At 41.3% G+C, this 72,089-nt stretch overlaps 1 protein-coding gene across 7 annotated transcripts; it reads right to left on the reverse strand.

The window, feature by feature from the left end:
• Positions 1-1,864: 1,864 nt before the first annotated feature.
• Positions 1,865-30,016, reverse strand: LOC135246815 (uncharacterized). 7 transcript variants are annotated; one of them, XM_064320105.1, is made up of 9 exons: positions 29,904-29,994; positions 29,021-29,083; positions 16,529-16,653; positions 12,063-12,142; positions 11,853-11,963; positions 9,434-9,544; positions 6,354-6,464; positions 3,754-3,823; positions 1,865-2,686 (listed from the first exon to the last, which is right to left on the reverse strand). In XM_064320105.1, exons 4-9 carry the CDS (start codon positions 12,119-12,121, stop codon positions 2,315-2,317), a joined length of 834 nt encoding a protein of 277 aa, XP_064176175.1. In that variant the 5' UTR covers positions 12,122-12,142; positions 16,529-16,653; positions 29,021-29,083; positions 29,904-29,994; the 3' UTR covers positions 1,865-2,314. The 7 variants fall into 7 exon arrangements, with proteins under 7 accessions (XP_064176175.1, XP_064176172.1, XP_064176176.1 ...); XM_064320102.1 differs by having other exon boundaries at positions 12,063-12,204; XM_064320106.1 differs by lacking the exon at positions 29,021-29,083 and having other exon boundaries at positions 29,904-30,016.
• Between the last annotated feature and the right edge of the window lie 42,073 nt (positions 30,017-72,089).

A 72,089-nucleotide genomic window follows, 5' to 3' on the forward strand; every position in this document is an offset into this window, starting at 1 on the left:
CATTTCTCACTCTCATAATAAAACGCTTTGCAAAAAGAACTGATATCTCATAAAAAACACGTTTTCAACGTACAAAAATGCCAAGTTACTAAAAAGTATTGATATCAAAATGACGCCAAGTTACAATACTACAAACAATATAGGCTATCTTGCCTCACCGAAATGACATAAGATGTATCTCAAAGCAATGCTACCCAATATTTCCTCAGTTCTTTCAAGTCACTTGGCCCTGTGTTTTCTAATCTTACCATTTCACAATGTCATGCAAAGTTTCTGTCAGATCAAAGAGACAAATATTTCGAATTGCCTCATGGAACACATTGAACATTGTACATCGAAATTAATGTATAAATTCATTAATGTGCAGAACTGCTGCTGAGCAACGACAGGAAGCACATTTCTCCAGAAAACATGTTTATACTTGCTTCTGAACTGAATTTGAGTACATGTGCAAGTTATTGTATATTTGCTACGTACAATAAATACTGAATGTAAAACACATATTTTACATACATACATAGAGAACTTCTTTATCCGCATGGGGACATTTCCCTGGCAGCATCTTACATTCACATTCACATTCACGAACACACACTTATACCAAGAAACATACTATCATTCACGCAACAGAAAGCCTGGGCAGCGAAATACATAGGCCTACATACCAATACAAATTGGACATACACACACCTATTCAATCAATCTTGACTGTGAGAGAGCCATCCACACATATGTTTGGCCTGTTCATGTAGTGCATGCTTATACACAGGGCCAAGTGACTTGAAAGAACTGAGGAAATATTGGGTAGCATTGCTTTGAGATACATCTTATGTCATTTCGGTGAGGCAAGATAGCCTATATTGTTTGTAGTATCGTAACTTGGCGTCATTTTGATATCAATACTTTTTAGTAACTTGGCATTTTTGTACGTTGAAACGTGTTTTTATGAGATATATTGTACTGTATTCAGTTTTGAAATCCCACTTTTTCTGCTGTGTTTCGTAGGGAGCATAAAGCATATTTTTCTGTCTTCATCTTTTAGTGCATGATTTTTATTATGACCTTCAGCCTGCAACTGAGAATGCTGTTGTTATTGAAACTGCTGATAAGATTAGACGCACCCATTGTCACCATATACACAGCCCCCCTCCCCCAAAATGGTCCCATTTTTACTTGCATGTACTGCATTTCATTGAGAATGTGAATGAAATGTGACAGAATGAATGTGTGCTATGTGCAAACTAATGTGAACAGAACATTCGTGAAAAAAATCCGTGTTAAAATATCACCAGTGTTGCGAGGTTTTGTTTTTTCATACATCCCGTTTTTGTAACTATTATTTCTGGTGGCTAAGTTGCCAGGAAAACTCTTTGAACAACAAGATACTTACATGTATTTCTTGCCAAGGTCTTATCTACAGTGTGGTATAAATTATTTTAGTTTTACGAATGGGTGTTTTTGTAATTACGATGAATAGGAGACATGCGCCGTCTTTGGATTTCGAATCGCCAGTGTACATATGTTTTCTGGTGGCTAGGTCACCAGGGAAACTGGTTTGAACAACAATATTTTTACATATATTTTTATAAAACAGAAAACTCGACCCTAAAAGTCGCACAGGTGATGATGCGTTTCCCTCCAACGACAGTGATTACATATCGAGGGAAGCGGCTAATTTAAAAAATTGTCTTGTAGGAAACAACAGTTATATTCTGGCAAATTGGCTATTTATATGTTGTTATTTGATTATACCTTAGCATTTATGACATTGTGCATGAAGAAAGATCGCCAAACAGGTTTGACCTCCCTACTATCTGTTCATTGTTAGCTTTTCATGAATCATTCACTTCATAAGGTCTTCAAATTTGGCGTTTAGCTGATCAATTTATTCTAAAAACATTTAGTTTGTAACAATGTGTTGGCTAGAATGCCGAGCCATAACTAAAACATAGCTTTTATATTTCATAAATATTTCATTTGGACAATGGGCTGGCAACCTTTGTCAGCTCGTGTCTAATAAGCGCCATCTAGCAAACAATTCAAACATTTCCCGTTTAAAGTCTCATATGTCATGTGACCCAGGCCGCGCCTTAAGCGATTTCAATCCTGCGGAATGGTCTGGAGCTCCTGGTGTTAAATCCCCTTCAGGCACATTTCATCTTGTTCATATGCCTGTCCCCACAATCACTGCTCCAGGCTGTATTTTTATTTAAATGGCTTTGTGCACATGTTGGTTTTCTATATGTAAGTGTGAATGCTATAAATCAGAACATTAATCACTGTCAGATTTGTTTACTAAATTCATTTCAGCATTCTAATGGAGACACAGAACCAATGAGAGAAAACTCTTACTGAGCTGCTCACCTCTCTCCAGTAAGTCGGCGAGATCCTTCTGCTTCATGTTCCTCAGGATGTGGAGTGTGATCTTCAGGGACCTCTCACTGCCACAGGTCTCCAGCATCTTCTCAACTATGTACAGGGCCTTAGAATCCTCTTGCTCTCTCTCAGTGCATTCTTCATCAATTTGATGACTCTTGAACAATTCCTTCATCTTCATAAAATTATCCAGCACAGAAGGATCTTCAGACAGACTCTTAAAGCATTCTGGGCAATCCTGACTCAGATGGCTCTGAAACAGTTTCAACTTCTCATTCTTCTTCAGCTTCATCAGAGTGCGCAGGAGAGACTGAAACAAACACATGTAGAGGTGTGCTGTATCAGTGTGAAACAAACACATGAAGTACTGTGTGCTCATATTAATTTAAATTAAAAAAAACTCAACTAAACAAACTGGGATCCTTGCCTTTTGTGTCACGTGTTTTTGACAGCCAGAACAGGGACAGATACACTATATGACCAAAAGTATCTGGACACTCCTTGGTCTGGGGCTGTTTTTCATGATTTTGGCCAGACCCCTTAGTTCCAGTTAAGGCAATGCTGCAGCATACAATCACATTCAGGACGATTCTGTGCTTCTCCAGCAGTTTGGGCATGGCAATGCCCCCAGGTACACAGTGAGGTCCATATTGAAATGGTTTTGTCCAGAACGGTGAGGAAGAACTTGACTGACCTGTATACAGCCCAGACCTCTACCACATCCAACACCTTTGGGATCAATTGGAAAGCCAGGCCTAATCGCCCAATCAGTGCCCAACCGCACTACCCTCCTGGCTGAATGGAAGCAAATTCCTACAGCAATGCTCCAACATCTAGTATAAAGCCTTCCCAGAAGAGTGGAGATTGTTACAGCAGCAAAGGGTGGACCAACTCCATATTAATGGCCATACTTCTGGATGAGATGTTGGATGTCAGGTGTCCACATACTTTTGGCCATATAGTCTATTTTCTCTGGAAGTATTTCACGCAGCCTCTATAGTTTGGTTGTTTACTACCACTCTGAGACACACACACGCATGCAGACCCACACTCACACACACACATTCACACCTCCAATGGCTACCACCCCCTCCCTGCCCCCTGCCCCCCTGCTCTGTATCATACAGGCTATGCTGGCCGAGCGCTCTGAAACTTCCAATGGCTGAAAACGGCCAAATAGTGAATTAGATGTCTGACAAGAGTAATCTTTGGAAAAGGCACGGTATGTTATTCAGGCAAGTGCAATATTCAGAATCTAAAAACAGTATCTCTGCATTGTACATGATATATGTCTCATATCATCAAATGAAACTTGCTGTATGAAGAAAACACATAATAAAAAATGTAATACAATGAAGAAAAATACAGATCACACACCTTTTTTGAGGAAGATAGTTTCTCTGAACTCGCTTCTTCTAAAGAGCTGGACTTCAGTGACTGCTGGACCCTGTGAACAAAACATGGAGACAGAGCTTCCAGTTAAACTCATCCTCTTACTGCAGCTCTAACTCACAGCACATGGAGACTGAGCTTCCAGGTAAACTCATCCTCTTACTGCAGCTCTCAGTCACTGTACATCTGACTGTGACATAATACACCCCACATACACCTGAATGTGATATAATACACCCACCTACACCTGAAAGGTGACAATGACATTGCAGTGAAAGTTCCCCCCTGCCCCCTAGTGGTATGGGCAGCAGCGCCCACAGAATGGGGATAAAGTAAAGATGAGCAATTTATTAAAGGGGCTACAAACACGTCACAAATTCAAGCTCAACGGCTGCAACAGACTCTCTTTTGGCCAGCAACACCACTCGTTCCCTTATCAGCGCTAATGGCAATGAATGTCAGTAAAATAAAAGGAGCCTCCCCATCCCCCAATCACTTATTGCACACTAACCCACATCATAAAACATGTTTTTTATACTTTCCATAGTTACTTTGCCTTTCTTATTTTTGCATGAAAAATGTATTCCATTTAAGCTTTCAGAACAACACCTCTATTTACATTTTTTATTTATATTTTATTTATGTTTTCCAAGAAAATTTCCCATTAAATAACACTAGTGGAATGTTCAGAATGTAAACAACACACTTGCAGCTGACATTGCAATCAGCCGCTGCAGCAGTGACAGATACAGACCGTCTCTTTCTTTTTCAAGGCTTCTAATGTTGTAGTCTGTATTTGTATCTGCTTGCTGTTAGTGTTTGTTTTGAGTTTCTGTGGTTTATTTTTTTCATCCTCCGTCCAGTGTTTCGTTCTCCGTCACTTGTCTCCCCATGCCGTCTCTGTGTCTGTGTCCCTGACTGCTTCACTCCCCTGTATTTGCGTGATTTCACTATCGGGTGGTTCCAGGTTTAGTGTTTCCCCTTCTTTCCAGTCTCGTTTACTTACTTCCTGCTTATATCTAGTTTTACTAATTTCTACTAATCTTACTAACTTATGATTGTAAGTACTAACCTCATTATATACATATAAACATGTGATATACTAATGACTAAGAAACACTAGTTTGGGTTTTGATAGTTTAAATCACTATACTATACATAACCATTCTCCCCTTTTCCATGCTGCGCTGTAGCTCCGCCCCTTTTCTTTCTAGTCCGCCCTAACGCTGAGTTCTGCAATTGCTTGCACCTGTCTCTTGCTCTAACTGGACCTCTCTCTCTCTGCACGTGTTTTACCTGCTAAACCCAGGCCGTCTGTTATCATTGTTGTCTGTGATTCCAGTCCGCGTTTTGTCAGTCCCCTGTCATTTAATTAGTTATCCTAATGTTCTTCACCTGGATGTTGTTTGTTACTCCGCCCTCACTCACGTAACCCCTCCTTGATTGTTACCTTCCCAGTGTATAAATGTCAGTCTTTTCCACCAGCTCCCTGTCAGAACGTTGATTGTATTCACTGTGCCGATGTTTTGTAAGCCTTTGCTTATCGCGATTCCTGAGACGCTTTTTCCGTACGACTTTGAGTTTGCCTGCCCCTTTTGTTTGATTGCTTTCTGGTTTGACCTTTGCTTTGTTTTGACTTCTCTTTTGCCTGTTCCTTTGTACCTTCGCCCATTTGATCTCCTGGTTTTTGATTTTTTGCCCGTTTACCACTATTCTTTTGGGAAATCGATTTTGTACCGTCCTATCTCTGATTACCTGGCTTTGAACTTTGGACTGAATAAAGACAAAGTTTTTTGGATTTCCCTGGTCTGCGTTTGGGTCCTTACACAGAACATTATAAATACATTCTTTTCTTTTGCCAAAAATGAAGAGACCTACAAGAAATGGGTTTTAATTCTGGAGTCCACAGGCACTCCAGTATTACAATAACCAGTGCAGTTAGTATTTGAATTGTCCATTTTCTCAGAACAAAATAACTTTTCGCAGAACGCGCTGGATCGGTAAGGATGCCTACCATCAGCTAGCGACAATTAAAACGTTTTCAAGCTAAGACATGTGGAATCAAAGCCTGTCTTTATTTGTGTGTAATGTCCAGAATTTGAGACTGCTATAGAGTGTAATGTTAGTGTACAGGAGCTCAGTGTTACAATGCTATTACAGGTTGAATAATCTTCAGGTTTAATCATACGATGGAAACGCCTAGTTTATGTTGCTTTCTCTCATTTTGTTGGGTACTGCATGGGACAATCTGCTCTAACCTGCTCTAACCGAGCTAGCGATGAGAAATGGTTTACAGGTGACCTGTCTTACAAATATGAATGTTAATGAGCGCAGGATACACACCCAACCTGCCCATGTCTGCTAAACAGGTCGCAATAATCTAACCGTGTCTATTACAATTCAATGGTTCTAATTCGGTTATAAACGTGAAAGAAGCATTAAGAAGAAAATCTGTTGTCACTCTGGGGAATATAACAAAAATCTGTTTCCTGGACTTAAGAGCAGTGCAAACAGGTGGAAATTGCCTTTTTAAATGCTTGGGGTTAAGGGTCAAATGTAGCGTCAATTTAAGCCTATTTAATTACCTTTGATCACCTGTGAACTCTCCTCTGAAATTGAGTGGAGGATCCATTGAACGATCACTCTTCAGAGACACACAGCTGGGTACAGGTGACCCAGCTCTTTCTACCTGGACCCTGTGAACAAAACACAGAGACAGAGATTCCAGTTAAATTCATCTTCTTACCACAGCTCTATGTCACTGCACATCTGGCGATGACATAAACCCCACATACACCTGAATGTGACATAATACACCCACCTACACCTGAAAGGTGACAGTGACACTGAAAGGTATACTTTCCTTCTGCCCCCTAGTGGTATGGGCAGCAGCGCCCACAGAATGGGGATAAAGTAAATATTTGCAATTTATTAAAAAAGGGGCTACAAACACGTCACAAATTCAAGTTCAGCGGCTGCAACAGCCTCCTTTTTGGCCAACAACACCACTCGTTCCCTTATCAGCGCTAATGGCAATGAATGTCAGTAAAATGAAAGGAGCCTCCTCATCCCCCAATCGCTCATTGCACACTAACCCACATCATGAAACATGTTTTTTATACTTTCCATAATTACTTTGCCTTTCTTATTTTTGCATGAAAAAATTGATTCCATTTAAGCTGTCAGAACAGCACCTCAGATCACCAAAACAATCATTCAGAAAATCGTTTTAAATTCCGTATGTAATGTACTTACACTGCAGTCACTTTTGGTATATCCAATACTTGCATCTTTATGGCTCTTTTGTCAATGTAAGAGTTTCTGTAATCCCACATGCCCTTGCTCATATTCAAGCTAAGACTGTTAGCCAGTTCAGGTGCCATTTTCAACTTAATCTGTCAAGCATCCACCTGAAACTTGGCCGGTATATCTGACCACCCGATGCTGTCTTTACATATACTGTTTTGTTCAGTAGGCATTTGGTTATCTGAACAGCGATAGGTTTACTTTTAAGTCAATCAAGTTACAGAATGAATTAAACAAGACTGTCACCTGTCAAATGAGCCCTCATTGCTGTCTGTGGGTCCAGCCATTTGCTAGAAAACCTAAGTGCGTATCTGCCTCCACTCCCTGTGCGTAATGCAGATTGTGCTGACAAGCAGAGAGTGCATGCAGACTGAAGCGAGCTCGCTCTCAAAACAGCTTAGCATTGTACTATGAAATGAATTCATAATTATGGTGGATCGAAGAAAAGGTTTTTTCACTGTGATAACAGTAATTGAAGAGCTCGAAAAAGCAAATCTCAATTAGAGGCATTATCTCCATATTTAGAAAGTCTGATTGGTTTGGAGAGTGTGCTCTAGACCATGTGAGAGCCATACTGGTGGGCATGTAAGTTTACTGAAGTGAATTTAGTCTTCTCCTTATTATTTCTTCTTATTCCACATCAAGTCAACATCCTGTACGCTACTCCTCCTACAGTTTTTCAGCAACACCTACCTTTTTTATCTCGTAGCTTCACCTAGTTGCTTGTGCTTTTCTTGCCAGTAGTGCAAATATTTTTTAGATATTTACCATTTTTATTTATATTTTATTCATGTTTACCAAGAAAATCTCCCATTAATTAACACTAGTGGAATGTTCGGAATGTAAACAACACACGTGCAGCTGACATTGCAATCAGCCGCTGCAGCAGCGACAGATACAGACCGTCTCTTTCTTTTGCAAAGCATCTAATGGATGAAATCTCTAGCAAAGTGAGTAACGGCAGCAGCAGCAAAGCAAGTTCAACTCAAACTAATATTAGTTTTCTGATATAATTTCTGCTAATTCCTGCCAGCTACTGTAACATTTGTATTTCAACATTCAGCATAATGTTAACTGCTGTAAGAAATTAACTCCCAAAAACATGTTCACCTCAGTCATTCATTCAAAATATGTGATTTTGAGAGAAGAAAACTTCTTTTGTAGTGTAGATAACCTGTTCAAAACGTTATCTAAAATGTGCAATTTGGAAAGGTTTTGGGATGTCTTGGAAAATCCATTGCAACATTTCACTGCTTTTAGTTATCTGCACAACAATCTGTGAAATCTTTGCTGATGTGTCATTGTATTACTGTTTTACATTCACGAATGGCCCAGAAATACTTTCAAACGATTATTGCAGAAAACAAAAAAAAGAAAAAACAAATAAAAGCCTGTGCCGAAATTGGCTTGCTCTCCCCCTTGGCTAAACGCCAGGTTTTCAATGGGCAGGGTTCATTGGGTGTTAGTTATGTAACAAAACCCTTAAGTCCAGTGAAATTCTTTCTACATGTAATGTGTAAATAATGCTCTTGCCACTTTTGTGCATGCTAGGCAAGCTAAATTGAAAATGCCTAAGCATTGCCCCTTCTCTGGATGCGGAGAAAGCAATACATTCTTTTGTTTTGCCAAAAATGAAGAGACCTACAAGAAATGGGTTTTAATTCTGGAGCCCACAGGCACTCCAGTATTACAATAACCAGTGCAGTTAATATCTGCATTGCCCATTTTCTCTGAACAAAAGAACTTTTCGCAGAACGCGCTGGATCGGTAAGGATGCCTACCATCAGCTAGCGACAATTAAAACGTTTTCAAGCTAAGACATGTGGAATCAAAGCCTGTCTTTATTTGTGTGTAATGTCCAGAATTTGAGACTGCTATAGAGTGTAATGTTAGTGTACAGGAGCTCAGTGTTACAATGCTATTACAGGTTGAATAATCTTCAGGTTTAATCATACGATGGAAACGCCTAGTTTATGTTGCTTTCTCTCATTTTGTTGGGTACTGCATGGGACAATCTGCTCTAACCTGCTCTAACCGAGCTAGCGATGAGAAATGGTTTACAGATGACCTGTCTTACAAATATGAATGTTAATGAGCGCAGGATACACACCCAACCTGCCCATGTCTGCTAAACAGGTCGCAATAATCTAACCGTGTCTATTACAATTCAATGGTTCTAATTCGGTTATAAACGTGAAAGAAGCATTAAGAAGAAAATCTGTTGTCACTTCTGGGGAATATAACAAAAATCTAGTTTCCTGGACCTTTAAGAGCAGTGCAAACCAGGTGGAAATTGCCTTTTTAAATGCTTGGGGTTAAGGGGTCAAATAGTAGCGTCAATTTAAGCCTATTTAATTACCTTTGATCACCTGTGAACTCTCCTCTGAAATTGAGTGGAGGATCCATTGAACGATCACTCTTCAGAGACACACAGCTGGGTACAGGTGACCCAGCTCTTTCTACCTGGACCCTGTGAACAAAACACAGAGACAGAGATTCCAGTTAAATTCATCTTCTTACCACAGCTCTATGTCACTGCACATCTGGCGATGACATAATAAACCCCACATACACCTGAATGTGACATAATACACCCACCTACACCTGAAAGGTGACAGTGACACTGAAAGGTATACTTTCCTTCTGCCCCCTAGTGGTATGGGCAGCAGCGCCCACAGAATGGGGATAAAGTAAATATTTGTAATTTATTAAAAAAGGGGCTACAAACACGTCACAAATTCAAGTTCAGCGGCTGCAACAGCCTCCTTTTTGGCCAACAACACCACTCGTTCCCTTATCAGCGCTAATGGCAATGAATGTCAGTAAAATGAAAGGAGCCTCCTCATCCCCCAATCGCTCATTGCACACTAACCCACATCATGAAACATGTTTTTTATACTTTCCATAATTACTTTGCCTTTCTTATTTTTGCATGAAAAAATTGATTCCATTCAGATCACCAAAACAATCATTCAGAAAATCGTTTTAAATTCCGTATGTAATGTACTTACACTGCAGTCACTTTTGGTATATCCCATACTTGCATCTTTATGGCTCTTTTGTCAATGTAAGAGTTTCTGTAATCCCACATGCCCTCGCTCATATTCAAGCTAAGACTGTTAGCCAGTTCAGGTGCCATTTTCAACTCAATCTGTCAAGCATCCACCTGAAACTTGGCCGGCATATCTGACCACCCGATGATGTCTTTACATATACTGTTTTGTTCGGTAGGCATTTGGTTATCTGAACAGCGATAGGTTTACTTTTAAGTCAATCAAGTTACAGAATGAATTAAACAAGACTGCCACCTGTCAAATGAGCCCTCATTGCTGTCTGTGGGTCCAGCCATTTGCTAGAAAACCTAAGTGCGTATCTGCCTCCACTCCCTGTGCGTAATGCAGATTGTGTTGACAAGCAGACAGTGCATGCAGACTGAAGCGAGCTCGCTCTCAAAACAGCTTAGCATTGTACTATGAAATGAATTCATAATTATGGTGGATCGAAGAAAAGGTTTTTTCACTGTGAGAACAGTAATTGAAGAGCTTGAAGAAGCAAATCTCAATTAGAGGCATTATTTCCATATTTAGAAAGTTCCGATTGGTTTGGAGAGTGTGCTCTAGACCATGTGAGAGCCATACTGGTGGGCATGTAAGTTTACTGAAGTGAATTTAGTCTTCTCCTTATTATTTCTTCTTATTCTACATCAAGTCAACATCCTGTACGCTACTCCTCCTACAGTTTTTCAGCAACACCTACCTTTTTTATCTCGTAGCTTCACCTAGTTGCTTGTGCTTTTTTTCGCAGAACGTGCTGGATCGGTAAGTATGCCTACCATTAGCTAGCGACAATTAAAATGTTTTCAAGTTAAGACATGTGGAATCAAAGCCTGTCTTTATTTGGGTGTAATGTCCAGAGCATGCATCCTGTTGCCGGGCGACCTGATTTGGAGGATGCTTTAGGAAAGGACGCACCGACGACTGTTGCGGAGAAAGCGATTTGGAGGATGCGTGGAGACGGGGACGCCGCTGTCGTCGCATGGAGACCGGACCAGACGCGGCCGTAGCTGGGGACACTGGGGACCGTTGCGGAACAACGCATAGGAGAATGATGCTGAACTATAGAACAGCTGGACGCCGTCATCGTAAAGAGAACCGACAATCCACCTGCCGCTGGAAGCCACGACCGTTTTCGCTCTTCTCCGAAGATTCCCTCTACCCTCTTAGAACCTCTAAGTTAGATTAGACGCACGCTGTATCCGGCAGTTCAGAAGCTAGCAGCGTGGGACGTTAAAACATCACGGGACCCCTGCCGTTGCACTTGGGGGGGAGGACCGGCCTCAAGGGGGACTCGGACCGCTGTACTGGCTGCCCAGTCAGGCTCTGCAAAATGTGCGTGAATGACTATTCAATTAGAGACTGACACTGGTAGTTTAGGAAACCCTTCTCACCTCTGTATTAATAAATAATCATTTTCTCTATTTAAACATCTACGTGCTGATTGCATCTTGGTGTTGTGGTTGTGGTGGTTTAATGTTACGACCAATTCCGCCCTCTATGTTATTGCAACACTACTGGGATTTCGGGTCGTAACAGGTTCTAATTCGGTTAAAACCGTGAAAGAAGAATTAAGAAGAAAATCTGTCCTCACTTCTGGGGAATATAACCACAATCCAATTTCCTGGACCTTTAAGAGCTGTGCAAACCAGGGGGAAATCGCCTTTTTAAATGCTTGGGGTTAAGGGGTTAAATAGTAGTGTCAATTTAAGCCCATTTAATTACCTTTGATCACCTGTGAACTCTCCTTTGAAAGTGAGTGGAGGATCCACTGAAGGATCACTCTTCAGAGACACACAGCTAGGTACAGGTGACCCTGCTCTTTCTACCTGGACCCTGTGAACAAAACATGGAGACAGAGATTCCAGTTAAACTCATCCTCTTACTGCAGCTCTTACTCATATCACATTAAATATCTGATTCATGCATTTGTACCTCTTCCTCTCACTGCTGAGGGTTCCTCCTTTGGTCTTTGGCTCCTCTGAGAGATTCATTTTAGAAACAGCGCCCCCTATCTAAGGAGACAGGAACACATCAGACCAGACTGGACCACAAGTGGCTTCCAACCCAAATTAGCCTGCAAACACACAACATGAGCACACACTGAACACTCGCTTGGACACACAGAAACACACACACACACAATATAGCGTGGTTTTGACGGAAGTAATGCAGAATTTAAATGGGCCCTGAACATGTACTATACAGACATCTCAAAAGGAGTGGTGTTACCCTTGATATGAAGCTTGCGAGCGTGTGTCCAGAAAAACACCAGAGTGCACTAGAAACAGTGTGCCAAGGCTTGATTAGTTTCTGCCATAAACACGTGATCAATGACGTCCAAGCTTCATTCGGTACACGCAACCATGTGACCGCTTTGGTAACTGACTCAAAGGAAGCAAAGCTTTGGCGCAGGTTTCGTGGGTAGAGCCAGCAGTTTGTGTCAGTCGTGAGCTTCTGAGTCACAGTGACTGCTTTAAGAATCCAAGACATTGTGCAGAGATGGAACCAGCCAGGAACAGAGAGTGGTCTGCAGTTTTGGAGCATTTTAAAATGATATCTTTATCCTCCTGAGACCCAGGGGAAAAAAGGTTCAAAATGACATTTGTTCTATATTTTTTGTGTTATAATATATATAGCAATACAAATGTATACAAATGCAAATATAAAAAAATAAAAACAATCAGTTAGGAATAATGCTTTCTAAGTGCAGTTTTACTTAATATTACTAAAATTAAAATGAAAAAAAAAACGAATTTTAACTCTGGAAATAATTGGAAAGACCACCAGGTCCAAGAACATGTAATCTCACATCCAAATTTATGACATTTAAAGACCATAATGTATTATAGACACAGAGGCAATTAAGCTATCATGAAGGCTTGAAGATATAACTAGAAATGTTACATCCTCCACAGAGGACAAACATGAATGTCTTTGTCCCAGAAGAATGAGAGAAAGTTATTATATGAATATATACAACAATAACCCTTTATTTCAATGACCTGTTCAATGTTGCATAAGCACCTCCTCTCCCCATTTAATAGTTATTACTCCGAAGTTTCAAGGTGGACACGATGCTGATGACTATCTTATATAAGTCTTTTATTGAATCTCTTTTAACCTTTAATATGATCTGCTGGTTTGGTAACCTAAATCTTAAGTGCAAGAGTCGACTGGCCAACATTGTAAAATTAGCCGGCAGAATCATCTGATACAGCTGACCCCTCCCAGCTGTATCAGATAGGATCTATAAGGAAGGCCCAGTCCATTCTGAGGGATTCCCAGCATGCCCTGTTCAATCAGTTTGTATTACTTCCCTCAGAGCGCAGATATACACCGATCAGCCACAACATTAAAACCACCTACCTAATATTGTGCAGGTCCTCCTCGTGCCGCCAAAACAGCTCTGACCCATCTCCACCTCTGAAGGTGTACTCTGTTATATTTGTATTTCTGTATATATTTGTATCTACTGTATATGTGTCTGATATTTTGTATCTACTGTAAATTTGTATCTGATTGTGTTACTTTATTTATGCTGCAACAGTGCAAATTCCCCCCGGGGATCAATAAAGTACACTACTACTACTACTACTACTACTACTACTACTACTACTACTACTACTACTTATTACATTATTGGTTTTTATTACACAAAAAATTTGAAATGGATTACATTATTGGGAGTTATTACACTATTGGTAGTTTATTACATTATTAGTTGCAACAGGGGTATAAAAAGCAAGATATTGTTAGAGGGTGAATTATTTCCACATGATTTTAAAAACTCTCGATGGGTCAGAGCGGTTTTGGCGGCACGAGGGGGACCTACACAATATTAGGCAGGTGGTTTAATGTTGGGCTGATCGGTGTAGGCTCCCTATTTTAAAATAGGATCCCTATGTTAAAAACAAACAGGATTAAACACTCTTTTATCCCAGGTGTCACTGGCTTTCTTAATAAGTTATAGTGATACGTTTTGCAGTGATTTTAATGTTTATCTGTTGTCATAAATATAGTTATTGCTATTTATTATATACTATGCGGCAGTACAAACTGCCCCATGGGGACAATAAAGACTCTAACTAACACCAAACCTATATCCTTTGTGTTATATACCGGCACATTTATTCGGAATGCCCACTCATTAATGCAAATAGGCTACTCCAAACCACACATTATGTGGCTGTAACTCAATATTGGGATGGCAGGTATGCCATCCCGCCAAGTTACGCCTTGGCGGGGCATGCCCCATACCTATATAGCACAGAGAGTTTGGCACTTTTCAGGGTTCCCCACAGAAATAACCACAACAGCCACAGACACTCAGCCCTTAAAAACATTAAATTCTGTACATTCTGACCCCATTTCAACAGACAGATTTCATAAACAACTTCACATGTCCACACAATAAAGCCCCAAACTGAGGGGATTTTGCGTTTTCTCCTTCTTCTTCTCTTTCTTCTTCTTCTTCTTCTTCTTCTTCTCATTCTTATTTTTCCTGCCGCCTATCCCACTAACAATATGTCTCCCCATTGGACATTTTACCGACACCAGTCAAATCTTCACCTACATGACCCAAACAAAAACTTACATACACACGCAAATTACCCATACCTTCTTACTCTGAAACATTTCCAGCTTAAACAGCTAATCTGCCTGTGGCCTAGTGGGTAAGGTTACAGTCTTGGGAACCTGGGGTCGTAGGTTCAAACCCAGCTAGGGACATGTTTCTTTTACCCTCACTAATAATTGTCTACTACTTCTCAATTATTGCTTTTGCACCATATCTACCCGCCGTTCACCGAACGTATACACTGCATTATGACGTACCGTCTGTACGTTCAGTTATTAACCGGCTGTAATATTGCAAAGCCATATGGATTCAACGGGAGCTCTTCTGTGCTTACTCGCCTGTGTTCTTCTTTAAAACCACAGACAGGTTTGCTAATGATATTTCACGCATTGCATAGCTATGCCACGGTGCTGCACTAACAAAGTCACAGACTGGTAAACCTCCGGTTGAAGGATTGAATCCCGCCTCGCCCTCAGGCAGATAATTTCCTCTTTTACACTAACGTTTTCTTACGCTTTTATATTTTCTTTACCAAAACTCACTCACGGCCACCCATATGCACTTCATGACGGCAAATGTATTCATTTTATTAAAAAGTTACACCAGTTCACCACTGTGCCATTTCTACTAACTATATTTCTTCACTTGGCTACCGTACAAAACCTTCTTATCAGCAAACGCCACGTTTCTGCATTCATGTTACCTCGCCCTGTTCTCTATCTAGCCACATACAAGCAATTACTACGTATGTACGGTCTGCAACTCCCCATTAAAACACTACATTTAAAATCATGACTCACTCATAAGTATAACTACTAGTACTTAACATGAGAAAAGCACATCAGTGCAATAGATTTTACACATTACTTAACCCTCCACTTTAACAATTAATACCTTACAGCGACTATTATATATACCATTCCATAAAGAAACTAAGCTCGCTCATGGTCACTTTATTTACTCCGCACTATAGTCTGTGATCATGTCAACCTTCACCTCCATTCTGCTAAAAACATATTGTTTCAACTACGCAATTTCATCATTTCTCCTAATTTCTTTCACACTGTTGTTATTTTCTCATATGCAAAGCCTGCTGGGACATATGCGTCTGCTCCTATTCTCCACTATCACGTTTTCCGGTTCTAGCTTAGCAAAACAGCGAACAGGATTCCCACCTGCAGATAAGCCTATCAAAATGCCTTATAAACCTTACAAACACTAAAAGTGCATGTCCAACGAAATAACAGACAATGGAGGAGGACAGCAGGGTACACAAGTTGCGACCTAGGCAGCTCTAATTCTATGGGCTTGCTGATTCTTATCTCAATCAAGGCTCGTTGGATGGCCGTAAAATCCATGAGTACATACACTGGCCATATTACACCTGCGTTTCTGTTGCGTTTACACTTACGCCACCGCACCCTTTGTCACAGCCACTGTTTTACATATATAGCAAACTGAAACTGCTAAACAGTACACGCTCATCAGACTGTAAGACTTTGAAGAATTGAGGAAATATTGGGTAGCATTGCTTTGAAATACATCTTATGTAATTTCGGTGAGGCAAGATAGCCTATATTGTTTGTAGTACCGTAACTTGGCGTCATTTTAATATCAATACTTTTGAGTAACTTGGCATTGCTCTCCTATCCAGAGTGACTTACAGAACTTCTTTATTGTCACATATTTTTTTACATTACATCCATACAGCTGGATATATACTGAAGTAATGCAGGTTAGGTACCTTGCTCAAGGGTACTATGGCAGTGTCCTACCTGGGACTCGAACCTGTGATTTATAGGTTAGAAGGCCAGCTCCTTACCTATTAGAATGGGCAAAATGTGTGATCTAAGCGACTTTGACTGTGCCAGATGGATAGTGCCAGATGTGGTGGTTCCAGCATCACAGAAACAGCTGCCCTCCTGGGATTTTCATGCAGTACAGCCTCTAGAGTTCACAGAGAATGGTGAGATAAACAAAAAACATTGTTAATGAGAGATCAGAGGAGAATGGGCAGACTAGTTCAAGCTAACAGAAAGGCCACAAATGAAATAACAGCTATGCTTGGCCAAAGAGCTCTCTCAGGACCACAGTAGATGAGACAAAGGAGACTATTTAGATTCTTGAAACTGTCAATTACTCCCAGTAAAACCATTTCCCTGAAGCCATTCCACCTAGCCTTTTGGCATGGAGGTAGCATCTAATTTTGGAGCATCTAATGTAGCAGTTAATAGAAACTTGGTGACCCCCCGATGCAACCAAGTTCTGTAATTCTCCAACTGTGGCCACTGGATATTTCTTTGCTCCCTGAACCATCTACCTCACTGTGCATGAGGCTAAGATACATTAATGCCTTCTACTGGGCAGGTTTAACACTACTCCAGGGGTTTTGAAATTATTCATATTTTTGGTCTCACAGTAGTAAGTCGTATATTTCTTTGTTTAGTTTTTGACCCATTTCCTTATTTTTGAAAGTCAACAACCATTTTTTTCTTCACTTGTGAGTTTGTTGCTTTTGGTGAAAAATGGATTTTATAAGCAGGTTGCCTCAGTTTTATACTCCAGTGAAGCAGCAAGTCATGGAAGAGCACGACACAGTTCCTTAGGCCTGAGATCATCTTAATGTCTTATATACATGCTGGTGTAGATAAGCTTAATCTCATATCTACATGCTGGTGTACAGTTCACTCTGTTAGATTTTATTTTTTACAATCTTTAAGGGTGCCAATAACTGTGACTCCTATCAAGTCAGTATCTGAGACGCATGTATTTTGCTTGTAGGCGTATATGATATGCCAGTGACAATTTATAGCCGACTGATATCCCTGTTATTGCGTTTCATGTAAAATTTTAAAACATTTGGCAACGTTAACTACCCATGCTTCCAGTCAGTGTTTTGACCGCACATTTACCCATAAACAACCCCCCTTACATACACGAACATGCTCGTGAGAAATCTTGGAAAACATCCAAAAACGTCCCAAATCAATTATGAAAGTAGATCATTATTTTTTAAGTAGTCCAATTTTATCTCATAAAAGTCATTTTATCATGTATTCTCCGTTTCTAAGTAATTGTAATTCGATTCGAAATCGCTGCAGTACAATTTATGTTGTATTTCAATTTCATCTTCAATCCAATTTGCTTTGACCTGGTGGCTTTGAAATCAGACGCTTTCGTGATTTTAAGTAGACCTACATGCACAGGTACATGCTGCCACCTTTTGGTTCACACAAGAAACAGCATCTTAATGCAACTATAACCGCAGTTCTTTTCAGTTCTTGCTACTATTAAAGTAGTTGCATTTATTATCATTGAAACTTGTGCAAATTCAATAGAACAGAATTAATTGGTAAGTACATGGCCACTAGGTCTTCATGAATTGAATCTAGTCAGAGTTGGATAGCAAATATGCAAATGAATATCTTTTAAGCATCTTTTTAGCATGCTCTTGTATACAGGAGCTAATGTCTCATTTCAAATGATAGAAGACCAGCTATGAAAGCTCCATACGTGAATTAACTATCGACCACCAACTTTAACATGGCATACATCAAGTTAATGTGTCTTAATCCAAACTGTGTGAATACAGAGCAAAAATAACATTTTGACTTCACAATCCACACAGTTAAAATGTTCGGGCTGTTTTTGTTACAGTAGCAGATGTCATAATGTAGCCGACGACAGGCCTGTGACTTCCATAATATCCAAATAGGTAAAATGATCATGAAATACCAAATGAATACTAAAAAATAAACATTAAAATTTTAAAAAGTTATTTGAAAGGGTATTTTTTGTGTTTGGTCCCAAATGGGGAATTTGAAAAAACATATTACTCCTCATCTACTCCTCGGGCGCCATTTTATTACCTGTTTTATTTCACTAAATTAAGCGTTATTGCGATCATAGCTACAGATTCCTATTCCTCCAAACACCCCTTCTCATCTAGCTTCTATTCTCCCGGCTGCAACGACTGAAGCCCCCAGTGAGGCTTGGCTTTGGGTCTGGTTTTACCCACATTAGTTTTTATGTGTGGCTCCCTAGAGAGAAATAAGAGCACTGATGCTCTTTAATTCAATTTTTGGGCAAAAAGTGTAATCCTGAAATCACACACGGCAAAACAATCTGTGTGACGATAAAAAAAGCCGAGTTAGAGATCCCGGTTTGCGTCCTCTCTGCATGGAGCTAGCAAGTTCCTGTGCTTGTCCTGGTTTCCTCTGGGTACTGGGTCACTGTGTCCATATACTCCTAATAAAGAAATAATTAAACAATTCTGTCTACAGATGTTTAAAAGCCAACGCTGAATCTCTAATTTTACACAACACGAAGTTTCCCTTCAGATTAAGAAACATCAGTGTCCATGTTCTTGCTCACAAGTGAAAACATTGAATCATTTATGATTTCTGCAACAACAATTTGATGACACTCGTAGTGCAACAATAATGCACAAAAAGCCAAACTTCATGCTGACCAGAGAAAGCTTCTGTAATCCACCTAGTGACAAGTTATTACAAGGCTATCTCTCAGAACTCTGCAAAATGGTTCTTGCTGCTTAATGTACTTGTTATGCAGATTCTGTTATTTTTGCCACAAACATGAGATTATGGTTCAAACTAGCAAGCGCCCATGAGACAATAGCTCAGAGTGAAACTGAACTTCCATTACCATCTAGTAGCTGTTTAAAGGAACTAAAATACTATTTTTTCAACAGTCTTTTCTAGAACTCCACAGGAGTTCTTATGTCTTAGTAATTGCAGTAGATGTGACTTTAAACCAAAATGTTTCACAAATAATCCAGACAATGTTTTATTGATCAAAAACAGTTTTCATGTCTATATGATTGCACATATTGAATCACTGCCCATTCTTTCACTGCTCCGCCTCAGTTCCTGTTGATTCAGTGGGGAACCTGCAGTGATTAATGCACTTCAGACTGTGTTCTGCAGTATACAGCTGCTTGGAGGCTTAAGGTAGTGAAGGGAAGTGTATGTTTCTATATTTCTGTATGCACTCTTGGCCAATTCTGCCTAGGCCTGTGGCCTTGTCCCAGTCTCCACATTCCCAGTTACCGTGACGATGAGGAAGAGGAGCGATGGAGAGCTATGGGGAGGATGAAATGCAGCTCAGGACCGTACCGACAGCACTCCTGAGAGGACCCGAAAAGCTTTGGCACCCACCATGGGGATATACCGCCCCCGTCCCAGGCACTATACTGTGCTGTTGTGTTGCGTGCTGAGGTGCCTAATTACTAATGTAACATGCTTGTGAGATGTGACCTTATGAGGTGTGATGCTTGGAAACTACTATCAAGGCTGAGACAACTTGGTGAGTCTTTGGAGAATGCCTCTGCTTTCTGTGTAGTGGGTATTTCCCTGGTGCATGTTGTACTAAAGTCTGTTACAATGGGAAAATGTCGTCTGACCTGATGATTTCCTGTCTACCTCATGTACCTGCTTTGAGTGGTTCCTATCAATGCAGTGATTATTTGGCACATTGTATGGTAGTCTGCATTTCTTATGGATGCTGATAAGTTGTAATTTTATTGAAATTAGGCTTGGGGCTGCTGGATAGCTCATTCACCACGCTGAGGTGCATGGATGAACCTCACAGCCTCGGGTCGAATCCGGACTGTGCCAGTGCTGACTGTGGCCAGTAGCTCCACAGGGCGACGTACGATTGGTGCCTGTGTTGCCCAGGGTACGGGAGGGTTCAGTCAGACAGGGATCTGTGATTCATTGCTCTCTAGCGACCCCCCTTGGGCACTCGTATGACTGCATATCAGAGCCGCTTATGAAAGGTCTTCCTCCAGCATGAAAAACAGCTTTTCTGTTCTATTACATTACAAAATATATATGCACACAAGCTGAAATGTGGTAAATGTTAAAATTAGCTTTTAATGTGTAGGCTTGTTATCATAACAAAGGTCAAGATGAAACATAAAGCCATGTCATGGTTCTGTCTCCATCACATGTGTGTTTGATGTAATTACAAACAGGGAAACATTTACTCAGACAAGCTCGTTCATGTTAATAAAAGTACTGGCGTATGGCATTAGCAAACTTCCAAGAATTCCTCTGCAAGCTGTGGCATGTGTACCTCTCTGGTGCTCCTTGTAATAAAACCTGTAGCTCTGGGAAACTGTTGTATGACCTGGTATTTTCCTGTCTACCTCGTGTACCTGCTTTAAATGTTTCCTGGAAATATGTTCAAACACTGCCCTGCCAAACCAGACATATAAACTTTGCAACAGTAAGATTTAAACTGAACTGCCAGTGCCTTAAAGTACTGCAGTCCTTAATGTGTTCAACCAACATTTGTACACCTCATGTTGCATTGCAGGACATACAGTATGGCTGTAAATTGCTGTTTCACAAATGATCCAGATGATGTTTTAACAATCAAGAACAGTTTATATATAGATGGGATTACACATAGTCTATCGGTGCTTTTTCATTGATTTATGTTACACTGCGACCACATACTTCTAAAGCATAGTACTGTCCAATCATGTTAAAAATCCAACATGATCACTCTGACATCACTTGCAGTAGTTTTCTTGGAGAGAACAGTGCTGTCATTTATACTCAAGGATTCCAAAAAAAAAGATGGACCCACTGCATTTTGCACACAAGGTGAGGCATAGCATTGATGATTCTCTACTTTTTTTTCAGTTCAGTGAACTCTTGAGAACCTGTCAACTTCTGCCTTGAAACTCAACCTTGGAGTTCAGTCACTTGCAATAGTATCACAAGAATACATCTTTATGTTTACAGTATTCCAACAAACTCAGAGATTTGATAGTTGTCAAAAAATACTCTGATAATTTTGGCCATTTCCAGCTCCTGCCACGGTACATAATGGTTTCATTAAATTCCATTTATCTTGAGGATGGAGGTGCAATTTCAAAGAAATTCACTGGTCGACGCACTGAAGATGCTCATTGTTGTTGTATGCAGAGGACACACACAGCACACTGATGCACACAGCCTCAGAGTACATTAACACACAGCCTGCCAGCACCCAGCCACACACACACACACACACACACACACACATACAGCACACTGATGCACACAGCCTCAGAGTACATTAACACACAGCCTGCCAGGGCCCTGCAACATACACACACATATATTCACACACACACACACACACACACACAGCACACTGATGCACACAGCCTCAAAGTACATTAACAGACAGCCTGCCAGACCCCAGTCACACACACACACACACACACACACACACACACACACACAGCACACTGATGCACACAGCCTCAAAGTACAGTAACACACAGCCTGCCGGGCCCCAGTCACACACACACACACGCACACAGCACACTGATGCACACAGCCTCAGAGTGCATTAACACACAGCCTGCCAGGCCCCAGCAACACACACACACACACACACGCACACAGCACACTGATGCACACAGCCTCAAAGTATATTAACACACAGCCTGCCAGGCCCAGGCACACACACATTGTTCTCCTGATCACATGGATAGTTGGTTTGATACAGTGGTTTGTGTCTTTGGATGCCCTACTAGACTGAATGCTTTTCTTTCTGGGGAGGCTACGCTCCTTCGGTGTGTAGCAGGATGCTGGCCATGTTCTATCAGATCATTTCTACATGATGAAACCAAAATGTCTGTATAAACTGGCAGAAACTAATAAAAAATATTTTTTATAGATTCTCCAACCTGATGCACATATTCTAGCAGTCCCATGCCAACCACAGGCAGTGGGAATAACCAGGGAGGAACAGGGGACACCACCATGCCAGCCCAACCTCCCCCCCCACCAGACCCTATGCTGTCATGAAATGCTATCAGACTCTGTCCGCTTCTCACATACATTCCCCCACTGGCTCAGAACAGCTTGTCAGCGATTCAGTCTGTCCTCCCCCAAATTTGCCTTCTCTTTCCCAGACCTGGCAACACAATCTCCATCCACCCAAACTGGGATTTGAGTGGCCTTAGACACCCCTATCATTTTCCCAATCATACCCCACACCTCCCCAGCCTGTGTGCCCCGGCCTATCCGAGAGCAGTGCTCTCTCCAGCACTTCCTGTTTGGTGCCTTGATGACTCTCCTGGCCACTGCTCTCGCCCTGTGATACTCCAGCACACAGTCTGGAGGAAGGATCCTGTGCAGGACCCTGAGCGCAGGGCTGTGTGCTCAAACAGCCTTAGAACATTCCGGTGACCACCACAGCACCACCTTCCTCATCCTTCTCCCTTCAGACCAAGGGACAGCAGCTGACAAGGCAGCTAACAGAACTTCAGATGATGCAGTTACTGAATCATCTATATCACCCGCCACCTGGATCTGTGCTGCTCCAGTTTTACAGACCTGACTGAATACCTCCCAGTCTCCTTTTTCCCAGCACCATCTACCCGGGGACACCCACTCCTCCTTAGATGCTTCTGCCCCTATTTTACACAGTATTGGATAACGGTCAGTCCCTACAGCTGAATCCTCCCAGACCTCCATTCAGACCCACCAGCCATAGAGCTGCACACTAAGGTACTGTCAGGTCCAACACTGATGACGTCCCCAAAATAACATTAGGCTGTGTATCCATGCCCATCATTCAGGCAAACCAATACCAGGTTATCCATAAATTTCTCCATAACAAGCACCATTTCTGTTAGTCAACTCGCTACCCCAAAGTGTATTATAGGAATTAAAATCTCCACTCCAAATCACCTTATTAGCCCTAAGCAGGAGTATTCTTTCAAGGTAATGAAGGGACAGGTCCAAACTCTGGTTATAAAAATTCACCACTTCAGCATTCCCCTGTACCCAACCACACCTCCACCACCACTCATTCACTCTCAGCGCTTACAACCACCTCTCTAAATGATAACCCATCATTCACAAAGGTGCAGCACCCTTCCCCCTGACCAACTTGTCTGCCCCTCCACACTGATCTATATCCTGATAGGACAAACAGCAGGTGTGCAGTTAGCCAAGTTTCTTCAATGCAGAGAAGGTCAGACAACACAGGCAACTATTAAGCAAATTTTTAAAATCCCTGCCCGTTGGCCACCGAACACAAGTGGAGACGTTTAAAAAACACCAGTTGTAAACTATACTGTCAATCACCACTTTGAGTCCTCCAGTGTCACTCCAGTTCTCCCTAAATGCACACCCACAGCAGTCACAGTGATTTTTTTGTGATTTATATCAATTTGAGCAGAACAGTTAATTACATTAGCCAGAAAATCTGTCTGTACCAGGCTGTCTGTCTGGGGCACCTGTGTGTACAGGCCTGTGTGTTCTCTTCACTGATCTCCCATCCTGCCTTATTGAAAAAAAATTATGAAATAAAGCAGGAGAGACAGCCAGCCAACGCTCACGCATTGGCGAATGAGGAAATGCCAGCGTGTGTTGCCTCTTCCAGACTCCACTGCTGAGTTAGCTTGGCAACATGTCAAAAATACTGGGGAGAAAACGTGTAGGGGACTGAGTTTTTATGTGCATTAAAAGGGTACTCCTCTGTTTTTAATTATTTTTCTGTTATCATTTAAAAGTTACTCTTAAAAATTCTTGGAGTTGACAGCTAACTTGCCAGAATAGTTACAGTATAGCCTGTAGATGACACTCTGTATCAGTAGTGATAGGAAAAACTATGGTTCTCATGACGACGCTGTCACAAAGACTCTTTACAATGGCTTTACCAGGCCTGAACCCCCAAAAAAAGTTTGTGTTGACTGTAATTGCAGCGGCAAAATTTGCTTTCAACTCAAGAGACGTTGATATTAGTCAAGGTTAGTAGTCCATTTATTTTCACGGTTTCATTACATTACAGGCATTTAGCAGACTTACACAATTTTTACATTGTATCCATTTATACAGCTGGATATATACTGAAGCAATTCAGGTTAAGTACCTTGCTCAAGGGTACAACGGCAGTGTCCTACCCAGGAACTTTCGGTTACAAGCCCAGTTCCTTGCCCACTGTGCTACACTGCCGCCACGGTTAAATGAATATCCGTACATCAACCCTGAAGAATATTCAAATATCAAATTGTGTAAGAATGCACATCTGAAGCTGGATTCCTCCTGAGATAACATATTTACTGTTGTTGACACCTCTTGGCCAGGTCATCATTGTAAATGAGAATTGGTTCTCAACTGATTTTACCTGGTTAAATAAAGGTCAAATAAAATAAATAAAAATTTTTATTTTTTCTGGCCACCGCTTGAGTGTTTTTTCTTCCCATCTGGGAGTTTATCTTTACCTCACTGCTTGTTTTTGGGGGTTCATGCCTGGATATTGCCAAATTTTCCTTCTGTTACTCTTTAAAACATAAATATCATGAATGCGGGAGAGTGAGTAACTGGATGTGCATCGTAATAACAGAAATACTGTAATGTGTGAATAGCAGGATGTGTATTATAATAACACAAATACGGTAGTATGTGAATATCAAAGTGTGTATTATAATAACACAAATACTGTAGTGTGTGAATAGCAGGGTGTGTATCATATTACCAGTTTTACCTCAGTATCCTACTGTGCTTTAGCTAAACCTGCTGTGTTAGCCAAATAGCATTAACACAACAACTGTAACAGTAACATGCCACATACTGTATAGTCTGCCCACATTTTACATTTCTACATTCACATGCACAAATCCAAACTGCTTGATTATAGAGAAAATTAAATTCTGACTTCCCTTTCCACAAAGTGAAGACTGTCCACACAAGGCTCATCATGTGCAACAAATCTGTTATTCTATACATAAATCTCTATTCTAGAGATACAGGCTTCCATAGGCCTATTATTGCCATGTGAGAAAATCCAGTCCATTTTCTGAAGAATAAATTCATAAATAAATATGACACTAGTTGGAAAAGAAAAATTTATGACAAAACGATGGACTGAATTTAATATGTACATTGTTTAATAAATAGATATATAAATTAAATTAATAAATAGCTTTACTGAAATAGAATCCACAGATGTTAGTGCTGAATCATCACTGTGTGTTTGCTCACGTTACTTTTATTTATTTACCTGATTCCAGTGAAAAATGAATATCTGTTAGACAGGCTACTGTTTGACAAAAAGTTCGGAATGTCTTTCAATGTTACGGTTGCAGGTGTCAAAATGTAGCCTACTCTTTTAATCAAATTACTAGGCCTGTGGCTACCATCATATCTCACAAGGTAATATTATCATAAACTATTTACAAAATACTGAAGTAAACATAAACTTTTTAAAAATTATTTTTAAATTACTTTTGGTCCCAAATGAGATATAAAAAAAGAAGAAGCCAATTGCACCCAGACCGCCATTTTATTATCAGTTTCCCATTTTGCTGAATTATGCGTGTTAATGCGATTATGCTAAAAGATTCCCGTTCCTTCTCACACCTCTTCACCTTTAGTTTATATTCTCTCCATCCCACTCCACAACAGGCTACTTACTCTGTTCTTTTTTCAGTTTTATTCCTTCTTTTACTCCGTCTTCTTTCTCGTCCGTCTTTAAAATGGTGTTCGAGTTTGAAACACTCCCAGATTCATACTTTTGGACTTTGGACCATCTCACCCTTTCAGTATGCCTTGTCCATTCACTTCCTCATGATCAGTTATGGCCCTTACGTAATATGCTAAAGTTTGTGGTGAATAATGTCTGTTAATACTAAAGTTATTTATTAGCTCCAGTTCTTAACTGACTGGTTTTGTTCATAAGTTTTGGTGTAATGTGTGCTATTATGATGTCTGTATGTTGGTTATGTGACATTATCAGTCATTGACTGTTTGATTTCTTTTTTAGACAGCCTGGAAGGTTATTTGTCATTTTCATGTTTGTCATCCTGGAGGCCAGGATCAAGGAAATACGGCACTCATATAGTAAAATTATGTGATGAAGTTTACGCCATTATTTCAACATGCATCATACTTAACAATGTTCAACTGCAGAAAAAAATGACTAAACATTTAAAGGGACAAATTTTAAATGCTTAAGCAATGACAACAGAGTAAACAGAATAGCCTATGACAGAGTGAGCTGAATAGCCTATGACAAAGCGAGCTGAATAGCCTATGACAGAGTGAGCTGAATAGCCTATGTTAGAGTGAGCTGAATACCCCATGCTAGTGTGAGCTGAATAGCCCATGACAGAGTGAGCTGAATAGCCCATGACAGAGTGAGCTGAATACCCCATGATAGAGTGAACTGAATAGCGTATGACAGAGTGAACTGAATAGCCTATGATAGAGTGAGCTGAATAGCCTATGATAGAGTGAGCTGAATAGCCTATGATAGAGTGAGCTGAATAGCCTATGATAGAGTGAACTGTTCCCCTTTTAAATGGACAGAAAGACAGCTTATGTGAAGGGGCTACTAGAGCTTACCTCTGTTAACTGTAGTTCTTTAGTTGATCGTTCGTCCGTGGAAACTGTCTCTGCTGTTGCCCCTGCAAGTATCAAAATGTGTCAGTTGCACTGTGCTGTCAGTGGAACCATCGCATGACCTAACTATGCAACAGGTAACATTTGAATGTGCAGCCTTCTTCTCTATGGAGAATTATAAAACTGTAACACTAATGCTGCATTGCTTGTGTAGCTCTGTATTACCAGTTTGACCTCAGTATCCTACTGTGCTTTAGCTAAACCTGCTGTGTTAGCCAAAAAGCATTAACACAACAACTGTAACAGTAACATGCCATGTTCTGTACATTCTGCCACATTTTACATTTCTACATTCTGCACAAATCCAAACTGCTTGATTATAGAGAAAACTAAATTCTGACATCCCTTTCCACAAAGTGAAGACTGTCCACATAAGGCTCATCATGTCCAACTGAACTGTTTTTTCCTATGTAATCCAGTGCAAAATCAGTGTCTGTTAGACAAAACTACTACTGTTTGAAAAAAGTTTGGAATTTTATTTAATGTTACAGTTGCAGGTGTCAAAATGTAGTCTTCTCTTTAAATAAAATTACTATGGCTGTGACTACCGCCACATCTCACAAGGTAAAATGATCATAAACTAGTTTTTTATTTTTAAACTGAAGTAACACATAATTATTTAAAATTATTTTTAAATTACTTTTGGTCCCAAATGAAAAATTTGAAAAAAAAAGAAGCCTATTGCACCAAAACCGCCATTTTATTGTCAGTTTCCTGTTTTGCTGAATTAGGCGTGTTAATGCGATTATGCTAAAAGATTCCCGTTCTTTCCCACACCTCTTCACCTTTAGTTTATATTCTCACCATCCCACTCCACAACAGGCTACTTACTCCATTCTTTTTTCAGTTTTATTCCTTCTTTTACTCCCTCTTCTTTCTCATCCGTCTTTAAAATGGTGTTTGAGTTTGAAACACTCCCAGATTCATACTTTTGGACTTTGGACCTTCTCACCCTTTCAGTATGCCTTGCCCATTCACTTCCTCATGATCAGTTATGGCCCTTACGTAATATGCTATAGTTTATGGCGAATAATGTCTGTTAATACTAAAGTTATTTATTAGCTTTACTTAACTGACTGGTTTTGTTCATAGGTTTTGGTGTAAGGTTTGCTATTATGATGTCTGTATGTTGGTTATGTGACATTTCCAGTCACCGACTGTTTGATTTCTTTTTTTAGACAACCTGGAAGGTTATTTGTCATTTTCATGTTTGTCATCCTGGAGGCCAGGATCAAGGAATTGCGGCACTCATATAGTAAAATTATGTGATGAAGTTTATACCATTATTTCAACAATGCATCATACTTAACAATGTTCAACTGCAGAAAAAAATGGCTAAACATTTAAAGGGACACATTTTAAATGCTTAAGCAATGACAACAGAGTAAACAGAATAGCCTATGACAGAGTGAGCTGAATAGCCTATGACAAAGCGAGCTGAATAGCCTATGACAGAGTGAGCCGAATAGCCTATGATAGAGTGAGCTGAATAGCCTATGACAGAGTGAGCTGAATAGCCCATGATAGAGTGAGCTGAATACCCCATGATAGAGTGAACTGAATAGCCTATGATAGAGTGAGCTGAATAGCCTATGATAGAGTGAGCTGAATAGCCTATGATAGAGTGAGCTGAATAGCCTATGACAGAGTGAGCTGAATAGCCTATGAAGGAGTGAGCTGAATAGCCTATGATAGAGTGAGCTGAATACCCTATGACAGAGTGAGCTGAATAGCCCATGATAGAGTGAGCTGAATACCCCATGATAGAGTGAACTGAATAGCCTATGACAGAGTGAGCTGAATAGCCTATGACAAAGTGAACTGCCCCCCTTTCAAATGGAAAGAAAGACAGCTTACGTGAAGGGGCTACTAGAGCTTACCTCTGTTAAATGTAGTTCTTTAGCTGAACGTCCGTCCTGTGGAAACTGTCTCTGCTGCTGTCCCTGCAAGTATCAAAATGTGTCAGTTGCTCTGTGCTGTCAGTGGAACCATCGCCTGACCTAACTAGGCAACAGGTAACATTGGAATGTGCAGCCTTCTTCTCTATGGAGAATTATAAAACTGTAACACTAATGCTGCATTGCTTGTGTAGCTCTGTATTACCAGTTTGACCTCAGTATCCTACTGTGCTTTAGCTAAACCTGCTGTGTTAGCCAAATAGCATTAACACAACAACTGTAACAGTAACATGCCATGTTCTGTACATTCTGCCACATTTACATTTCTACATTCTGCACGAATCCAAACTGCTTGATTATAGAGAAAACTAAATTCTGACATCTCTTTCCACAAAGTGAAGACTGTCCACACAAGGCTCATCATGTCCGACTGAACTGTTTTTTTCTATGTTATTCAGTGCAAAATCAGTGTCTGTTAGACAAAACTACTACTTGTTGAAAAAAGTTTGGAATGTTATTGAATGTTACAGTTGCAGGTGTCAAAATGTAGCCTTCTCTTTAAATAAAATTACTAGGGCTGTGACTACCGCCACATCTCACAAGGTAAAATTATCATAAACAATTAATAATTTTTTTTTTAAACTGAAGTAACACATAAATTATTTTAAAATTACTTTTGGTCCCAAATGAAAAATTTGAAAAAAAAAGAAGCCTATTGCACCAAAACCGCCATTTTATTGTCAGTTTCCTATTTTGCTGAATTAGGCGTGTTAATGCGATTATGCTAGAAGATTCCCATTCCTTCCCACACCTCTTCACCCTTAATTTGTATTGTCTCCATCCCACTCCACAACAGGCTACTTACTCCGTTCTTTTTTCAGTTTTATTCCTTCTTTTACTCCCTCTTCTTTCTCGTCCATCTTTAAAATAGTGTTGGAGTTTGAAACACTCCCAGGTGCTTTTGGACTTTGGACCATCTCACCCTTTCAGTATGCCTTGCCTATTCTCTTCCTCATGATCAGTTACAGCCCTTATTGGGATGGCAGGTATGCCATCCCGCCAAGTTATGCCTTGGCGGTGCATGCCCCATACCTATACAGCACCAAGAGTTTGGCACTTTTCAGGGTTCCCCACAGAAATAACCACAACAGCCACAGACACTCAGCCCTTAAAAACATTACGTTTCGTACATTCTGACCCCATTTCAACAGATAGAATTCATAAAAAACTTCACGTGTCCACACAATAAAACCCCAAACTAAGGGGATTTTGCGTTTTCTCCTTCTTCTTGTTCTTCTTCTTCTTCTTCTTTTTCTCATTCTTATTTTTCCTGCCGCCTATCCCACAAACAAAATGTCTCCCCATTGGACATTTTACTGACACCAGCCAATCCTTCACCTACAGGAGGCAATCAAAAACTTGCATAAGCCACGTTTCCACCGCAGGAACTTTACCCCGGAACTAGGAACCTTTTGAGGAACTCAGTGTGTTTCGACCGCAGGAATTTAGCTCCGGGGGGCTTTATTTTACCCCCAAAAAAGTTCCTGCTCGGGGGGTAGTACTTTCCAAAAGTACCGGAACCTTTGGGGTGGGGCGCAAGCGCTGAAAATTTCTGATTGGTCGACTACTTGCAGTGTTATTTGTTTTATTTCAACCGCCATGTTTAAAAATCTGCAGCCGCAAAACGATTTATTTTCATAATAACTTCAAATCAAACTTGTATGTTATGCGGCGCAGTAGCCTAGTTTTGGTTATAGCCTGCCAACGTCTTGGAATTATAACGTGTGCTCTTCTGTTCTTTTCTTGCTTTAGTATTCGTTTTATAAAATGCTAAGCATTCGTGCTGGGACAGCATATTACGTACCAAAACATTCAAACGGATTAATTCGGTTGCTGAATATTTTCTTCCGGATTTTCTTTGTTAGCCCGTTGTAATTGACTCAAAACGTTTGATACAGTTATGTGAGGTATGCGGTAGTTCTGCGTAGTTCACATTGGTGATACAGTAAAAGCAAACTGGAAATCACCTTCCGCACTTTTTGTCAGGGTAAAATAACAGGTTAATTCTAGTAATCGTCCCTTTAGCTTTTTACTCTGCCAGACTATGGACTAATTTATGGTGCATGGTTCGCATCTGGAGAGCACACTTCGCTGCTCGGGTAGCAGTAACTTCGAAGGAAAGCAAACGGTGGCTGTACAACTGCTAATTAAAATTTTCACGCAAGTCCGAGTTTTCGTTCTATTCTTGTCATTTTGCGATTAGCCTATATGGAATTGACGATGAGAAAGTAATCAGACAGCAAAATGTTTACGTGTGCATGTTTTCTGCTGTTGTTGCCAGTTATATTGGAAATGTGAATGCATTCTGTCTCCTCGGATGTCAAAACATGAAAGTGAATGTTCGCATAAAAACATAATGAATGTGTTTGAGAGGATATATAAAACAGTTACAATCTGACTATTGGCCTGTTATATCTTATTTGTTGCATAACAACGGTCCAAGTTCAACTACCAACGACAGTTTTGCTTGACAACGGTAAAATATGCCCAAACGGCTGCAGAAGAATATTTCAATTCCAGGTGATTAAATCGATAAAAATCAATAAATACAAAAGTAACCATATATAGTCATTGTTGGTAACCCGTTGTATATAAGTGGAATAAACCCCTCCGGGCTGTCCCGGTTATTAGAAAATAATGTAGGCTACTTCGGTGGTAGTATGGGGTTACAGAAGAAATCATATGAGAGATGGACCGACGACAACGTCGCTTTTTCATACGTCAGTGGGCTAATTTGCCTAATCTTCGCGGGACTTTAGACCCCGGTGGAAACGCAGACAACCATGGGCTGAAGGAACACTTTAGTTCCTTGAAAAGTAGTTCCTGGGACTAAAAGTTCTGGGTACTTTTGGTGGAAATGCGGCTATACACATGCAAAATACCCATACCTTTTTAGTCTAAAACATTCCCAGTCTAAGCAGCTAGTCTGTTCATGGCCTAGTGGTCTGGATTACAGTCTATGGTCCCTGGGGTACTAGGTGTGAACCCAGCCGGAAACAGGTTTCTTTAACCTGGGACTTGAAAGAATTGAGGAAACATTGGGTAGCATTGCTTTGGAATACAGGTTATTTAATTTCGGTGCCAGGCCTAGATTTTGGCAGTTTGAATGAATGAGTTATAGACGGTGTATGTCTTGTATGTGTGAGTAACTTGGCATTTTAGTACGTTGAAAACGTGTTTTTTATCATTTCTTTTTGCAAAGCATTTTATTATGAGAGTGAGAAATGCTAAGTGACCCTGTAAGAAACGGTTGTGGATTATGGCTATCCTTGTGTGAATTTGTACAGTCTGATGAGCATGTACCGTTTAGCACTTTCACTTTGCTATATATGTGAAACAGTGGCTGTGACAAAGGGTGCGTTGGCGTAAGTATAAATCTCATAAAAAACACGTTTTCAACGTACAAAAATGCCAAGTTACTCACACATACAAGACATACACCGTCTATACCTCATTCATTCAGACTACCAAAATCCCGGCCTGCCATTAGAAGTATTGATATCAAAGGACACCAAGTTACGGTACTACAAACAATATAGGCTATCTTGCCTGACCAAAATTTAATAACATGTATTCCAAAGCAATGCTACCCAATATTTCCTCAATTCTTTCAAGTCACTTGGCCCTGTGTGTATATAAGCGTGCAGTACACGGACAGGCCAAACATATGTGTGGATGGCTTTCTCACAGTCAAGATTGATTGAATAGGCATCTATATGTCCAATTTGTATTGGTATGTATGTATTTTGGTGGCCAGCCTTTCTGTTGCATGAATGATTGTATGTTTCTTGGTATGAATGTCTGTTTGTAAATGTGAATGTAACATGCTGCGAGGGAAATGTCCCCATGGGGATAAAGAAGTTCTCTATGTATGTATGTACAATATGTATTTTACATGTATTTATTGTACGTTGCAAATATACAATCACTTGTACATTTACTCACTTGTACATTTACTCAAATTCAGTTCAGAAGCAAGTATAAACATATGTTTTCTGGAGAAATATGCTTCCTGTAGTGACTGACCAGCAGTTTTCTACATGAATTTCAATGTGTTCCATGAAGCAATATGAAATATTTGACACTTTGATCTGACACAAAGTTTGCATGACATTGTAATATGGTAAGATTACAAAACACAGGGCCAAGTGACTTGAAAGAATTGAAGAAATATTGGGTAGCATTGCTTTGGAATACATGTTATTAAATTTCAGTCAGGCAAGATAGCCTATATTGTTTGTAGTACCGTAACTTGGCGTCCTTTTGATATCAATACTTTTAATGGCAGGCCTGGATCTTGGCAGTCTGAATGAATGAGTTATAGACGGTGTATGTCTTGTATGTGTGAGTAACTTGGCATTTTTGTACGTTGAAAATGTGTTTTTATGAGATATCATTTCTTTTTGCAAAGCGTTTTATTACGAGAGTGAGAAATGCGAAGTGACCCTGTAAGAAACGGTTGTGTATTATGGCTATCCTTGTGTGAATTTGTACAGTCTGATGAGCGTGTACCGTTTAGCTGTTTTGGTTTGCTATATATGTAAAACAGTGGCTGTGACAAATGATGCGGTGGCGTAAGTGTAAACGCATCAGAAAAGGTGAAATATGGCCAGTGTATGTAGGCTACTCACAGATTTGACGGGCATCCAACGAGCCTTGATTGACAAAAGAATCAGCAAGCCCGTAGAATTAGAGCTGCCTAGGTCGCAACTTGTGTACCCTTCTGTCCTGCTCCGTTGTCTGTTATTTCTTGAAGATGCACTTTTTAGTGTTTGTAAGGTTCATAAGGCATTTTGATAGGCTTATCTGCAGGTAGGAATCCTCTTTGCTGTTTTGTTAAGCTAGAACCGGAAAAGTTGATAGTGGAGAATAGGAGCAGACGCATATGTCCCGCAGGTTTTGCATATGAGAAAATAACAACAGTGTGAGATAAATCAGGCGAAATGATGAAATTGCGTAGTTGAAACAATATGTTTTTAGCAGAATGGGCATGTAGGTGAAGGTTGACATGATCACAGACTACAGTGCGAAGTAAATGAAGTGACCATGAGCGAGCTTAGTTTCCTTATCAAACGGTATATATAACAGTCTGTATTAAACATTAGTTGTTGAAGTGGAGGGTTAAATAACGTGTGAAATCTATTGCACTCATGTGTTTTTCTCATGTTCAGTGCTAGTAGTTATAATTATGAGTGAATCATGATTTTAAATGAAATGTTTTAATGCGGAGTTGCAGAACGTACATACGTAGTAATTGTTTGTATGTGGCTAGATAGAGAACAGGGCGAGGTAACATGAATGTAGAAACGTGGCGTTTGCTGATAAGAAGGTTTTGTATGGTAGCCAAGTGAAGAAATATAGTTAGTAGAAATGGCACAGTGGTGAACTGGTGTAACTTTTTAATAAAAGGAATACATTTGCCGTCATGAAATGCATATGAGTGGCCGTGAGTGAGTTTTGGTAAAGCAAATATAAGCGTAAGAAAACGTTAGTGTAAAAGATGAAATGATCTGCCTGAGGGCGAGGTGGGATTCAAGCCTTAAACCGGAGGTTTACCAGTCTGTGACTTAGTTAGTGCAGCACCATGCCATAGCTATGTAATGCATGAAATATCATTAGCAAACCTTCCGGTGGTTTTAAAGAAGAACACAGGCCAGTAAGCGCAGAAGAGCTCCCGTTGAATCCATATGGCTTAGCAATATTGTAGCCGGTTAATAACTGAATGTACAGACGGTACGTCATAATGCATATGGCTTAGCAATATTGTAGGCGGTTAATAACTGAACGGTGAACGGCGGGTAGATATGGTGCAAAAGCAATAATTGATAAGTAGTAGACAATTATTAGTGAGGGTGGAAGCAGGTTAAAGAAACATGTTCCTACCTGGGCTTGAACCTACAACCCGATATTCCCAAGACTGTAACCTTGCCCACTAGGCCACCGACAGACTAGATGTTTAACTGGAAATTCAGAGTAAAAAGGTATGGGTATTTTGCGTGTGTATGCGCGTTTTTGATTGGGTCGTGTAGGTGAAGATTTGGCTGGTGTCAGTGAAATGTCCAATGGGAGACATGTTGTTAGTGGGATAGGCGGCAGGAAAAATAAGAATGAGAAGAAGAAGAAGAAGAAGAAGAAGAAAGAGAAGAAGAAGAAGAAGAAGAAGGAGAAAACGCAAAATCCCCTTAGTTTGGGGCTTTATTGTGTGGACATGTGAAGTTGTTTATGAATTCTGTCTGTTGAAATGGGGTCAGAATATCTATAATTTAATGTTTTTAAGGGCTGAGTGTCCGTGGCTGTTGTGGTTATTTCTGTGGGGAACCCTGAAAAGTGCCAAACTCTTGGTGCTGTATAGGTATGGGGTATACCCCGCCAAGGCGTAACTTGGCGGGATAGCACACTTGCCATCCCAATTACAGATTGCCAGATAGTGAGACTACTTTGGCTTCGTATTCTAGCATTAGGGGTTGCCAGATAGTGAGACTGTCCATTGGCTGGCATTCTGCTATTGGTGCCTCGAGATAAGGAGACTCTCTTCTCTGGCCTCTATTGGGTATTCCCTGTATACTATACAGTGCTGCTTGAAAGTATGTGAACCCCTTGTGCAATTATAGATTTTTTTTGTTTTTACCATGAAATCTTTATTTAATCAGAACCAGTCTTTTTTATCTGACATAACAGGTTTATATTTACCAATTCCATATTTTGGTTGAGAGGAAATCATGAGTGTAGTAGAAAAACAAAATGAAAAAGGAATTAGTGCAAAAATAAGTGAACCCTAAATTGATTGGTTGCATCAAGTAGAATCAGGTAGGTAAATAATTGTGTATCAAATGATCCAATCAAAGGAAAGGTCTTCAGGAAAACGTTTGGGTGGGATGAATAGAGGTAATAAACTTAGTCAGTTTGGTGTGACCCATACATCTGAATGCAAAACACCTCATGCTGAGAGGAAAGATCTCAGAGGAGTCTCAGGAAGAGGGTAGTGAGAGCACGTCAGTCTGGGGAAGGCTATAAAATCATCTCAAAAAGATTTGAGCTCCATCAGTCCACTGTGAGGCAAAGCATTTACAAATGGAGAGCATTTAACATGACAGCACCTCAGACGAGAAGTGGATGCCCTTCTAAAATATCCCCAAAAGCCACAATAAAAATAATGAATCAGGTAAAAGCCAACCCAAACATAACATCTAGAGATCTGCAGACCTCCCTTGCGGCATCTCAGATAACTGTGCATGTTTCAACAATAAGAAGAACACTGAATCAAAATGGGATGGGATGGAAGAAGCCTCTGCTGTCAAAAAGGAACCAAACTGCCCGTTTTAACTTTGCCAGAGACCACCTAGACAAACCTGAAGGTTTCTGGAAGTCGATTCTCTGGACAGATGACACAGGTCACAATAAAAATCGTGATGTTTGGTGAAAACTTGCCACTGCCTACCACCAAAAGAACCTTATCCCAACAGTCAAGCATGGTAGTGGGAACGTCGAACTCTGGGGCTGCTTTTCCTCCTCTGGACCTGGACGACTCCACATCATTAACGGAACCATGAATTCTGAGGCATACCAAGAGATTCTTGAACAGAACGTCTTGCCATCAGCCAAGGAGCTAAAGCTGGGCTGAAAATGTGTCTTCATACAAGACAACGACCCAAAGCATTCAAGCACATCTACCACAGAATGGCTCAGGAGAGAGAAGATTTTTAGTTTTGGATTGACCAAGTCAAAGTCCAGACCTAAATTCAGCTGGGATGCTGTGGCAGGACCTGATGCTAGCAGTTCATACCAGACACCCTTCAAACCTCACTCAATTGGCAGAGTTCTATAAGGAGGAGTGGGCAAAAATTATTCAAAACAGATGTCAGACACTGATTAGTGGCTACAGGAGACCATTACTCCAAGTTATCACAGCTAATGGAGGCTCCACGTGCTATTGACTGACTATTAAGGGGTTCACATAATTTTGCACACATTTGCGTTTTTGTTAAACAAAACACTTTTGTTATATAAACAATGAAAATAATATATTGTTTTGGTTTTTTTTTTTGTTTGTGTCCTTTATTTGGAAAAACTTTATCACAGATTGGGGTTTAGATAAAGATTTTATAAGTTTATTTAAACATTTTATACAAAGATAATGACCATCCCTTCAGGGTTCACAAACGTTCAAGCAGCAGTGTATATATCCCCTGATAGAGCGCGGGGTGTTATATGCAGGCAAACTGCTCTCCAGGAGTAATTGGCCCTTTGCATCAACGTGTCTTGATTGAACTTCCCTTTGACTGGTTTGACTTGATTTCTGTGCTCTGGAATCCGATGTACAGTGCCCTGCAAGTCACTGGCTCCTGGGTTACTATTTGGCAACAGTAAAACCAGTTATGTTTATTAGTATTGCTTTCACAGAATTCTGTTGGGATTAACTGTCACTTTAATATGGTGTCAGAGGCTTGCTTTTAAGTGTAATTATTTGGAATGCTACTTAATTTTATATGCTTTTGTTTTAGCACTGATATTCTGTCAGTGCTGATTTTCTGTCATTGTCACACTAGTTCTTGATAGTCATTATGTTCTGTCCTGTTAATGCTGCTGTTCCTGTGATGTAATACACATATTTAAAAATCATAAAAAATAACTTGTTAGAATAAGTTTGTATGTGAATCATTTCATATTGACCTGCAGTCTAAATTTAGTGTCATACACAGAAGTGGATGTTTTACACTCATATTTTACACCGTTGTAACTTTCAGTTTTTTCTGATTTAATTGATACTTTTATCGTGTAGAGGACAGTACAAACTTTTGAACGGTATATGGCATGCTTCATTTTAATTTTATTAAAAAGCGCGAGAGCCCAGTGTATCTGCAGGAGTGGTTGCTTCAGCACAGCATTGTGCATTCAAGTGACATTATGCATTTATATACGAGCACTCAATGAGGCATAATTGGTCTTTTCACAATATTTTACAAATTTTGCTGACTGATCAGCATGGCTAAAGCAAATCCTCTGGGGGTGGATCAGAAGGACAGGAAGTATTCAGTCTAACTAGGATATACAGTATGTGAGCATGTATGAATTACTGCTTGTAACATTTCTGTTATTTATGTTTTTGATATTGTTATATTTGCATTGGTTGTAACAGACAACTGTTAGCCTTTCCTAATAATCCATCCATCCATTATCTATACCCACTTATCCTGGGCAGGGTCGCTGGGGGTGCTGGAGCCTATCCCAGCGTGCATTGGGCAAGAGGCAGGAACAGACCCTGGACAGGGCGCCAATCCATCGCAGGGCACACACACCATTCACTCACCAATGACTCTCACACTCACACTTATGGGCAATTTAGAGTTCCCAATTAACCTACCAGCATGTCTTTGGACTGTGGGAGGAAATCCACATGGACACATGCACACTCCACATTTGTATTGGGGGCTAACTAACAACCCTAGCTGTTAGTATGGGATGGAAATGGTATAGAATATACTCATTAACATGTACTGTGTGCTGATATGTGCTAGATGAATGTAAAATAACCCTTGAAGTGATATGACATCTGTAAAATGCTGTCTCATCCCCATGCAACAAAATATTACATATTGTAGTGTACAAAAAACATACTGGAGTGAATGATTACATATTTAGGTATGTGTACCACTGTGCATTACAATGTTTTTTCACATCATTTTTCAATGTCATATCAATGTTTCATCTTAAACTGTCATAATGGATGAAAATCATTTTTTGCAAAAGTTTTGGATGGGATTTTAGACCCCTAAACATCTTACAACTCTGTACTGATGAAGATATTCTCATTATCATTCTAAAATAATGCAAAGGTAAGTTTCATGAGTCAAAACAGTTTATTTGTAGTGAAATATATGAGGTTATGATTTACAGCAATGCACAATTTAGACATTTTAGATAGATTTGGAGACACTAAGGAACACTAGGTACATTCTTTACTCTTTTGCTTATTATATCTTTAGTTGTTTTGCATGTCACCCTCAGATTTTGCATACTTGCTCTCAAGGAGTTTATAATTCAGGACATGCTATGCTGTACATGTGTGATCTCTCAGTATTTAAAAACTAAAGGAGAACATCATTTTTGCATCGCTCAGATAATTGCATTTGTGACTCTTCATTTCTGCTCGTAAATGTAAAAAGTGTCTTGCTTCATTTAAGCCAAGTCTCTGTGATTCTCAATTCTGGAGTTAGATAGCCTGAAATAGAACACCCCTTTAATGGGTAAGAATTGGCCAGATTTGGCACCAGCATGAAAAGGTTAGGGAGAGTTTCTCAGAATAGCCACCTGTAAGCTGTCCTCCTATTAATATCATATTTTACCCAAATGGAATAGAATCATATTTGAAAATATATAAAATATTCATAGTATAAAGATTTTTATAATGGAACATATTTTAAATATGTATTTCAAATATTTGAATGTAAATATATTATTTCATCAATGTATTTGGGCATATTCAGAAATATTTTAGTGTCATTTAATACAGAACAATGTTAAGATAGTTACAATTACAATAAATATTACAATTACTGTTTTAAATATTAAAGGGCAATTGTATGAATGATGGTATAAATTCCCGTAAGCCACTGAATTTATTGGTATTGACAAAATGGAAAACATAAAACAAGTAATTGAATTTTAACATTTCAATTGTACCATCTACAGTACAATAAACTTATTCATGAAAATATGATAATTGGTCTTATTACTACAGATTTGCTTATGTTATTAAAATTGAATTTGGACAGTCTTGAAATACTCAAAACAGGTACATCATAACCATCAAACTTTTAACAGAATACATTGCTGCATGTTTGTGCAAGAATTTTGTAGGCATTCTGTTTAAACTGAAACACATAGCAAAGCATTTACTCAAGAGTGTAACTGTATTGCAATGCATTTGGAACACATTCGGTTTAAACTGACATACATAGCAATGTATTTATTTTCCATATGGAATAAAATATATGGACTATGAAAGGCAAATATTAGATCAGGGGTTTGAAGGCTTTGGCCAGAATTAAATAAGCATTTGGAATTCACGGTGTGTTTCAGCAGTTATCCCGTGTGAATTCAGGCAGGACCTCTGTGGGTCTGCCGAACTTCAGCGAGGGGCTCAGCCCATCCTTTCTCTTGAGCATCAGCGCTTTAGTGCGCGTACGTTTCTTACCATTGTTGCAGGAGCAGGGACTTTTTTTCCCCCGCCTTGGAAGTTTAAAAACATGTTTTTTGTCTTTATTCAATAAGGAGTAAACCCTGTGAAGTACCTCTGAGCATTCCGGTTTCCTCCCACAGTCCAAAGACATGCAGGGTAGGCTAATAGGAGAGTCCAGTCCCCTAGGCATGAGTGTGTGAGTGAATGTGTGTGTGTGCCCTGTGATGGACTATCGACCTGTCCAGGGTGTATTCCTGTCTCTCGCCCAATGCATGCTGAGATAGGCACAAGGCTACCTGTAGAGAAACTACTAAAAGCTATCGATAAATGTTTTCAGAAAAATGTGTAATAAATATAATTGTTTATGCATAAAAACAATATACTTCATACTTTTGTGACATAATCAAAACCAACAAGAACTTATTTTTTATATTTTACATACTACCTCTACACAACTGGAAACAAATACAGAAAGTCAGTACAAATGTTCTTATCGCTCATACTAGAAACCTAAAAAAAAAAAAAAAAGGAGAACAACCAACCACTTCCAAAATGACCCAAATACTAAAATACACTGTACAATGAAAATACATCCCCTATTTACAGTGAACATTTCACACGTCATATTTAAAAGGGAAATACATGTTGCCAGCCCTAGCAACAGCACAGAAGAATTAGCAGTTAAGGAACATACAGTTCAGATATTTTCAAATTTTCAAAAAGAAGAGAAGAGGCAGCTTAAATTCTGTGCATTGACGCTTCATGACACGGCATACTTTGGGTTGGGTTTATGTTGGGCTTTGGCTACGAGCAGCAGTCTGTGTGATCCATTGCATTGGATTACGATTTTTTAGGAAACAATTCAATGCATCACAAAATCTCTCATTTTACCATGATTCAATTCAGTTTGATTATCTCGATCAATTTCATCATTTTAAAAATTCATTGAAGAAAAATGTGACTGGAAGAACTTTTTACTGCAGTGTTAGTGGAATATAGACATTAAGTCCAGACTCCAAACGTTGTTCTCTGCATTTATTTTCAAGTAGTGCCATATTCAATTTTAAGAAAAACCTTCAATACCAAAGGCCAACATGTGATTAAGTCCTACTGTGGCAAAGTTGTAGCCAACAATTATTTAAAAGGACAGTTAGCAGGACCCCCTTCTTGCATATAAAGCTTATGAATTTTATTTTTGCCAGATAAATGAGCACATTGCCTTCTTGAAATTGTTATTATAATTATAGTGGATTCTATAATTCCAAATACAGTTGAATCACCACCATAAGATCGATGAATCACACTGCATCAGTGCATTTTACACCCCTAGTACAGCACGAGGAAAAGTAGAGACAAAAAGCAGAGGCAAAGTCTGTATCCAAACCCCTGAGCACCCCCCGCCCTCTTGCTGTTTGAAAGAGCCTACTTAGACACCTACCTTCCCATTATTACTCACTCTGTGCAGTCCAGCTAATTGACCTCCAAGATACAAACTGACCGCCTCAGATTTCTGTCATGGTTGCACAGCATCAGCAAGCATCTTTGAAACTCATTTCAAAAGGTGAAAAGGGAAACATGTTCCCGCAGTGCACACAATGCGTGTGTTTTTGCATTTGTTTTTACTTTTTTATTTTCAGAATATAAGTTACATATTTTTCCATCTGCTGCCATATCTGGATATCTAGTATTTACATCCGCCTATGAAAAACGCCATGAAAAAGTTTAAACTCGCACAAGGACACAATGGCTGGCTTTGTTTAGAAAGAAAAAAAGTTTATTATTGTTTTATTAATTTCAATGTGAATATTTTGTCAGTATAAGGTCTTTATTTAAACAATGATAATCTATTTCTTGATTGCCTTTTGCCAAATCACAAACTATTGAAAACCTGAAACATTCCAAAGGAACAGATGTTCAAAATTTGCATTATAGTCTCATAATGAACCATTATTACTTACAAATGCACCACATGTAAACTGCAACCCATGTTGGCTCAGTGTCTGCCAAATGACTACATTACAAATTGTACATGAAATCTTTCCAGTTCCAGCATATGAAGAACACAGTAAGTCTGGTAATGATTCGGTATATTTCCATTTGATTTGGCTTGTATTGGTTTGGTTTACATTCATTGACATTGTTTACTATTCTTCTCTACATACATAACTTTGTTAACACATAAATTAGCAAGTCTGAAAACTGTTTAACAGTTATGACAAGAAAAATTATGTAAACATTACATCATCCAGACTGTTCACAAAAAAAGAATGGCATTACCTTTCTCTTCTATTTTTTAAAATTTGCACAGGATGATTATTTTTGGTGCCCGCAAAATATACATATTTGGTGTTTGTAATGAACTGAAATACTCATTGAGGCTTTTAACAGAACCCACACCAGTGGAACTGATCATAAAAGGTATTTAAATCCAATTAAGACCATACTGAGAACAATCCAGTATGCAATTAAATCCAACTAAGACCGTACTGAGAACAGTCTTTTAGGTAATTAAATCCAATAGCTTTCCATTTAATGATTGGATAAAGCAGAAAAGACCAGCCCTGACCTCTGCAACATTACTGAACTGCATAATTACTGCATTAATGCCATGTCTAGCCGCAGACCTACTGCCCGTAAGCGGCCGCATCTGAAGATCCCACCTCTGCAGGAGCGAGTTCATGTACAGAGCCTGCTCAAAGCAGAGAAGGAAAAAGCCTGCAGGCTGCTCTTCAGCCACTCAGAGAACAAGCAGAAACCGTAGAGATTCGTTTCTGGGAGATAAGGGATAGTCCTCCTCCCCATCCGGATTCCCTCACCGTCGTTCCCCCGCCGTATTTTGGGCGTTCTCTGCTGTGGCGGCCGGCCCTGTCAGTGGCGTCTCTTCAGTGTGGAGAGTCCCGCCCGTGCACCCACTGGAGCTCAGACGGCACTGGTGTTGTTACAGATTCAGCAGGCCGTCTCCCAACCCTCGCCCTCAGCAGGTTTTTTTGAGCAACAAGGAGAAACTAAAATAACATTTTTGGGGTTTGCTTGGAGTACATGTAAGGATATTCTCCTCCTCCCATTCTGCTTTCCCCTCTCTGTCTCACTACATCTCCAGTTCTCTATCTCCTTGTTAGGGGGCTTGTAGGTAGGAGGTTGGGGGGCGGGAGCACAAGGGTTGCTGGCAAAAGTTGCTTGTGGACTTGCAGGGAACAGGGTTCCGGTGGACTGTGCAAACGCGCGCGGTCTCGTTCCCCAGGGTTAGAAGGACTTGGCCCGTCAGGACTCCCTCTTGTGGAAGAGCGGAGAACGGCCGTTAGCCAGGGTGGCGACCCAACAGTGACGCCTGTAAGACCACCCTCCGGGCTGGAGCACCAACAGCTGCCTCTCAGCTTTGACTCCAGATCTCCCATCCTGATGTATTTCTAAGGGTAATACTGCAGGGTTTAAAAGACCACTTTACTGGTGAAACATGTTGGCAAATCAAACTGTTATTTTAGTTTTTATGCTTTCCCCCAGTTGAGAAAGCCCAAATGTATTCGCTCAGCTCACTGCCACAGTGGATTCAGCAGAGCGCAGACGAGCATGTGCCCCCTCCTCTGAAGCACGTGGTGCCAGCCCTCGTCTTACCACGCTGCAGCTCAACAGGTGGACCGCGGGCTCTGATCGACCAGCGGAGGCTGGCAAAACGAGGCCATGATCCTGGCTGAATGAAACCTCCCATTGTGAAACTTTGGGCGAGTTTCTTTGCCGTTTCTTCGGTCCCAGTCACTGGGCCGAGCATCGGGGTGTCGTTACTAAGAAGCGGTGGCAAAATGAGGCACTAAATCTGTGTTGCGGGTCGGTCCTAATACTGAGTGTATTGGACCGTGTTATGTGGTACCCGTTTCAGTAAATTAATCCAGGTGTGGATGGCTCCACAGTCGGTATTGTTCAGCCTATGTTCCGTGTGTGGATAGGCTCTACAGTCTGGTTCTGTTCAGGCACTTTTCCTTGGGATGGGCCTGATTCTGGTATCAATCTGGACCATGTCAGTACAGAGATGGGAGGCTTCAGCTGGCTGTGATTAAAGCATCGTTGTTCCCACTGACCTCTGCTAGTGGGCCGGGCCCTGCAAGTTTTAACCTGGCACATGTTCCTGGATCATGCCTGTTTAAACCGTGTTAACCTGCAGTGTGATGAGAACATCTGCCTGGCATGGTGAGGATTGGAGAAAACAAAGCTGGTCTGCGCCCCCTGAATGGACAAGTGATTGTGAGGGTTAGGGTTGGGTCACAGTGGGGGGAAAATGATTTAAAACTCGAGAAAAGAGGACTTAACCCGCACTAATATCCCGGTTCGTCGTCAAAAGTCACAAAAGGTAAGACTGGGGTGAAAACAGAACCCCACCCTCATGTCTGGGTGGGTCCCGCCCTCTTTTCACTTTGTTTTACTTGAGCACTGTTTGAACGTGCTTATGAAATGAAAAGACTATTTTGGGATATCAGCTTGATAATTGTCTTTTGGGTTGAATCCTCCCACCAGCCAAACACACAGGCCGTTCAAGCACGCGCCTGAATCAGCCAGACATTAGGACTGTTCAGCCAAACACACAGGGTCATTCACCCAGACGGCAGGGCCTGATTCAGCCAGACATGCAGGGTCGATTAGCGACATGTAGGATCTAATTCAGCCAAACAACAGAGCCTGAATCAGCCAGCATGCAGGGTCTGGCTCACAGACATGCAGGGCCTGATTAGCCAGACATGCAGGGTCTGAAGCCGACACACAGCGCCATTCAGCCGACAACGGGCCTGATTCAGCCAGACATGCAGGGCATTCAGCCGACATGCAGGGCCTGATTCAGCCAGAATGCAGGGTCTATTCAGCCAGACATGCGGGCCTGATTCACCAGACATGCAGGGCGGATTCACCAGACATGTAGGCTGATTCAGCCAAACACCACACCTGTTCGAGCTGCAGGTCCGGTTCAGTGCCTGCCCCCGCCAATGCCCCCCCCCAATCAATACCCAGTCAATACCCCCCCCAATCATGCCCACCCACCACCAATGCCCATCCACCCAGCCAATGCCCGCCTCCCAGTTAATGCCCACCCCACCTGTGCTCCCCCAGTCAATGCCCACCCCAGTCAATCCCGCCCCAGTCAATACCACCCCCCCAGTCAATGCTCACCTAAAGTCAAACCCACCCCCAGTGAGAACCTCAGCCACTTTAGAACTAAACATTTCATGACTTTGAAAATCAATTTTGTTTACTTGCAAACTGCAGGCATGTTTTTGGCATTTTCATTCTGTGGTTGTCCTGTTAGCTCAGTGCTCTCACACTGGTCCGTGGGCTCGTGTCTGCAGGTATTCCCTTACTCGCGCCTGAACCAAGGAGGTGAAATAATTGGGAATGCTGGTGCTGTAGTCATGGCTGAGGAAATTTTGCAGACACTGTGGCCTGGGACCTGGAGCTGCAAGGCCGGCTTAGGTTATATTAATGAGATCAGTAAATGAGATCTCATTAGAACATTCACCTATTCTTTTTATCTACTGGCTTTCCAAAACGCACCATCATCCCCCTTTCCAAAACTTCTGTCTGGCTTTTTTTTGGAAACCCGTTTGATTCCATCTTCTGTTCCCTTTTGACTTTCCTATATTCTAGTCTTCAAGTAAGACTAACCTGTTTTCATGATTTTGGTTACATTTTAAGTTTTGGTCAAAGGTTTGATTTAAGCTTGTTGTTTTTAAAACATAATTTTTAAGTATTGGAGGCAGTTCTCCGTCTTTATGACATGCAGATGGCTGGAGCCCTTGTTCCATAAACAGGATGAGTCCAGATGATTTAACTCAGTGCGCTGGCAGCATCTGGAAAAGCTGATCCCCAACGCAATCCTGTTTGGTAAATGGACAGATAATAAAACCTCAGTGGAACTCATCAGTGGCACTTCTTCCCCTTGTATTGTTTGCAAAGCATACGCCATTCAGTTTGAACAAGCTTCCCCCAGTTAAGAGCCACTGATGCCAACTCTAAGAGGTGATCTTCCCTTTCTATTCACTCCCTAAAATTCATTTTACATTCAGTTTATAAAACTTTTGGGCATTTGAACTTATTCAGAAACATTTTCCCCCAATACAAGGATAATAAGTCAGGCGACTCCTCTTTAACAAAATCTGTCATGGCATGGGTTTTAGTCCTGGGTGCACATTATAAGACTCTGCAAAACAATCATCCTTACACATTTAAGACTCTGGAATCTCCTTCACATTTAAACTCGGGAATCTACAGCCCAATTATAAGACAGCTCTGGGAATCATCGCCAAATTAAAGACTTGGGAATCATGCCCACATTATAACTCACGTTGGTGCCTGTATTTCCCGGGTTGGGAAGGAGGGTTCACAGACAGGGATCTGTGTTTCATCGCTATCCAGCTTCTTGAATTCCCCTGCAGGCTTGCGTGTGTGTTCCCTGGCCCTTTTCCTTTAAAGGGCCTGTCTCCCATGTCATGCCATGAAAATTGTTCCCCATCCTGATTCCCTATTTAAATGTTTAATCTTTAAAAATGTTATATTGACAGAGGGAACCGGAGTAAGCAGTCAACGTTTTAGAAACTCCCAATTCACCAGTCTCACCCCTCGGAGTTCAGTTTCGTTACCCAAGACCACTGGATGGGGAAAGCATCCCTTTGTGTTTCCAGTATTCCAAACCCCGGTCTGATAGCAAAAGTAAATCTCTGATTTTCATCCTGCCCGGCACATAATGGTTTTATTAAAATCCATTTAAGATGAGGATGGGGGTGTAATTTCAAAAAATGTACTGGTTGATGCACTGAAGATGCTCATTTTTTGTACACACAAACAAACGGGCTCAATACACACAACCCACACTTGCCAAAAATACACCCCCAAAAACCCCACACACACACACACACAAACACACACCATGTTCCCTTATCAAAAAGATAGATGGTTTGATCTTGGTTTGTGTCTTTAACCCCAGACTGAAGGCTTTTTTTTTCTGGGGGCCTCTTGGTGTTAGGGATGCCCATTTCTACAATGTGGCCGTGTCCTGTGGCACCTGTGTGTTGGGCTGACCTCTACTCCAGGGCCAAAAAAGGGCCCTGATCCCCGAAGAAATACCCCCTCTGCTGCTGTTTTTGGGCAGGCGTTGCCACCCTCCCCCACCCCCTTTTTCTGCTTCCTCGGCCAGCCCTCTAGCTGCCCTCCTCAGCCTGCCCTCCATCCCCGGTTCTCCAGAAGGTGGGCACTAGGAGGTGAACCCCAAGCCCCCTCCCTGGATATCTGTGCTCTCTCCCGGCCTCCTTCCTCCTCCTCCACCTCCGGCCAGGTCGGGAGTACTTCACCTTTCGCTGATGGCTGCTTTGCCCTTCCTCCCAGGGGGAAAGGTGAGCCCATAGGCACCACCTTCGCCCGAAACCACGTCTCACATGGGGCTCCACCTTCCCCCCGAGTGGACCACGCTCCTTGGAGCACCACCTTCGTCCGAGTAACCCGCTCCATTAAGACCCACTTTCCCGATGCCACGTTCCATATAAGGGGAAAACCACCTTGCCCCGAGTCCCGTCTCCTATAAGGAGACCACCTTCGCCCATAGACCCGCCCATAAAGGACTCCACCCGCCAGTGGACCACCCCATATAAGGAGGACCACCGCCCGAGTGGACCACGCTCCAATAAGGGGACCACCTTCGCCTGGTGGACCCGCCTCCATAAGACACCCCGCCGGTAGGCCACGTTCCATGTTGGAAGCTGTGCTGATCTCATTTGGGAAACGGCTGTGGTTGAGATCTCCGCATGCTCCCCCCCCTGCCGGCCGGCTCTCTCCCACCATTGTGTCCTCGGCCCCCCCCTCCTTGCTTGCCTCACAAAGTGGGTTTGATGCTCTTTCACCGGGGGGTGTTCTGTTTCCTCCTGTCTGCTGGTCTCCAGTAATTCCAGAAGCTTCCCAGCACTGGTCCCTCCATCTGTAGCACCCCTGTGCTGGGCCTTCGCCTAAGAACATCCGGACCTGGTCCCTGTGGGAAGCCTGTTGTGTCCCTGTGTGGAGGCCTGATCTGTTCCCTGTGTGGAGGCCTGCCTGTGTCCCTTGCCGGAGGCCTGCTCTGTTCCCCGTGCCGGAGGCCTCTATGTCCGTGGGAACCTTCTCTGTGTCCCTGTGCTGGAGGCCGCTCTGTGTCCCGTGCCGGAGGCCTGTTCTTTACTTGTGCTGGAGCCCTCCAGCCTGAAGAATGTGCCAACCTCGTTTGGGAGCATCAACGAAGTCTCATCACCAAACCATTAGCGCAGGTTCGAGGGTAATGGAAATGGTAAATGTAAATGGTGATTTTATCGCTTTATCCAAAGCCAATTGATCCTCTCATTCGCCAGAGCAGTAAGGGGTTGGTGTCTTGCTCAAGGACATTCGACATGCCCAGGGCGGGTTTTGAACCAGCAACCTCCGACTGCCAGACAAGGTCTTACCTCCTGAGCTATGTTGCCCAGCAGTAAAGTAAGCAGAGTAATTACATTACATTACGGGCATTTAGCAGCCTCTTATCCGAGGATTAAACCTTTTACCCACATGGCCATTTATCACGGAAACTGAGGCAATCAGGTTAAGTACCTTGCTCAAGGTACCGGCAGTGTCCTTACCGGGAATCGAACCTCGACCTTTGGTTGCGCGTTCCACCCCTGTCCACACTGTAGGAGAAGGCAGAGTGTCATAATTGGCCTGATCTGAATCTATCCTGGCTTGTGGTATCTTCCACCAGCCTGACCCACTGGCGTCGTTCCACCCCCCCTTGTCCATCCTCCCAGACCACCAGCAAACTCTAAAACCTGTACCTCTCCCCCATCCATGGTGGGATGACCCAATCTTCTGTTCCCCCTGTTTCCTGCTGGGGAAGCAGTCAGGAAAACAAACCAAAAAGAATCATATGGCCACTGCTTTATGTACCCCAATTAAACCATCAGTGAAAGCCCAGGAATATTTATACATAATGACAACTATGTTCTAGCATATCCACCAATTTACCCACCCAGATATAATTTCTGATAAACAATTTGTCATTTTAAGCTCTCATAAAACGCCGGTAGTAAGATTCTGATGTAGTCAGCTAAAGGAACTTCTTACAAAGGAGATGGTACAGTAAACCCATCAATTTGTTCAGGGCAGGGCATAAACAATATGTGGTTAAAAAAAAAGTCTGATGTTTGAACACACTAGGCAGAATTTGTGTCATTTCAAACAGTTGGAATATGAGTTTATCATCAGCTGCTTTGAGCTGAGGCGCGCAAGGAGTTGTTAAATGGTTGGTGAAAATAGCGGTGATATTGTTTTAAAATCATTTAAAAAACATTTACATAGACATTTGACATAAACAAAAAAAACCTACAAATGCAACATTACAAACTTACCCACAGGCCTTATCTGATAGAAAGAAAAATAATCTTATCGAACGACAAAAAAGACATTCCCGGAAACCCAACACAAATGCAATTTTCCCCATGTGGAAAAGCTGGCATTTTGGAAAAACAAATTCGGGTCACTAATAAAAATGATTATCATGGCTTACAGGCTAAGCACGGAACAAAATAATTAAAATGCACAACACAACAATCCTTAATGTATTACCATATCACATTTTGCAGTAAATTAGTTTATCAATTTCAATCCAAAAGCTCTTATTAGAACCCTGTAGCATTTTTAAGTTGGGTTAAATCCTTCGCTTCTCCCATTTTATGCCTGGATTTATGTGGTCAATCACTGTGGCTCTAAATTCATTTTTATAAAAGTATTTCCTACCCGACAACCTCAGCCTCAGCCCGCCCCGTCCATCAGTATCAACTGCATTGGGCCCCCCGTTGTCAGACCTGCTGGTAGTGCAAACGCCTTTATGTTGGGATTACCAATCGTGTCATAACTCCATCTGGGCAATGTTGCTGGAAGTGAGGACAGGACAGCAAACATCTTGACTTTTTCACAATCTGCATTCTGAATAAGCATTGGAACACTGTACTTACGAGCATGCATTGTGCTAGTGTGTTTAGATTTGACTTTGTTGGTAGGTACTGAATTATGTCTTGGGTAAAATTTTGCCAGTCAGTTTGGCAAATTGATTTTCCACACCCAACCAAAGCAATCATAACATACATTTGTAATGTGTGACTGCAGATATTAGAAATGCATCTGAAAAAATGAGAAAAACTGAGGGTCTCAGGAAATCTCAAGAGACTGGATGTCAAAACCACTTCTGGGCAAAGTGATTTTGGCTTAGTGGTCTAATCCAAACATAATCCCTAAGAATATGTAAAAGTAGTGTCAAGGAGTTTCATCCACAATAATAAACAGCAAAACATTTGATATTTTTATTTCAGTTTAATAATTCATATTATTTTTAAAAATACAGAAAATTAAAGCAAAAAAAAATCAATCCTAACAGAATAAAAAAAACTCAATCCATCTTGTTTAAGTAATGAAATGAAATAAGTCACTGCAGTGATCTTCTGATTCTCCTATCATGTTTGCCACAGAAATTTCATTGGTCTTGGAAAATGAATAAAGCAACTAAAAAATAAATGACTTTAATGGGGGTTTTTGCCACGCTTCTTTTAAAAGGAGAAAACAAATTATTTTTAAAACATTTTATTGATCTTTTGGCATTATTATCTCAATGATTTAATTTTTAATAATCAAAAATATAAACACACCTTTTAAAATTTGCAAATAAATGTATTAAAAAAAAAAAAAATCATATTTAAACAAGGTTAACCTGAACCTGCTGAAAGATCATATTTATATACAGGGGTTTAAAAGCTGTATGGGTAATACTGGGCCGCAGAAATTGCAGTGGTAAAAGGGATTTAAAAGGAAAAGGTTGCAAGGGGTGTACGTGAATATGTGTGTGTGTGTGTGTGTGTGATTGGGTAGTGTTTCTGTGTGCTAATTTGTGAATGTGTGTGCATGCATGCGTCGTTTGTGGGAGTGATATTGATGTGAACATGTGTGTGGAGTGCGTGGTTGCGTATGTGTGTGTGTGTGGCCTGGGTTGGTGTGGTGAATGGGTAAGAAATGTGTGTGTGTGTGGTGGCCGCATGTATGTGTGTGTGGCATGTGTGAGAATATGATTGAGTGCATGAGTATGTGTGCACACAGGTTGTGTGTATGGGTAAGAAAAGTGTGGGGTGCTTTGTGTAAATTTGTGAAACTGTGTATTTAGTGTGTGGGGCAAGAGAATAGTGTATGTACGTGTATGTGTGTGTGCGTGAAGTGCCTTTGTGAATGTGTGTGTGTTTTACATGTGTGTGTGTGTGTGTGTTTATGTATGGGTATAGATGTTTGTGTACAATGTTATATGGTGTGTCCGCATGTATGTTATGCATGTGTGTGTGTGTGGTCATGAGTGTGTGTGTGTGTGTTATAGGTAATAGAATGTGTGTGTATACATGGTGTTCTTTGAGAAAAAATGTGTGTGGTTGTGTTTTGTGTCTGTATACTGTATGTGAGGTAGTGAGAGAAAGAGTGGTGTGTGTGTACGGTTAAGCGTGTGTATGTTTGCATGCGTGTGTGTGTGTGTGTGGTGGGTTTTTGTCTGTGTGGAGGTGCGTGTGGTGACTGGGTGTGAAAAGAGTGTGTGCATGACTGAGAAAAAGGGTGTGTTGGGGGTATGTGTGTGTGTGATGGGTGTGTATATGTGTGTGGGTGGGGGTGGGTGTGTGAGTGTGTGACTAGTGTGTGTGTGTATGTGTATATGACTGTGTGTACATATATGTGTGTGTGTGTTATGTTGATGTGTATGCACGTGTGTGGGTATGGTTGTGTGTGCATGTTTGTGTGTCGGATGTGTGGTTCTCTCCGTTAGAGAGGCAAGGGGTGGGAACGTGTTTTGTCTTTCCGATTTGTGTGTGCGTGAGTGCAGAGTTTTGTGTGTGTGCGTGCTTTTTTGTGAATGTGAGGTGTGTGTGGAGAGAGAGAGGTGTGTGTGTGTGGTGTGGTAGAGAGAGAGAGAGGGTGTGTGTGTGCATGTGGTTTTCCGGTGTATGCGTCATGTGTGGCGTGTGGAGTGCATGGTGAATGTGTGTTTTGTGTGCGGGTTGTGTGGTGTCCGTGTGGGGTGTGTGTGTGCATGTGGTGATTGGGGGTGTGAGTGATTGGGTGTGAGAAAGTGTGGTGCGGGTGTTTTTGTGGTGTGTGGTGCATGTGCATGAGTGTAGGAGAAAAGGGTGTGTGGAGAGTTGTGTGTGTGTGTTGGAGGTGTGGGTGTGTGTGTCTATTTTCTGGTGTGTTGTGTGAGTGTGTGTGTCTGTGTATAAAGTTGTGGGGGTATATAAATGTGGTGTGTGTGTGTGTGTGTGTCTGAGTTGTGTTGTTTGTGGGTGTGTGTGTGACGTGCATGTTTGTGTGTGCGTGCCGTGCGTGTGTGTGCGTGCATGTTTGTGTGTGTGTGTGTTCTACCAGTTGAGAGGGACACTGAGGAGTTCCTCCATAAAATCCAGCACAGAGGGGGGTTTTAGTGAAGTGTGTGGAATCTTTTTGCAGGAGGGTCAGTGTGTCAAGTCGAGGCTGTAGAAGGACAAGTGCCGGCCGGACGGTCCACACACCCCCCTGACACACACTGCTCCCATCATCATCATCATCATCATCATCATCACACACCCTGCTCTGGGAGGAGGACGGGGGCAGGTGGGGTGTTGGGGTTTTCATTGTGCCTGACAAAGTAACTAGTTTATCAGAGTCTCTGGGAAATCACTCCAGACTCCAGGAGTTTTTATTGTATCCAAACTCGGTCAGAACTTCTCCTTTCCTGCTGATTCCATATGTCACTGCTAAATCAACCCATGCCCCCCAGACACACTGAACTGAGCCTCCCAGCGCGCTCACACCCTCTCTGCACACAACCTGGGGCATGTCTCAAATCTCTCTGATGATCAGGATATGGTCCTTCTCCCCATTTGTGTCACCCTCCTTTCCCCTCAGAAGACCACAGCCCTCTGTTGCTGTTTTTGGATCCAGTGTGAGCTGACAGCCCTGCACACCAGAACATTAATGAGAAATTATCATTTTTTATATTCACCTCATTTGTGTGTGGAGACAGAAGCTGTATAGTACCTGTGTGTGTGTGTTTGTGTACATGTGTGTTTCTGTTTGTGTGTTTATGTATGTAAGAGAGAAGTCTCTCTCCCACCACACCACAGCAGAGTGTGTATCTATGGAAAGATTCTTTAACACACTCACATTTCCTGAGTCCTGGTTTGGTCCTGTTCTCTCCTCCATGGTCCACACTGTAAGAACAAGCAAATTTTAACCATCCTTTATTTCCCTCAAACACCAATGACATCCATAAATAAAAACAAAACACAATAAAAACAAAACCAAGATCATATGAAAAACACCAAATCTGTCACAAAGGAAACTTATTCCATTCCCTCACTCTAAACCTCAGTTCTCCATTGGCCTTCTAAACTCCACCATCACTGTGTCCTTGATCAAACCCCAACTAAAAACCCATCTTATTTACTGCAGTGATCCTACACCCTCCAAGAAATCCCCAACCCTCTTGAGTAACGCTGGTTTGAACAGTCTCGGCCCCCAACTCCTTTGTGTGTGTGTGTGTGTGTGTGTGGGCAGTGGAAACTCTCAAAGCAGTGTGAGTGTGTGTGTGTGTGTGTGTGGAGGCCAGGTGGAAACTCTCTGTACTTCCAGTGTGGTGTCCAGTTTGGGAACGCGCCTACTCCTGAGTCTCCTGGGTGATTGTTCTCAGGTCCAGCTCTCTCAGGTGTGAGGGTTTGAACACAAAGCAAGCCAGAGAATCACAGCCTCTCTGGTGACTCCTACAGCCTGCAGCCTGCAGAAGAAGGCACACACACCTTACACACATTAATATAAACTAACAGGGTGTGTGTCAAACACAAGCACGTGTTACAACCACACATTAATATAAATACAGGGCTGTTGTGTCAAACACATAGCAGTGTTTACACACCTTAACACATTAATATAACTAACGGGGCTGTGTGTGTCAAACACATAGCATTTTACACACCTTACACACATTAATTGTCTTCAACCTTCCCAATTCTCTCCTGCTGAGGTCCTCCATTGGGCTCCAGTCACTGCAGGTTCAAAGTCGACCTCCCTCCTGCAGCCCGGGGCCCCGCTACTTGCACATGATTAAATCCTTGCCCACTTGCCACTGCCGCACCCCTGCCATTGGGTAAAGGGTTCAATCTTGTTCCCTACCAGGGCTTCTCCACCCTGCTCTTCAGTGGTGGACGAACCCTGTTTCTCTTGAACCTCTCCTCCTACCCATCTTCCCCGGGGTTGAAGATGCACCTTCAGACATACCTGGACTAACTATCACCACTCTTAGTCATTTCTATCCTTAAAACCCCTATTTCTACAACCTCCTGTGCCACTCATGTTACATTACCTCCACCCAGCATTTTGGCCGTTATTGTCTAGATGTTGTTAATCCTCCTAGTTTGACTTAGCAAGGTTGGGTGGTAATGTTCACTGTGTGAACTGGACTCAATGTGTTCTTAAGAAAACTGCTATTTCCTAATGACCTCTGGTTTGTATTGTTCAATTACCTTTGACGCACTTTGGATAAAAGCGCTGGCAAATAAATGTAATTAACATAATATAAACTAACAAGCTGTGTGTTTAAACTAAACTAACATGAATGTGGAATAGTCATTATCAAACACATTTGAGTTTCCCCACTACATTCAGTAAACAGGAAAAATTCATTTTCTTCATTCATTTGTGTAGCGAATTATGAAGAGGAAGAACAGGAACATGTTTGTTCTGTGGGTGTCTGTTTTCACTTGAAACATTGACATCAGTGTTGTTTTGTCACTTGTGCCCTTTGGTTGAAAGGGTTTGTGTTTTCTACCCCAGCCAGTTCACAGTGTGGGTCCTCAGTCCAGCAGAAGGTCTCACTCCTGAATCCTGCAGCTCGTTGTCTCGGCCCAGATCTCTCGCTCTGAATGGGAGGCAAGGACTGAGGCCAGAACATCACAGCCCTCGTGAGATTACAGCAACCCAGCCTGTGGAGAGACCACACACCACAAACCCAGCCACGCACAAAACACACACAAATTCTTTGTGAATTGTTCACCTTGACAGTTGATGATATGTCCTATGCATTCCGAGATGTACACACAAAAACAGGGAGGGGGTGTGAAATTAAATTCATAAAGTATTCTGACTAATCCACAATAGTCTAAGGCAATTACTGGGCTCTTAACCCTTTCCATGTGATGAACTTTCTGATTTGCAAACATATTAATTTCATCTGCAAACACAGAAAACAACATTTTTGTGGTGCCTTTCCTCACCTGACATGTTCTTCAGTTCTAAACATCTATACATTTCAAAAGACGGGAATATTATACATGAATAGATAAATATTTTAATGTACTCGTATAACCCATTAGCTAAATACATTACTGTCATTTTTTCTTCCTAATCTTGTCCATCAAGTTATCAAACAATTTAAGTTTAACAAATTTACAGTCTGTCGGGTTTTTTGACATTCATTTTAAAATATTCAAAGGTGAAATGAAACCACATTCAATACAAAAAGGCCCCTTTTATGAAAAATAACATGGCGGTAACCATGCGACACTTTTTAAAAAAATGTGGCCGTGGGGAGGGCCGTTGGTTCCGGTACTCGCTCTGAGCTGTTTCTTTACCTCAGCTAGTTAATTCTTTGTCAGAACGATTCTCCTTTTATAATAATATTCCAAATATCATTTGTTTCCATTTACATCAAACCATGACCCTCAAGGTGACACCTGTTGCCGGTTCAAAGTTCGCTTTCTTTGACTCAGTCACAGTCACAGGCCGAGAGCTGCTAGCCAAAACCTACCTTCGTTACTTCCTGACCCAACCTGGCTGCGGAGCCAGGAGGGAACAACGCTAATGCACGACAACTTAAATATATACCAGTATTGGATGGCGGATGCCATCCCGCCAATCGCCTTGGCGGGGATCCCCATACCTATCCACCAAGTTTGGCCCCAAGGGTTCCCCCCCCAGAAATAACCCCACCACAAAACACTCAGCCCTTAAAAAATTAAATTCGACATTCTGACCTCATTTCAACAGAAAATTTCTGAACTTCACATGTCCCAAATAAAGCCCCAAACAAGGGTATTTTCTTTTCTCCTTCTTCTTATTCTCTTTCTTCTTCTTCTTCTTCTTCTTCTTTTCTTCTTCTTCTCATTCTTCTTCTCCATTCTTATTTTCCTGCCCCATCCCACTAACAACACCCCATTGGACATTTTACGACACCCGAAATCATCACCTCCCCAATGAAAAACACCCAACAAAAATACCCATACCTTTTTACTTGAAACATTTTCATTAAAACAGGAGTCTTTGGCCTATGGGTAAGGTTACAGTCTTGGGAACACAGGATCCGAGGTTCAAGCCCAGCTAGGACATTTATTTAACCTGCTTTTCCCTCAAATAATTGTCTACCTTCCCTTATTGCTGTTCCTATCTACCGCCGTTCCCCCGACCTGTATTTTTTGAGCCGTCTGCCGTTCAATTGTTAACGGCCAAACAAAGCCATAGGATTCTACGGGGCTCTTCTGTGCTAACGCCTGTGTTCTTCTTTAAAACCACGGACAGGTTTGCTAAGATATTTCCGCATTGCATGGCTTCCTTGCATGTTCTGCACTAACAAAGTCACAGACTGCTAAACCTCCGTTTGAACGATTGACCCGTTTTTTCTTACCATTTTCAATGTAATCAAACTTTGTGTAAGATCAAAAAGGTCAAATATTTCAATTCCTCATGGAACACATTGAAATGAATTCAAAACTGCTCCTGAGTAATATAGGAAGCATATTTCTCCATAAAAATGTTTGTAGTTTTGAACTGAATTTGAGTAATTGTTATTGCATATTTGCTAATTAAATAAATACTGATGTAAAATAATAGACATACAACATAAAACTTCTTTTCCCCATGGGGACATTTCCTCGATGTTAATTCATTTACAAAACACACTTATACCAAAAACACATCATTCACCAACAGAAAGGCTCAGAAATACATGGCTACATATCCCAATACAAATTGGACATATCCGCCTATTCAATCTTCTTGCTTGAGACGATCCCACATATGTTTGGCCTGTCCATTCTGCAGCAACACACAGGGCCAAGTGACTTGAAAGAATTGGGAAATATTGGGTAGCATTGGTTGTACTCTTATGTCATTTCGGTGAAAGATAGCCTATTGTTTTGGAGAATAAAGGCATTTTGATATTCTTTTGGTCTTGGCATTTTTGTACGTTGGCTGTTTTTATGAATAATAAAATTCATTTATTTTATAACTAGTCATGATATTATTAGACCTCGGTTTGTCCACAAACTGAAGCATGCCGGAGCTGTGTAAGCTGTGCTACCTTAGCATCCACGATCTTCTGCAATCAACTCACCAACTGGAATTGCCATCGCCATCTATGGCTTATCAGAACACAAACATTACCCACTAACTTTTTTGCGGTGACACGTTTTCAAAAATGGTGTCTTTTGAAACTTCCACATTGCACCTATTTCTATGTCTTTTTATAATCCATCCAATCATTTTATTCTGCATGCTTTTGTGAACATAATAGGTTAATTATTGGTTACTTTAATTTTTTTATCAATGATAATAATAATGAAAATAAAAAACCATGTTTGGCTTATTTTTTTTAAACCCCTTTAAATTTGGGAGCCTTGTGGAAAAAAACCAAAAAACTTAATGGGGTATTTAAGATTTTAGAATACCTTAAATGATGTTTTTTTGATGGGTGAGAGAATATTATCCTGAACGACTATTCCCAAGCTTCAAAATATTCCAAGTTGACTTGGATAATCAAAATGTATAAACTAACGATGTCATGCACTAAAGCAGTTCATTTGTTCAGATTTTCACAAAGATTACACACCAGTGCCGGTGATTTGCCTTTTACCAGAAAAAAATACCATTTTATTTACAACTTTAAAAACCCAACCTGAAAAAAAAATCCTCCCGGATAACTCTGAAGTTCTTGCTTAATTCCCAACCCAAATGGGCCCTTTTCTGAAAATTCTGCCAGAAGGCGTCTTCCCCGAGGTGGGGAAGGACCTGGACCGATATTGGGTGAAAGACCCCAGCCACTGCAGCCACAGTGAGGAGATCCAGGAGGCTACCTGTCCAGTGCCTGAGGTAAGTGTGTGTGTGGTGTGGTGTGTGTGTGGTGTTTGGGGGGCCGGTCAGGGGATCGGGATCAGCAAAAAGACAAGTAATTTTTCCCTCCCTCTTTCTAGGTTCTGCGGGGAAAGAAGGAAGTGGAAGAGGTGCCAGTCTGCATGACTGTCAAGATGAGCACGACAGTGCTAAAAATTTTATTTGCCAAAGCACAACGTTATGCATTGTGTGGTGTGAGCACAAATCCACACACACACATCACACGCCTGTCTTCTCATCTCTTGTTCATTTTTTTAATTTCCATTTCTAAACACTCTAAACATTGCAAAAGTTTATTTCAATAAAATCCTTATACTCATTTGGCTTGATTTTAGAAGGGTCAATTTGACCTGAACAGAAGAGGTGTCTATCTCTTTTGAAACATCCCCCATGAAAAATAAAATGTTTAAAAATGTAAAACAAATTTTAAAAAATTAATGTTATTAAAACTAGTGTATTTTATATCTGGTTTTTCCAATATACAGAAAAAAGTTTGAACATGTATTTATTATGAAAAACAAAGAATTATCCTAGAAACCATGATCAGGTGAATAACACTATTGTAACCATTTTACCCAAAACAATGTTCATTAGGTTTTTTTGGTTCCTGACAACTTTTGGATTTTAAACATCAGGGTCACTGCGGGAACATTTGCTGTCCTGAAAATGAACAGAACAGGAGGGATACTAGGCGTGCAGCTGTCACCTTTCAAGGGGACAGTGAGTTAGTTTTCAGTGCGAGGATGTTTCCACCAAAATAAAGCAACACATTTTTCATTGTGGACAGTGGTTGCTCATTTCCTTTAGTTTTCGGACAAACTTCCCACAGCACTGCAAGCTAAAAACTAAAGGCAGATTCACTGTAAAACAGAGTAATGCCTGCTCATATATTGTTTGTGGGGGCCTCTGGACCCCGCCCCTCCTGCCATCAGCCGCCCTCAGCTCCACTTCCCTGTGTCTCCCGGCCCAGCCTGCCGCCCCATGGCGCCCAAGGGGGGCAGTTTCACCTCCCCCCACCTCAGCCTGGACAGCCGGGGGGACAGGGGCTAAGTTTCGCCCCACTCCACCTCAGACCTGGACCTGAGATGCAGGCCACCGGCAGCAACCAGTGCTTTCCACCACTTTCCCGCCTGAGTAGCATGGCCTATATAGACCTCATGGTTCCTCAGGGGTGTGCTGGCTTTCCCTCACTGGAGGCTCAAGTCTTGTTTTGGGTTTTTTTTTCTTTTCTTTTTTTTTTTGTGACAGACTCGACTGCCCTCCTCATGGCCGAATTTTGGACCCACCTCCTTCCTAGCACCTTTCCCCAGCATTTGAGTGCCTGATCTCATTTTGTGTTTTTTTCCCCTGCCTTCATTCATTTGTGATACTGCTGTCACAATAAAGTCCTCCTCAAAAAAATGGCTACAAAGCTGCAAAAAAATGTAATTATTTTTTTTATTATTTTTTCTTTAATAGATTCATGCACAAACGTTTTGGCGTGTTGCCTTTTATTAGGTACAATGATTAAGACATTCCACCTTCTTATAAAAAGTAACAGCTGCCTTTATTAGGCTCTGGCCAATTTTATGAGACTTTATTTATAAGGCTCCTAGACAATCTACTGAGACAATTAGATAAACTGTAAATTTGGTTGGAGCAATCAAGGAGGAATAGAGAGGGTGAATGTCCACAAGGGCCTAAAGAAGACATCAGGCTAAGCTTCATAAACCATTGCCACTCGACGTCCCCTCAATCACAAATCATTCAGGTTATACACTTAAATAAATCAACAAAAAGCGGCATAAAAATTAAAATCTGAAAAGAAAAGGTCCAGTCTCATTGAGGCCCTGGAAACACAGATTTGAGCCCTATTCCAGAGGCCTCTCTTTGGAGTTTTTTTCAAGTCACCCCCTGGGGCGGGTTACCTTTCTATACCCAGCATTGAAGGTCTTTAAAAGTGTTCCTGTTCTATAAAGTGCCTTGCCACTGGTGAGGTGTATCACTCTTCTTATGGGTTATGTTCCCAACCGTTGTTTAAAGCCTTAGTTTTACCTATATACACCTTGGGGCGGGACACTTCAAATGTACTTCCACCTTTTGTTCCAAGTGATCAAGATTTAATTTGTGATCTGGATGTTTGGGACACAAAAAAAGATTCCTTTCTCATATTACTACGAGATGCACAGCTCCTGCAAAAACAACCATTTAAAAGCTTGTTTTCTCTTTAACTCGTCTGACTTTACTAGCATATTAGCCAAATTTTTGCTCTTTTTAAAGAAAATAGCGGGGCTCTGAAAGGCTTGATTTAAGGAAGTGTCGAGGACAAAATATGCCAGTGCTTGTTTTAATAGGTCTAATTTTGTTAGAACAGTCATTTAAGACAGAACATAGTTAACAGAGAATAAGTCTTTTTGCTCCTCTTGTTTATTTGAGGTCATTTCTATTGAGACCTTTGACCTGTTGAGCGTCATTAAGCCATACTTAGAGTATCTCTTTAAAGCCAATGGGAGCCGTTGTTTTTTCTTCTTCAGTGTCAAATACGCCCAAGCCTATCAACTGACTCACGGTAACCCTTTCTTTTGGTAATATGTGATAACGTCGCTGACAAAATTGTATTTTGTCAGTGGGCATTATATACTCTAATAAGGGTTCCTTTTTTAGTGACCAAGACATCTAAATGGGAATCGGGCTCTTCTCCTGAAAAGGAAATAGATGGTATTTTGAATTAATTAATTAACAAATTCCATCAGTTTAATTTCTAACGTTCCATATCATAAAACAATCATCAATATACCTTTCCGCATTTAAAGAACTTGTAAGATTGTTCTCATAAAATAATCAATTCAAATTTTCCCATGAACAGATTAGAATAGTTGGGGGTTGAAGTCCCCATGGCAGTCCATGTGTTTGCAAGCAGTAATCTTTATCAAAGAAAATAATTTTTGTGACACCAATTGAGTGAGACTGATAATAAACTCAGTAGGCACCATTCAGATTGGAAAGAAAGAATCTCAGGCCGAGGCTGGTATTTCTATAGGTGTTAGGCCAACATCTAATGTAACTAAAAAGTCACCTTATCTATGTTTGACAATGTTTGAAATTCACAAAAAAATCGGGTGTCCGTATGATGTAATAAAAACTAGGGGGTAAATAGAAGTCCACAAACCGAAAATGCTCTAAGGGCGATGCCTGATACATAGGCCTCAAAGGAGGATCTTCAAGGGTTTATGAATCTTGGAATGCATATAGTACAGGTATGGCGGGTGATTAAGAGATATTTAAATTACAAGTTGCTCTTTTAACCAATTTACCAATTTGTTATTGTCTCACTATGATTGTCTGGCCCTTTGAATAATTGTCTCAAATAATTGGGAGCCCTAATGAAAGCAGCTGTTACCTGTTTATAAGAAGGTGGAATGTCTTAATCATTGTACCTGCACACTGAAAACAAAGCCAAATGTGTGTGCATGAATCTGCATTAAAGAAAACTAATAAAAAAATAATTACATTTTAACTTTGTAGCCATTTTTTGGTAAACCCAATTTCTTTTCAATTGGATATTTCTTTGGTTTCAGGCACCAAACAAATTAAAAATGGCGCGTGATTTTCTTTTATGAACAAAAAAGTCCTCCAGGCAAGTTGCAGCACTGTCTGCCTGCTTCCTCGTTCCTGTAACATACAGATGGATGTGATAAAGTTTATTAAAAGGAGATGAAAGTTTGGGGTTGAAGGTATCTGTAAGGGGTGGGAAAATCAAACCTGTACCTGTACAACATGCCATATAAACCCCGTTTGCAAATGTTACACAATGCAAATCATGCAAACGGGCAGATACACAGAAGTATAAAACAGTCCTTAGAAGGACCATCTCTGTAAACCCTTGCAGGAGGAGTATCAACACATCGGAATGACAGATTCAATCATTAGGGCACACCAGGTAAATGCCCCCTATTTTGTCAGGATAATTACCATGCAGTGCCCCAAACCCGAGAGGGGGGGGGAGGGTCGTGGGGATGGCGGAGTACTAGAGTTTTGGTCAGGTCAAAACTCTTTTCAAAATGTAAACTAGTGTGGGGATGTTTCTGGATAGCATTTAAGGGAAGCTCAAACAATTTACTTCATTATCAAAGTCCTTTCATAAAAAGAATTTTGTTTCATTACAATGTCTTTGTGTTCCTTTTTTTATCACAATCACTTCAGGTGCATGTCCTTTCCTCTTTACATAGTGTCCATCCATCTTGATGCCTTGTAAATTATTCCTCTTAACACTGTTAAAGCTTTCATTCATGGTTTTGGAAATACTGGTATAAAGTGCTTTTCCCAAATAAAAGTACTGGTTAATACATGACTGAAGTGTGCATCTCTGTAGAACCAACCTATTGGTGCCATAAATAAACTTATCTTTCATCATCTTGTGTTTGAAAGCCAACTTTAGGGAATGACATCCGGTCCAGACCTGCATAAAAATCAACCCAAGTGTGGCTCTGACAGTCGTGGTGTCCAATGCAAAAGGAGGCCGCCACTCCTGGAAAGCCATAAGAAACTGCAGCTAATAAGCCAAGGGTTACAGACAAGCCAAGGGCTCGGACTCCATTCAGGTGAAACCCCCATTTCTACAGAGCATTTCTCTCAAACACAAGGCTCCCATGTTTAAGAGGAAAATTCCTTCTTTCTTCAAAAGGGAAAAGGGGTTTAAGTCAAACCAACATAGTTTTTGTTTTTTATTTCCAGCTCCCAAAAAGGACGGTTCTCAACTTCCGAGGATTCTTAAACAAACATTTGAGGCAATATAAGTTCAAAATGTTAACATAAACCTCTTTCACGTTTATGTCAAAGGTTGGAAAAATTTTGTGAATTCTTTAATAATTCGGCACCCAATAATTGATTAATAATGGTTAACTGATTAGAATAAAATCTACTGCATGGCCTATAAAAGAATGACTTAAAATATGGTTTTAATACTTAGAATTTTGTTAAAGGAATAGGCATGTCTATGTGCTTTGGGGTCAGTCTTTCGTCTGCTGAAGGTGAGACCAGCAAATAGAAGCGCGCTCAGATGGCACTGATGTTCAGGAATGGACCAATAAGTTTACAATGCTTGGTGGGGAACTGACTTCTATTAAAATTTTTGCCCAATTTAAAATATAATCAGCAAATTAGGTTATTTATTAAAAGATTGAAATTTAACTTTTTAATTATATAAATTCATCAATCCCTTTTCTTGGATTAAACAATTAATTAAATCATATTTCCATCAGTAAACTGAAAGATCCTTCTTCCATGTAAGGTTTATCCCCCTCACCAAATTCCCCTTACCCATTGTGGTGTTTGTTTCAAATACCGTTCCACCCTTTGCCTTTCCTGGTCCATGGGTGTTCTGTATTTGTGTGATGGGTCTGGCTCCAGAGACTTGGGCTCAAATACACTTATACAGACAATTGGCTGATTTTGAATTCAAACCCCAAGTTTGCCCGACTCGTGGTCCTGATGCATCTGATGTCTGTTGGTTTCAGTGCAATCTCTCCCCATCCTGAGTGTAACGTTCTTGGGGTGGTTTTACTCTGTTCCACGTGAGCTTGTCTATCCGGGACTGCATTTTTCCCTCATAGTTGTCTTCTCAGTTAAGCCGTTCCAGAGTAAGAATGGAATGTCAACTACAGGGGCGTGGTAGCCTCTCAGGTTTTCCACTGGGTGTTAAGAATGAGGGTTTTTGAGGTGGATTTCACCTCCACCAGCCCCGTGTGATCTCCATCGCTGTGTCACAGTATCCCACATACCTGTTCGTCACTGGGAAAAACAGACTTTTACACTGGAACCCCTCTGGATGTTTAACGGAAAAAGGACAGACTCCCTCTGGGGTGGGGGGTCTCAGGAGGGTCACATGGTGTTAATTTCTTTTACTATTAACTATATGGACAGCTCCAGATATTTTTTCCCTGTCTAAGGGGCATCTGGCTGGCTGCAATATGACTGTGGAGCATATGTCAATCACCAAGGTAGCATCGCTCCCCCAGCTCCATGGTCACCCAAGACTGTTGGTCTACACCGCCTTTCTGTGGTTACGCGTGACCCATTGCTTTAGGCTTGCCCTTAGTCTGGCCGGGTTGTCTGGAAGCGATTGTGACAATTACTGTGAAATCCTATACAAATAAAATTTGATTGATTGATTGATGTTCAGGAATTCTGAACGGGAGAGCGATCTGTGGGGAAAACCCACTGTATGGGGCGTGTTCCATCTCCAGATTGGGAAATGTTACTGCAGTGATTATCCCTCTCCTTTATGTCAGCCATGCCCCTCCTGCTATTCGGACCTCCTGTCTCAGGTGAATGGGGAAATATACCACCCTGCCCCAGTGATGCGGGTGAGGGCGGCCTGTGGGGCTAACTCAATGCATTGGGCCCCCCCGTGACCAACCTCTACCAGGCCCCCGACAATAAGGTCAGGTGTTTTAAAATGGTGTGCCTTCGTCAGTCAGTGCCTTCCAGAGCCTGTTTCGTGTGCTGTGTTTTTCACAGAACCTTATGGATAAAGAGAAATCCTTTCCCAATAAGGTCTACCTGGCAGCATCACTGCTTGTCATGTTGGTTTCGGAACTTTCAGTGGGGCAGTCCCCTCATTCCAGGTTCGAAGGGGGCCCGTTATCACCTGTTGCTAAAAAGCTTGAGTTTATCACAGGTGCGGGCTCGGTCTGTAGGCGTTTGAGTATAAATTGTTTAAATTGTTGTCTCCAACAGCGTTGATGCCACTAGCCTCAGAAAGTGGTAGTGACCTCCTGCCTCAGTGCACCTCTTGTGAATTTCTCCCCTAAATGGATACGGTTTTCCCCTAAGCCCAATCCAGCCTTTTGCCTCAACTTCCCAGCTTTCATGGGGTGTTGGGCTTCCTTTACCCACCACCTTTTTTCCTCCAAGAGCAGCATACTGCATGCTGTGTTCTCTGCAAGTATAATAAAAGATAAAGTTTAAAAGAGCGACCAGCTCATAGTCACCTGGGCCCCTGCCTGCAAGGAAAGCATTCTAACAGTGGCTGTGCCATTTTGTAAGTTTGTTATGGCATATGATTCAAAAGGATAACTCCCTTGGACCTGGGGCTCATTCATGAGGACCATGGCGCATTTGGGATTCCAAGGTCCCTTCGGATTTTATTCAGCCAAGCTGGTTCTCAGATCTGTTGCTGGTTCAACCCTGAATGTCACCGGAGGCCGGTGCCCACTCAGCTGGGGGTGACCATGTGGGCCAACATCTCCCTCATCTGCTATGGGTTTTAACTTCACATTGTTCCTGGTCCTGGCGCTTTGGGCAGTGGAAAGTCTTCAGTACTTCCCTGGATGCCGAACACCACCCTCCCCTCAGGGGAAACCATCCTTTGCTGGCCTGACAGTATCTCAGCTGTGAAAAAGTCAATCCGGAGTTGTCCATATCTCCCCATATGTGAAAAAAGATTGAAGACTTTAGGTTACTGTTTAGCCCGGTGGAGAGATCCCAACACTTCCCCGTTTGCCGCGCATAGTGAAATGCACTGAGGAATGCTGCAGTGCCCTTATGTTCTTAGGATGGCAGTAATCTCCTGTAACATTGAATGCGCCTGGCTGTCAAAACACTTTGTGTAAGGATGACCGGATGTATTCCCCGTGGATTCTCCACTCTGTGTTTCGGAGAACGGGGACAGTAACTTAAAAGTTTTGGGAAACCCTTACTGAGTACTATGGGCATATTTTAGTTACTATCAGGATACGCCTTCATGGATAGCTCTAGGATCATCAAATGTTATTTAATAGAATAATACAAAGTCATGCCTTGTGATATTTATATAGTCTCGCTACCAAATGGGGTAAATCTTATAGGAATCCCGGGATAGTTGTTGGTTTAGATTCCTGGATAAGCAGGATATTTACTTCCCAGTATTGAAGATCTTAATGTCGAATCCTTGGGTAATCCTGGCTGGTGCTGTTCTCTCTCCAGGATACAGGTCAAGCTTTTTTCACATGAGCACACCTCAGTCAATAATCTTATATGCAAACTCACTTCACACAAACATCCATGAATGGAGTCAGGAAATTAGTCTTCCCTGGCAAAAATTCAAACCCTTACATTGCCATAATAGTACTTTATTTAGTTAATGTCACACCCCTTCACTACTCACCCCAGTCTCTGTAGTTTAATTTGGATTCATCAGTCCAGCAAGAGCTCCCCTGAATTCCCAGTTTATTTAGCTAGGTCAGATCTCTCAGGGGTGAGTTTGATACTGGGAGTGAGGCCACAATATCACATGACTCCTCTGTGAGTCCGGCTTTCAGTCTGCAAAGAAGAGTTTTAATTCAATCAGGAATTACTGGCCCTTTCAAAATGAAAAATTATTGTGCAAGACAAAAATAAATGATGCAAATTGTCTGCTCAAACATTTGGAGAAACTACTTACTTTCAGACAATTTAAAAAATATTCTTTGAAGAAAACTTCTGAGTAAACAGTTTTCAAAACATAGGGGTCAAAATTGGACCCCTAAAGAATATTTAAAATAAAACTAAACATTAAGGGCATCTGAAGAAAATTTTTTTTGATTTGATCTCGCGCCAGAAACTGTTGCTGCCTTTCACCATTCCTTGTATCAGTGGCATACAAATTGAGGTTGCCACACACAAAATGCCTTTGTCATCATGACCATGGGGAAAACCAAAGAGTTTAACAAGAAGAGACGGTTGAACCTACACAAATCTGGTTTTGTGTTGTTGGTTCATCATGCAGGCAGCCGACGCTACCAGCCAACAGTTAGATCCCTTATCCCACACACGCAAGGGGTCAGCTGGCCCTGTGGAGGCCATCTCAGGACCCCCTGGTGCTGCACCCGGCTAAGGGATCAGCTGAGCCCTGTGCTGACCGCCTCAGGAACCCCTGGTGTCACACTGCTAAGGGATCAGCGAGCCCCTGTGCGGCCTCTTGGACCCCTGGTGTTCCAGGGATCAGCTGACCCCCTGTGCTGGGGCCGTCTCAGGACTCCTGGTGCTGCCACTGGGGACCAGCTGAGCCCCTGTGCTGAGGTGTCTCAGGACCCCTGGTGCGCACCCGGCTAAGGGATCAGCTGGCCCTGTCAGGCCATCTCAGACCCTGGGCTGCAATTAAGGATCAGCGGGCAGGGGTGGGGGAGCCCGATACTCCCAGGAAGAGGGCAGCAGTGCGTGCTGTATGACGGGGAACATCTGCATTGTGTTTATACATTAAAATACAGGAAAAAAAGCAGGCGGCTGTATGGGCCCAGCGGCAGTTTATATTGAGATTAAAGCTCAGACAGCAGTGTATTTAAAACTCCAAGAGGCACTGTTGGGCAAGCAACAATTAAGTAAAAATATGTTTATTTTCTGAATCCAGTGCTTCAGTCAATGCCCTTGTTGAAATGTTCAGCACTCTGAATACTGAACAAGTGGTTGCGTGCTAAAACCCCCACTTAACCTATATATAGAATATATTTTCGTGATTTAATTTAACAAGTATTATTGAAATGACAATTTGAATTCAATCATTGATAGGTCAGACAACAGTAACCTGGTGGAATCAACTGACAAACCAAAACAAACTCTGTATCAGGTCTACTTCTAAGTTACAAAACAAAACAGAAGACATCAAACAAGATACTAAATTTAGATTACCAGAAAAGAAAGACTGAAGAACCAGACCTTATCAAAGCATTCCCCTCTACCAGGGCTACAGGAACTAAGGAAATGAGCTAAAACACACAGCCAAGAAACCACCACCAAAATAAAGACCAACTGCAACACAACACAACTTTGTCCTGAGGCCATCATAAACACTTAACGCAGCATGGCTTGAGCATGTTTGCCCTGATTGGGAAATGCCACGTTCAGATGTAGAAAGGGAGGCAGACTTATTTATGACCACGACTGGCCTATCTAAAAGCTGACAGTGTACTTTTTAATGAAAGTGACCTTATGTTGTTTAAAGTATGGCTAAGAACCATATTATTACCAAAATATTCAGGAATTTAGTCCCTTTCTAACAAGACCAAACATGAATATATTAGGAGGTAATTCGGTTAAGCTATTGAATACCAATAAAAAGCATGGAAGTTTACTTGTGCTTCCAACATAAACATAAAGTTTTCAGTCAACGCTTTCAAAAAATGTCGCAGATTGCATTTAAACTTAAGATCAAACAGAACCAGATCTTTGTTCATTCTGTCGCCACACTTGGCCTCTGGCCTTGTAAATAGATTTGTCTTCTGGTTTGTCTCTCCTGAGAGATAAGGGTATCACAGTGGCGAAAGGACGTTTTCCTTTAATGTTCGTGGAGGAGGGGTAGGTAGCAGTCTTCAAGCCAATATTGCATCCACTTTTAAACACTTGATATCTGACTTACTGTAGATAAGTTAATTGCTAATTTTGCCCTCCACCCAACACCGCATCTGACTTCAGCCAGGTTGTGGTCTGAAAACAAATCATCAGTGCAGACTCGTCGCCCGTCCCACAGGTGGACCATTTCTGAGCAGCCAGCAGCTCAGTGGTTGCAGTCTCGTCAGAGGCAGTTCATGAAAATGATAGGTATTGTGTAGTTATACTCATTTGAGCACCTGGGGCAATACAAAAGGACTTTCTATGCATATTTTGTTTTGTTTCTTTCCTCCTGATTCGTCGCTGAGCTCACTGAAAGTCAGCCATCTAGCAGTAAAACTGAGCAGCCGAGGCTAATGTCAATTATGTCACAAACTAGCTTGATCCAAGATGGCAGCACCCTCATGCAAAAAGGAATTTTAGCTTTTTGCTGGCAAATACGGATCAATTTCAGATTTGAATGCAGGGCCATATCTTATTTAAGGTAAAAGCAAACAAATCAGAGCCACATATAATATAATATAATATAATAATATAATAGTTAATATAATAAAAACAGTTCATGTAATAACTTTGTCCTCTTTCATGTAATAATTGCCGTTAACCTGCTTGGTCCTCACCAGTCTGGCTTTGATATGGGCACTCAACAGGGACTGCCCTCCTCACGCCTCTCCTCTGTCCTGATCCTCCTAGAACTGTCTGCAGCAATCGACATGGTCAACCAAAACTACCCCTCTCCACCTTGGCTGAGATGGGCAGTTCTGGGACTGCCCCAGGTCATACCAGGTCACCTGGATGAGGTCTGCCTCTGCTCCTCATCCCCTTGCTACAGGAGTCCCACAGGGATCTGTACTGGAGCCTCTGCTGTTTTCCATTCACACAAAATCACTTGGTTCAGTTATTAATTCACACGGCTTCTCTTATCACTGTTATGCTGATGATACATAAATCTTCTTCTCTATCCCTCCCTCGACTATACTGGTCAATGAGAGACAACAAGACTGAGCTTCTGTTCACATCCTACAAGACATCCCTACTACAGGAGCTCTCAATCACTGTCTATGGCATTATAGTGACTGCCTTTCACTCTGCAACAAGCCTGGGGGTGGTCCTGGATGACCAGGTGGACCTCGAGGATCACATCAAGGCCTGCAGATTCTTCCTGTACAACATCAGTAGGATTCGACCATACCTGACCACGCATTCCACCCAGCTACTTGTCCAGAGTATAGTGACCTCCCATCTTGACTCCTGCAACTCCTTCCTTGCAAGCCAGCCAGCTTGTGCCACACAGCCATGATTCAGAATGTGGCTGCCCTGTTGAGGTAACTCCACAGGCTACCAATCATCACCAGGATCAGGTTCAAGTCCTTAACACACCTACACTGCAGCCAAAAGGACAGCCCCCGCCTACCTAAAGGACATGATTCAGTCCTACAAGCCAGCTCGACCACTCCACTCTTCTACAGCAGGGCGACTTGCACTCTCTTCCATCCGGGTGAATGGTTCTCACTCGTCCCTAGCACAAAGCTTCTCCCCTAGCTCCCCAGTGGTGGAACAAACTCCCTGTTCCCTACAAACCACTCAGTCATTGCCCATCTTCCGCTGTAGTCTGAAGATGCATCTCTTCAAACTGTACCTGGACTAACTATCACTAATCTGCAGGGTACTCCCAACTAGGATCACGTATCATTTTACCCTTCTACCTTATTCCTGCAGCACTCTCATGTTACACATGCACCTCCAACCAGCACTTACATTGCATTTGTATCGTTATCTTGATGTCGCAGCTTGTTATCTTGCCTCCTAGTTTGACTTAAAATTCTTAACATACTTTCTGACCTAGCCTATGCTTACTGCGTGGACTGAACTTACTGTGTTCATGGCTATGAATAACTGTTACATAATGAGTACTGTACCTTATTGGACCTGTGTTTTGTAGTTGTTTCAATGCTTCGGTATGCACTAATTGTACGTTGCTTTGGATAAAAGTGTCTGCCAAATAAATGTAATGTAAACGTAATGGTTAATGTAATAAAAAACTTGAACGGCTAATGTAACGTCTGCTGGCTAATATAAGAACTTATTACAGTTACAAATGTTTTGATGAATAATGCAATACTTTAACTGTTATTAACACATCAAAAATCCAGTCTTCCATTATACCAAGTGTACTTACTTAAAAAGAACTGTAAGACTCATGAAGATATAGAAACACTACAACAAGAACCCTAATGGGGTTTGCACTTTTGGATTAATTCCATTGACTGTCCAGTAAAGCATACCGTAAATATAGGAAAAGGATTAAAGTATTAGAAAGGCTTTCAGAGGTACACACACACACACACAACACACACGCAGACCACACACACACACACACACACACACACACACTCACAGCAGCCCTGTTCCTCTTACGGTTTGCACCACAAGGTACCATTTGTTTTCCTGTGTGCACAATAATGTCTGCTCATCCTAACCGAGGGAATGGACTGTTCTCCACAGCCCAACTAAAGCTCTTGTTTGTTCTGCAACAATGACATTAAATTCCCCCGTCGGGGCCGTCGGACACCTGTCCAACAAATCAGAAACACTCTCCATAATACAGGTATGGACGTGTCAGTACCTCCTGTCTGCAGAAGACTTCACAAACAATGACAGAAGCTATACTGCAAGATGCAAAACTTAGCATTAGCATAACACAATTCTGTCTACAATCAACACACCATCTCAATACATAAAACCAATATTGATCATCTTAACGATCACCAAAAAACTATTCTCCTAAATTGAAAATCTAGGAATTCATTAAGTATCACACAATGGCAAAACCTTCTCACTGAACACATATCAATAGAACAAAAATAACTGTCTCACTTAAAAATCTATGTGACTTCACCACTATGACATGTAAACATTGTAATTGTATAAATAAAGCTGTCCTCCGTCGAGTGGGGAAGTTGGTGGACCAATTGAAAAATAATAAATAAATGAATAATTAATTAACACTGAAAAATCTGTTATAACAGTGAAGACATATTGCAACACCCATGCAGCCAACAATTCACATCAACTTTTAGCACTAAAAAGCTAAACTGTCATCACCATGAATGAGAGTTTATAACAGGTAAGCCTGCACTGAGGGACTTGAATCTTTTACCAGAAGGTAGAAGTAGGAATTTAGGGTAAAATATGTGAGTGGGGTTTGATACTATTTTCTGTGCCTGTCTGATAATGGACTCCTCATATATCATCTGAAGAGATGGGTGTTTCCCAACCCCCATAATATTCATAGCA

The sequence above is a fragment of the Anguilla rostrata genome, unplaced genomic scaffold, assembly GCF_018555375.3.
Source record: "Anguilla rostrata isolate EN2019 unplaced genomic scaffold, ASM1855537v3 scaf0937, whole genome shotgun sequence".
Classification (NCBI taxonomy): domain Eukaryota; kingdom Metazoa; phylum Chordata; class Actinopteri; order Anguilliformes; family Anguillidae; genus Anguilla; species Anguilla rostrata.

What these genes read in the sequence shown, in the direction of transcription:
- LOC135246815 (XM_064320106.1), bottom strand. Translation starts at nt 12,121, where the DNA reads ATGAATCTCTCAGAGGAGCCAAAGACCAAAGGAGGAACCCTCAGCAGT. An exon ending in CTCAGCAGTGAGAGGAAGAG is followed by an intron (nt 11,964 to 12,062) that starts GTACAAATGCAT and finishes TTTTGTTCACAG; the next exon opens with GGTCCAGGTAGAAAGAGCAG. An exon ending in AACTATCTTCCTCAAAAAAG is followed by an intron (nt 2,687 to 3,753) that starts GTGTGTGATCTG and finishes TGTTTGTTTCAG; the next exon opens with TCTCTCCTGCGCACTCTGAT.